The sequence below is a fragment of the Varanus komodoensis genome, unplaced genomic scaffold (genome assembly GCF_004798865.1).
Source record: "Varanus komodoensis strain SLA01 unplaced genomic scaffold, ASM479886v1 scaffold21, whole genome shotgun sequence".
Classification (NCBI taxonomy): domain Eukaryota; kingdom Metazoa; phylum Chordata; class Lepidosauria; order Squamata; family Varanidae; genus Varanus; species Varanus komodoensis.
This window is the reverse complement of record NW_025335589.1, coordinates 4704350-4776438: the sequence shown is the minus strand read 5'-3', so window position 1 is coordinate 4776438 and position 72089 is coordinate 4704350. Positions and strand designations below refer to the sequence as shown.

The following is a 72089-nucleotide window of genomic DNA, read 5'->3' as shown; positions in this document are numbered from 1 at the left end:
GACCTATCTCAAAATCCAAACATTATCACTTTATGTCATTTATGTTTAAAAGCAGAAAAGTGCAAGAAATTCTCACTTGGCTGTATTTCTTTTCCTCTCGCTAGGAAAAATCTTCATCCTGCATATATCTCATCACAATCGTTTTAAACTTCAAAGGTGCTTAAGTAAATATATACAACTAGGTTAGGGATTAAAATAATGCCGTGTACATTTCAGGGACTAGATAAAGATCTAAGTACTTCTGCTATCTCTTTATCTCCACATGATTACTATATAATATGCAGCTTGTACTGTACTTCAAAGAAAAAGCAGAGCTGAAGTTTTAATAAGGTAATTGCATGAAAGTTTGGGGAAGGCAGGGATGGAGAGAAAGAGAAACTCGTCAGGCCCCAAAAACAGATGAATTTTATTTCCTCATAAAAACTCAAGAGAAGGAGCCATGGATTTGCAAGCAATGAGCCACTTTTTTTTCATTAACTTCTTGTCAAATGCTGTTTTCAAAGATCCTTATTTGTCCTCAGAGAGTTTTAAGATTACATGCAGTTACTCCTGCAAGCCACCTGCTGGGCTTCAACTAAATCTGTAAGAAAGAGAGACATCTAAAGGTTTGCCTAGGAAATGAGCATAGTTATCACATACACAGTGCCTCTTTGTTCCTGGCATCCGCTTTTAAAGGACAATGGGAGCAGCTTCATTATTTCAGGAAACTGTATTTGTAACATGAAGACAAGGAAAGCTATGTGTAACTATTACACGTCTGCAAAGTGCAGCTTCAGTGAATTCAAATTGATTTCCTCCAAGGGATGATATGTTCTAGTTTCTTCTGGTTGTGTTCTGCAGGTCTGGTCCTGCCATGAGACAGAGATAAATGGTTGCCTCAGGCAGCAGATTCCGAGTATGAGTGCAGCATTTTTAAAATTATTAGATTTTTGCTGTCAGGAATGGCAAGGGCTGCTTGGAGAATGTTCTGTCTAATGGGCCAAAACAACTTGGCTGGCATTGGATGGGTTGGTGATCCACCTGTTATATATCTCCTTTTATATCTACTGCTCACCATATGCAAAGCTCTTTATGGTCTTTATCACATTCATGCTCTCAGAACCTTCATGAGGGGAGTCAGGATTGCCCCTATTTGACAGTCAGAGAAACTCGGACTGAGTTATGACTTACACAAAACCATCAAAGGAACTACTTCTTCAAATCCAAAAATCCATTCAGGGGAGGCCAACCAAGCAAAGTTATGATTTTTATTTCTTTTGGGACCTAGCCAGCATCCACACAAGTAGGAACATGAAACAGGACTGGCTGGTCTTAAATTTTTTAGGCGTACAGCTGCAAGTGCACAAGGCCAGTGCTGGTTCCAGGTTTTTAAAAGCACTTGGGCAGGACCCCTTCAATGTGCCTCTTCTCTCAGTGAGTCTTCCTTCTCTCAGATTGTCACCAGTTGCTATTGCTCCTCATCCTCTTTCTTTTCATTGCTATGACTTGCTTGCTTGACTGCAGAAAAAAAGTGAGCAAGTACACAGTGACATCTACTGCTTTGCAATGAAAAAAAGAAAAAAAGGAAGTCTAGGGGGGTTGTTTTTGGGGTACCTGCTGGGGTGCAGTCCTTGGAATGTGCTCAGCCATGCCTGCCTTTGACATCGATTCTGCCTAGGGCTTCCATGCAGTCTAGAACCCTGTGCCTTCAAGGCTCCAGGTTTACTGAAGCCCAGATGCTGTACAAATAACAGAGGCTGGATTTAGATGACTGCAGAACGTTGGGAGTTTAACAGGCACATATCAGGAAGCCCATATAACACAGTTACCAGCCTTCATCATTTGGAGTCATAATCAGTCACCCAGTGAAATGTTGGTATTTCATAAAGTAAGGACACTTTGGATCAGCATTCAATGTTCATATGCAAATTACTGTTGTTACAGACTGCTCACAGACTATGCTTTTTAAAGCTGATTGCTTGCTAATGGGTACAAACAATCAGCTGGAAAAAAATCTCTAAATGCTTACTGAATAATTTTCTAAACAGACAATCCATCTGTAAGAGTTGGGACAATTGTTATGCATGCTATACAAGATAGAAAATAGGGTAGTTTGCACTTCAGTTTAGAGCAGGGATCCCCAACCTTTGTTGGTCTTTAAAGGTAGCATGACACTTGTTTAAACAAATAAATTTGGAAAGTGAGAAGTTGTCCTAGGTATCACCACAAAATAGCTGCCATGAAGATATGGTTAGTCACAACAGACAAGTAACTTCTCCAAGAAACTGCATACAGGGGTTCAGTCTGAAATCCAAATGCCTAGCTATATATTTCATCAGGCAAGTGACACAGGAACAGAGTAATGAACCTTGGGAGTGAATTTCAGATGTAGTGGCCAATGGGAAACATTCCAACAGCACAGGACTGGGATGTGGGGCAGGGGTGGAATCATAGTAAGGCAGAATCCAATTGTTCATCTGTCAGGCAGATCATGTTAACAAACCACAAACCAAAACCATTCTAGTTCATTATTTACTCCCTAAACTGAAAAATTGATTTTATTTATTATTGGATTAATTTAGATTATGCTATCTGTACTCACAGTGGGAGGACAGGTCTCTGCCCCAAGGCTAACCATCCAAAATCCAGACACAAGGGAAGCAAAGAAAGGGAAAAGAAATGAAGACAAAGGAAAACACTGAAGAATAAAGGAGTATTTAGGTTATATATGTATAGGTTTCATTACCATATAGCAGAAATGGAGACCTGTGAACCATCAGTTGTTGTTCAAATGCAGTTCCCATGATCACTCACCACTGGCTATGCTGGCTAGGATTGGTGGAAGTTAGAGCCCAACAACTTGTGTTGACCACATGTTCTCTACCTGCCCAAGGATATTGGGTCTGGTGAATTCTTCTTTAAAAAGTTGGATTTGGGGGAGATGATGGAAATAGTAACAGGCCAGCAAGAGAGAAAGGTCTTGCTCTTGGAAAGAGATCATCAGGCTTCTTTGGATGCATATTCTGAGTCCTATAGCCATGTTGTTCTGGAAGAGCATGTAGGTTGCTTTTACCTCAGTGCTAAATCTATGATGGCTGGTTAAAACATGCAAATCATTACTTGAGCCAACAAGTAATGAACATGCATGCATGAACCCATGCCAGGTTGTGTCTAGAAAAGTTTACCTCCTCATTCCCATTAATTGTTCATGTCAACCTGATTTGATTTAGGAAGTAATCCTAAATTCCCTAACATTGTCTGAGTGGCTATAGGATATTCAGATTCCTAGCTCCAAGTCTGGAGACAGTACTCTTACCTCAGACCAGGAAGCAGAGTTCTGACCAGCTCTCCTACTTCCTTGCAGCTGGTGCCAAGAGAACCATGCTGGCTGCTTTGTCAGATCAGGAAAGCAACTTTGAAGAGGGGTTAAAAGGGATGATTCAGTAGGAGGAGAGAAAATGCTGGAGAGGCAATACCAGGTTCTTTCCAGCCTCCTTCCTCCCCCCATGAGAAAACCCAGCTAGATGGCTAAAAAAGTGCATCTAGCAGAAAAGCATGGTGGAGAACATGCAAGGACAAAGGTTGCCTCCACTGCTACTCCCATTCTGCACTTAGTGCCAGTGAGCCTCCGAGTTTGGCAATCCACTGGCATTGTTGTAGGACTGCACCCTTAATTAATTTACCTGAAGGAGTGCCTTTGCTAACACATTCCTGTCTGGTTGCTCTGGTTGCTAAGTTCTTCTCTGAGTGCCACCGCCCACAGTGGTGCAAAGGCTGGTGGCTACCAGGGAAAAAGCCTTCTCCATAGAGTTCCCATCTCTGAAATACTTTTCCCAGGAAGTGTTCCCGTGTGTCCTCACTGCGCACATTTATTTGCTAGGTTTCCTTACTTTTCTAGTAGGTACAGTATCTAATATTCAGTTGGTTAATCCAGTTATTAATTTCATTGCTGGTTCCTTTATGCTATCAACATTTTAATGTGTTATTATTTAATACTGTATTATTTTGATACATCTATTATTGCATGTTTGTTTGGTAAATAGATATTTTTATATATAATTATGATCACAAGCCACCCTGATGGTATTTACCACTTGGATGGTATGCAGATTTAACAAATGTAATAATAAATACATTTTCTTTGGGAAGAAGTGTTTAGACCAGGAAACAAGGAAGGTATAAAAGAAAAGAAAGATAAATATCTCACAGTAAACTAGTTCCAACTAAACAGTTTTAGCATGGGTAGATATTAACCTTTAAATCAATGTATAAATTATGTAATCATATAGATAAGAAAAAGTAACAAAGAAGCAAGCCTGTCAAAGAAGAAATCTATCAAGAAGACTGCACTGTTTAAAAATAAACTATTCCAATGTATTTTGGGTAGCTGCCAATATTCAATAAAACAACCATACCTAATAAAAGTTTTTTTCGCTTCTGTAAGGCTAGCTGTATTACCTTTGATCATAAATGGTGTTTTCTAGTCCCATCTCTGCCATGGTGCTTGGGATGCACTCAAGCAAAGCTGAAAATGGCATTTCAGTAGAACATTGTCACCTAAATAGAGTCTGAGACTCAGGAGCCAAACCAGCCTTCCAGAGCTTCCCTGTCAATTCCCCTGATTTCCCTAGATGGCCATGACCCCTTCCTTTTTTTCCTTTTTCCAGCTCTTGTGTAGCTTTCCCCACTATTCTGGAAAGTTGAAATGCCATTTCTGTGTCCAGTTACTAGCAGTAAGAGCTGTATGCTAAAAGATGATGGCAATTTTGGCCCTGTCCCTTTTACCTTCAGCTCAGCCATCACTGGAATGTGGCCCCCTCTGAAATCTCTGAAATGGAATGAAAGAAGTCCCGTACGCTGCCAAACATGGCTGTTGAGTGTCAGTTCAAATATGGTCGGGAAGCGCCCTAAAGATATTTAGACTCACGTCTAGATAGTCCGCGGAGGAAGTGAATAGCCACCATTAATGCGGAGGAAGTGAATAGCCACCATTAATGACCGCAGTCAATATAGGAAGTCAGCACAGAATACAAAGACGTGGAAGCAGTCCCTTGAGTACATATTATACATTAATTTAAACCCTTTCCATTTCAGGAAGAATATCATTGGATTAAGTATTATTTATTTATTTAGTAAACTTCTATGCTGCCCCATTCGCCAAAGCCTTGGGATAAGTAAGAAGAAGAATAACATGGGAAATTTACTGAAATTCTGTCAACAAGAAATATTGATCACATATAGCAGCTTGGTTCAGTTTAATATATTTTTTCAGGTTCATCAATATTGGCATGTCAATAAAGACAATCATAGGCTTGCTTTTAATACTTGAAAAGTCTTGTCTTTATTGACTTTTCACCTGTCATTCTTGAACAAGAAGAAAAATAGTCCCAGGCCATGAACTTTATTTGAAATAAGTTATATTACTGGCTAAACAAAAACAATTTGTCTGGTATTCCTACATTGTTTATGTTTTATTAGTTTTAGATTCTGTAGTTACTTATGAGCCATCTACACAGTAAGTCAATTGAATCTGAAAATGTATCTTAATACCTGAGCTCTCATTTAACCATTGGCTGCCTTCCAAACCTAACTTAAAGCACTGCTATTCATTTTAAGAATCAGTTAGGTAACTACCTTTTCCAATGACAAATAGTAAAAGGACATGATCCTGTTATTACAGAAGTCTATACACAAAACACCTGCTCCAGACATTGAAGCTCCAATCTGAATGCAAGTTATGGAAATATTCCAGTTGTAATGCCTTCCATTTATTTGAGGAGAAGTCAACACCTATTCTAGCCAGGCTGAGGATGATGGGAGATTGGGGAAGATGTAAGGCATGCTTATGTCCCAGTGAAAGAAACAGGCCATATTCAGGTAAAAGATTCCTGATTCTTCAAATCAGCATTCTTCAACCTGGTGCCCTCCAGATAGGCCTTTAAGCAGTAATTTTTCCCACATGTATGGGGCAATATTGGAGGAATCTGCAGGGGAGTGACTTGGGGTGTATCCCAAAATACACAGACAGCTAAAGACAGACGGCAGAACAGAGGCAAACTAGGTTTCCTTGCCAGGACTGAATGTATGATAATGATCTTCAGCAGCCATTTCCCTGTATTTAAATGAGAACAACCAATAGTAGGGTTTGCCGGAATTATCATCTTTCTACTCTGGATAGTTTCCTCACTTTGCATCTTTGATAGAAGAATAACTCATTTACACTTATTCTACATGTTGGAGCCAAATCCATTTGGGTCTTTTGTTGGGAAACCCTTAAAGTAGGCTTGGTTGAAGAACTACACTGTAATCTGCTCTCTGCAGTTTATTATCAGAACAGTAAATGCCAAAAACTAACTATTGGAACTAATTAGGGGGTAAGGACTGGGTTCACTTCTCCTGCGATATAGCATTCCAATGTGGCTACCTCAGAGTCTGAATCTCAAGTGAAAAAGAGGCAGGTTTAGAATTCTTTGCCGGAATGGAAAGGCCAGCAAGCCCCTCAATAGGCCAAGCAGGTTGAGAGAATCAGACACCCTCTGGCTCTAGGGAAACACTGTTGAGCAGGCAGGACCAGAGGGGAAGGGATGTAAAATAATCAATCCCATCATCCACCGTCAGATTAAGAGACAAAACCAACTGGGAAGTATCTTGTGCTCATGCTATGTGGCCCTCAAGGAGCAGGACCCTCCCTGAAGTTGGCCCTAACTCCATTTGATTGGAAAGGGAAAAGAGGGATTTAGTTTGAAATCAGCTTGTTGGCATGAGCTGTCATCAGCCTAATTACCTAATATGATGGCTGTCTTTTGCTAATGAATTTTGCAATGGTTTTGTACCACAGAGCCAACCTTGCTGGCCAATTTTTATATAATAAAAGGGTGTGGCAAGAAGCCCCTTGGCTTGATCTTCATGGAAGAAGAAATGATTGGTTGAAGGAGACTAGCACCTGACCCAAATGTGGTACCTGTAGGGAGCTCCAATGACACCAGCAAAGGTATACCTAGCATGGTACCCACAAGCACCTGAAAAACATTTTTTTACCAATTTTAAGTCATGTGTATATGGATTTGTATGAAACACATACAGCTTTCTAGCAAATAGGTATAGGCTTCAGCAAAAGTAGACCAAATATCCAAATAAGTATCCATTTAAAGTTGGCATCTCTATGCCACCCATTCATGTGTTGAAAGCATTGTTAGTCCTCAATCCACTGCATTATAGATGTGTTTATCCTTCCAATATCTTTGTATCAGACTTGAAGCTGTCAAAGAGGTTCAGAGACTCCATTTATGCTGACCATTTGTTAACCTCCATGAAGCAGGTGAATAATGAAAACAGTATGTCTCTCGGTGAATATTAAACATGTTCCAGTTGCCCTCTCCTGTGTGGCTCCTTCTTTTTCGGACATCCTGCCTGCCCTACACACAGCAGACACCCTCCCCTAGCTCTAGTGGGTGTGTGCTGCCCACAGAGCCCTGCCAAATGGTGCGGGGGGGGGGGGGGCTAGCACATTCAGCTGGACCTCCAGAGAGACCCAGCCAAACATGCCTCCTCACCTCTGTACCCTGTATTCACCCTGTACTCTGTACCCTCAGCTGGGATTGTAGGGCAATCTCAATATCAGAAGAAGCTAGACAATGGCGGGGGGGGGGGTGCATTTAAAAGAGGAAATGAATCACAAAAAAGAGGCATAGCTTTGCCTCTTTAGCATAAAGTTCACATATGTTAATTGCTATGTATGAATGTGTTGGGAAAATTTGGATAAATCCTGGCAGAAAAACATTGCTTTATGTGTGCTTTGCTGTTATAAAATCAAACCTGCACTTTCTCAAAAGCATCAGCTTTCCAAGCCAAGTCGCTGTTTAATATTGCTGTTGCTTTAAGAAAATGACATTACATCCTCCTCCCTTTTTCTGGCTCTTCTTCTCCCCGCTGTAGCTGTAAGCCAGAGCAGACAGGCCATTCAGTGGAATACACAATCAACCACTACAATGTTGCTGCATAGTCCCTGCAGGAATTCACAGTTTACCAAGAAGTATTTAGTTAGCTAGCCCAGAGGCTTCCTGCACTATAGCCAATCAGAAAGGTGCAGATCCATTACTCAGGGTTTGAGCCTTCTTGATAATGGTATATAACAGATGAGCTTATGAATTCGTGAATGGTTTCTCAATAGCCAGAATTTACATGTCTAAGCAGACCCGGAGATGGGTTCAAGTTTCTGGAATTTATTCAACTGAAGTGTCAATGCACTGCAATTAGAAATACTGTAATCTTATTGTCACTTGTATGTTTGGCTGATATTCCTTATCTATTCTGTATATGATGACCTCAGAATTTCATTGTAATGTCTGCATTCTGTCATTAATTGTTTTGTACCTGTGTACATGATTGGGAGACTATAAAATGCTATGTACTTGTTTTGAAACCTTGCAATTGAGTTTGCCTCTGCCCAGTAGTGCATTATCCATGAGTAAAACCTGCAGGGAACCTGGGCTTATGTCAATTACTCAGAGGAGGTTCAAATGTTTGATCTTTCCCATGAACCCAAGTTTTTATTTCCTCCTCTCGAACTGAAAACCGAGATTCTGTCATATGCAGACTGAGAAAGAATTGCTATCCATACAAAACCATAGGGAGAAAACTGACTGTTTCTCAGTCTGATGTCCAGGTGGTTACTGTGGCTGGACAGCTTCAAGGACCCTGGCTTCTCTCCCTTGTAATGCATGGAAAAAGTCAAGGATGCTTCTTTTCACATAACTAGAGGGGACAGGGCAGAGCACTATATACTGTTGTGAAGAAAGCATGGGAAGGCTGAGTAAAAAAGGTTGTTACAAAGTCGAGTTGGCACCTACCTGTTTCTGAGATACTGGAAATGAAACACTTATCAAAGGGACACTTTCAAGTAGAGGACTGACCTCTTTAAAGTGGCCACCCTACTACAGAGGGTTTGTGCAAAGAACCTAATTAAACCCTTTATTGCTTCATCCCACATCACAAAGGCAGAACTGAGAAGTCAGTTCCAGAAACAAGGCCAGCCTAAACCTTCTTGTTGCCTGAGGGACAGAAGCAAATCCACCCCCACCCCCCATTCCAAATCAAAGCATATAGTACCCAGAGCCAGTCAATTTCTTTTAGCCTGTGAGGCAGAAAATTCTATAATCTTATACCTCATAGTAAAAAATACAACAATAAATGGAATAACTAACAATTTACAGCCCATTCACAACCCCCAAAATTTTCTGCCTAAGGCAGCTGCTTGAATGGGCCTGCTCTGTCTGAGGAATGTGAGCTTCTATTTGTCCTCCTCCTATAGAAATGCTTCAGTGGGGTGGGTGCTCTTGACCTGATGAAATTGCAAAGAAAAAAAGAAATGACAAGCCTCCTCTCACAGTGAGCTCCCACATGTCTGTACACAACCAAAAATGGCAACAAGGTTTATTACAGGGGAGTAGAGTTAAGCTAGCTTGAGAAAGGCAGGCAGCTTGAAGGTGAGAGGCTGCCTGCTGAACTGGCAAAATTTTGCATGGCATCTGCTCACATTATTTCTGACTCCAAGCACTGCTGTCAGGATCCTATTTGCATGGAGTGGGATTGGCACTACTTGAAGGAAAACCTCAGCCTCCGTCCCCATTTGATAGATGGGAAGCCAGTTTGTTGACATTGGTTCCCTGCAATCCAAATTAAAATCACGTTTACCTGGTGGTTTCTATAGCATGAATCAGTCTGAAAAGCTGGTGCATGTGTCACTTGGCATCAGTATAAAGAAAAACCACTATGCAGTGGTGGTGTAAGAAGAAAAATGCCTGTCAGTTGCCATCAACATTTAAAAGCTTGGAGAGCATAAAGGAAAAGCCACAGTGGCATCGCAGTCCTGGCTGAATTTCACTGTCTGCTATGTTAGAATTTGATAGGCATTCTTTCATCAAATTAATCCATCTCTGACCTGGTACCCTCCAGCTTGGGCAACATGCTTTGAACTACAGCAGCTCCCAGTCCAGGAATGATGGAAGATGATGTCCAACATATAAGAAGGTTAGGGAAGGCCGATCCACAACCCTTGGCTTAAAGCAGGCTTGAAGGTCCTGTGGGCCGTTGTGAGTTGTCAGACTCACACTTCGATCAGTCCCAAACAAGATAGCCAATAGTCGGGGTTGGTGTGAGTTGTTGAAGTAGAACTAAATCTAGAGGGGTACAGTATAGCCACCTCTGCCTTAAAGGAGCAAAGAGTAAAGTATATAACTTCGGAATGAATAAGCATATGAAGCATCCCTTGCAAACACTGAAGGCAGAGCTGATCCTGCTATTAGGCAGAGTGAGGAGTCTGCCTCAGGCCACAGATGCCGGGGGCAGCAGAGGCAGCCCACTGGCTGTTTCTCCTGAGCTTGCAGGTAGAAGACAAAACAATGTGTGCTGCACAGCCAGGCCTGCTACCCACCACACCACACCTTTGCCTGCTGCCTTCAGCTGCGATGAAGAATACCATCCCCTCACCAATAAGATTCAGCTGGTAGATTCTTTATATGAAATTCAGGAAGGGAAGTATAATTTTTTCCATTGTCTCAGGCAGCAAAATGTCTTGGGACTGTCTTATAGATGGAAGCTGCCAGATAGGTGGGAAAGGTTAGATGGGGAAAGGTTGAGCTTGGATAAAAGCTGGGGGTTGAACTTGAATCATTACGAGGGGGGATCCAAAAAAAGCCAGGAGTTATCTTCTGGAAGGCGGGCCCCTTGTACGACAGGCTTCCCCCACTAGGAGAGTGTTCTAGGGACCCATCTGCACCAGTGTGTCCAGCTGGGTGGTTGTGAGAGGCTGTGTTTGCTTCAGTGAGGGTTTTTTGGAGACTCCTTCAATGCATTTGGCTATTTTGTGATGGCTGATTTACAAAAACAATGTGTGGCAGTAAAACTTTGTTCAGCCGAGTATTTAGCAGTACTTGACCAAAAACAGCATGACCCTTGCGCCCCACGCTCCCTATTCACCCGATCTGACCCCATGAGACTTGTTTGTTTGTTTCCCTGGATGAAAAAAGTCCTCTAAGGGAAACATTTTGCCAATGTGGAGGAGGTGAAACAAAAAACGGCAGAAGCAGTAAAAGGTATTAAAATCAATGAATTCAAAACCTGTTTTGAGCAGTGGGGAAAAAAGTCTCAATAGGTGTATTGCATCAAACAGAGAGTACTTTGATAAAGTTTGAACATGTTTGAACCTTAATAAAAAAACACTATTTTTAATTAATAAATTCCTGGGGGGTTTAGGGTACCCCCCTCATATTTCACAGGATCATATTTCACCGGAGAATCACTCGCCTCTGTGACCAATTGAAATCTGTGGGACACATATTTATTTCTTTATTCAATTTGTACCCTGCTTTTCCACAAATAAGAATTGTTCAAAGCAGCTCCTTTTAATTCATTTCTAAGATAGGCTTGTTTCAAACAGACGTATATTTTTATTACGTTTATCACCCACTTTCTTCTAAGGACTTTTGCACACCTGATCGTCCCCCTACCATTATATCATCAGAATAACCCTGTGAAATAGCCTAGAATAGTCCAACTCAAGGTGACCCAGAGCTGCAATTTACTTTCAAACCTAAAGATGTACAACATTTTGAATTCATACTTAACTAGCAGTTATTGACAAGAATAAATTTGCTCTCTGTCTAAATACTTGCTTCTTTCCACAAAACATGTTGTTCACTCATCCAACAAAAAGCAAAGGGTGTCTAAGCTAACTGAAATTAAGGTGCTTTAAGGCATAAGCCTATGTATGTTTGCACAACAAGAAGTCCTGCGAATGAGGAATGATGGGAGTTGTAGGACTCACGGCTGTTTAAACATGCATTGGATTGTAGCCTAAGCTCTGGATTGTAGCCTAACTCTGTGCTGGACTGCAGCCTTTAGAGCTTTTGCAAACTCATCAGCATGATGACTTATTTATGTCACAAAGGGAGCAATGTCACTGTGTTGCTCATCTTGCTTTACTTCTGACACTTCCTCAGGCATTGGTGGCAGGTCAAGATTAATTAGCTCACTGATATATTGATGTTGTCGCTCTAAGGCTATCCCTGCTTCAAACTGCTGTGCTGTAGAGCATAAAGTGCCAGCTTTTGAAATTGAATGAGATGTCACTTTTGTCTGCTTTGGTGCTTGAACATTTTTTTAAATTATTATTTTTGGATGGGTGGAATGAGGAGAAGGAGAAGTGCTGAGTCACAAAAAATGTAATTTGCAGTTGAGTTACCATCAGTTAAAATGAATGTCAGTATTAGCAGTCTCTAGTTACCTCAGTATCTGATATCATGATTAAGAGATGTTGTTAGCTGCTGTTTGCTGTCTTTTGCAATTATGTCCCATCAGGCATCCTTCTCCCTTCCGTCCTATTGGCAATAGTTCCCACACTGAGATCAAGCCAGAGCCATTCTTATGTTGAAACTGGGTCTTGTGCTCACTGCATCAGGAGACGCATGAAGAAATGGATGCTGTAGACTAAGTTCCTGCCTTTTATTCTATCTCTTGTAAGTTGTCATATCCTACTTTTTCATGAACTCGTGCCCAAGGCAGCTTAAAAATAAAAGCATACCAAAAATAAAACCATTAACAGCAAACCTATCAGATTTGAGTCTTAAACATGAAACAGGTTTAAAATGTAGCAAGGGAGCAGATGAAATATTAACAATATCAACAGCAGCAACCATGTAAGATGAGCATAGACCGAAGAATTGTCTCAACAGGAACGTTTTTCACGCAGTGGCAAAAAGCCATCAATAAGAAGGTCAAGTGAGGAGAGCTTCTCTAGAGCAGACTTTCCCTATAGGGTGCCTTCTAGATGTGTTGGATTACAATGCCCATTAGCAGGGGATGATGGGAGCTGCAGTGCAACCCATCTGGGAGGCACCCAAGTTAGGAAAGACTTTTTCTTAGAGTGATTTCAATAATCTGAGCCAGCCATGGGAAGGCATCCTTTTCCCATTCCTAGCACAAGACACTGACCCAGTTTGGCCCATCAAAACAAGCTATTGTGACATAAATACATTTGAGAAATGGGACCCATACTGTGCAGGCAATTACATGAAGCTGCAGTGGCTTGTTGTATTGTTTGAACTTGGGGAGCATGGCTTGCTGGAAGGGAAATAACCTATGGGTTTTTATGGGGCTGCCAGGTATTAAAGCCATGGTGGCTTGTCTGATGGGGCTAACCAAGTATTTTTGAGACAGCTACTCCAGAAGATCTTATAAGTTTGGCAGAAAGCCCTAAACCATTTGGGGTCAAGCTAGAACCATGAGCTGCATCCAGACATGTGCCAGAAATGAGAGTAGCTACTTTAACTAAGTGGTAACATGATTCCATTACCAGAACTGATTATCCATCTGATTGCTGCATAAACATCAACAGAAGTTTTCACGGGCAGCCCTGAATATTGCAATAGTCTCATTGCAAAAATAATCCTGGTTTATGAACATGTTGCATGATGGTGCATGCACCTTTTTGCTTCCAACTGGCTCCTCCCGCCAGCACAAGTAGCCACTAATCTAACCAGGAATTGAAAGCTTACTGTGTTATCAGTTTCCTCCACTGCATGCCAGCATCACAAACCAGGATTTGTCCTTAGTTTATGAATGCAGGCTTTAGCAGCTTACACAAGCTGAGAGGAGCCATATCCTCCTTTCCATGTACTTTAAAAAGTACAAGTTCTAACGCACAGTGACAGGAAAAAATATCTGGCAATAACAGTAAAGAGAGGTGCCTGATTTTTAGGATATCTTGTAGCATTTTCTTTTCCATTTTTTCAGCATTCAGCAGATTAATGTGATTGATAAGATGTGCCCAAACTCTTCAATGTTATGTGCAGTTCCATACCCATCCATCCATTCATATATCCATCAAATCTACCTAAATATTTATATACCATTGCATTCCCATAGGCTCTGGATGGATTACAAGAAAGTAAAACCATCAGTGAATAATATTAAGACAACATATTAAAAACAACTGACATGAGAACTAATCTGGAAAGGCCTGTCGGAAGAAATACATTTTAACTCCTTCTTAAAGGTGGGAATTTGGGAAATCAGATGCATCTGTCCTAACAGATCATTCCACAGCTTACGGGGAACCACTGAAAAAGTCATCTGGGTGGTGGTGGTTGTTGTGGTTGTTGTTATTTGCACTTCTGTACTGTTCCATAGTCTGTAGGGTGACTGGGCTGATTGACATTTAGCTTATAGAAACAGACTTCAGAAGATTGTCTCCAGAGGACCTTAAATGGCAAGAAGGAATGTATGCACAAAGACACTCCTGAAGGTATTTTGGATCCAAGCCATGAAGGGCTTTAAGGTAATTACCAACACTTTGTAATGTATCTGGAAACGTATTGGCAACCAATGCAGACTTTAAAATAGGTGATATGTGGTCTCTCCATGATGCCTCAGAGACCAGCCTGGCTGCCATATTTTGTTGCAGTTTCCAGAGCAGGCTCAAGGGTCGCCCTATGTAGAGTGCATTGCAGAAACCAAACCTAGGTTAGTAACGCCGGCATTACTGTTTTCAGATCATGCTCCCCCAGGAAGGGACACAGTTGGCAAATCAGTCAAAGCTGATAGCAGACACCATTCACCATGGCTGATGTCACAAACATTTCCTTCTTCCAACAGTCACCATCCTTGAGCCATTCTCAACAGAACCCTCTTTATTGTTCCTGCATGAAAATCATTCAGTCAAGTGTCTGAGCCAGCACAAAGCAGTTTGTTGAACTCAGCCTAGCAGTTACTTCCCAAAACTCGCCTTATGAGCATGCATGTGCCCCAACCCTCAAGGAGGGGCACTGTGAAAGTGAGCGGCCTTTTCCCCACATGCTTCTCATCACTGCTGCCACCTAGCCACAGGGGTTAGCTCTGAGGGATAGGGTTCTGACTTTTTGTATTGGAGAAATAATTTAAATGTTTGTGTGTGCTTAGGATTAGTAAAACTTGGTTCCCTTTTTATGTTCCACGGGGTTAATCCCTGCTACCGAAAACATCTGCAGCTTAAGATCATAGCCCCACCCCTGCAAATATATATATAATAAAGTAAAAACACAAATATGCATGTGCTAATTTACGTATTAAACTCTTTGTGTTAAGCATTTTTTATAAGACCGCATCTCTTAAAGACACCCTTTTTTGGCACAAGGAATATGTGAACAGGGGAAGGGGAGATCTGAGTTCAGGAAAAAAAGGTAATGCAGAAAGATTTGAGGTGGGAAGCAGGAGGTGAAACACATGTGGGGGGGGGAAAGCCAGCCAATCCAGAGAAATGAGATGCAGGAGAGATCTTCAGTAAGTACCCATGGCTAGCAGGATGATGGACAAATGGCCTCATAGAGATTCAGGGATCCAGCCTTATCAAGCCACCACGCATTGCTTGCTTCTGCCCCAGTAGGAAGTTTAGCCTATCCGTATTTTAAATCAATGGAGCCTCATTTGCACATGTCATGTACCCTCTCCACCCAATTCTAGGGTTGCTTTGCGTGAGTGTGCTCTTCCTGTGTTCTTCCTTGCCAACAAATTCCCGAGGCTGCTGTCAAAACATGAGAACTTCTTCTCTAGCATATCACTCCCAAACCAGCTGCCCAAATATCCTGATCTTAAAGTAGCATGCTATGCACGTTAATGATTCGTAATACACTCCACTGCACAGTGTTTGTGCCATAGGACGTCCCAAGTGGAGGATGGGGGGTGGGGTGAAAGAAGTCTACCCTTCTCCTTGGAAAATCCCGGGTACAAGGAAGTGAAGAATATCTTCATGAGCCAAGACATTGGCCTTGCGTGTTAAAATATTTAGCAGTCCCTCCATCCCATTGTGGTTTTCTTAATGAATAAATAAAAACAACAGCTAGTGTCCCAATGGTCTTATGTGAGCATTTTACAAAACAAGGACTGCACCATGGTTTACAGTAAGGAATTCTCAAAGTTCTTAGTGGAAGCCTTTCTCAAGCATTATTCCTGATCCCAATTCTGAGCAAGGTCTTTTCTGAATTGTAGTTGCTCACCCCAGCCATTCTGCTTCCCTTTTTTTATTTTGGTACCCCACCTTTTACTAAAAAAAGGAAGGATATAGATTACATTTTATATTGAAGTGAACCAAACTGTACCTGAAGATGGGAGGCTATAATATAGTTTCCAATTCCCATAAACTAAATTGTTCTTTCTCATGCAGGGCATGACTTGTTTTTTCCATGCTCAAGCCAGAGTTCATCCATATTTACAGGACAGAGGTGCAGGAGCCTTGTGGCAATAAAATGCTCCACACTCGATATAACGTTTAAGGTTTGAATAGATGAATTCATTTGTACAATGGAGGAAACTGTCTATTTCATTTCTACCATGATTTTAATAGGGGCTGCTTAGGTTTACTGAACCTTGTGATCAATCCACCTGAAAGAAGCGAGCAGCCTTAACTCAGAAACACAGCTCATGCTTTCGCATGGTGCAGTTCCTGGCACCACCTGGTAGGACAAGGAAAGAGGCCTGTCTGAAATCCTGATTTACTTTTATTACTTATTGTTTGTCTAGAGGGTAGGTATTCAGAACTTGTTTAAACAGAGCAGATAAAGCAAAGCAAGAAGGCCAGGAGAGGCATGTTCTACTCATTTTGAGATAAGCCTGGTCTGACTTATCCGCCTATACAAACTCGAATTTTAAGGGATACTCATTAAGAGAATGTATCCAGCCAATAACTGAATTGTCAGTCTTAAACGTGAACTTGGATCAGCCGCTTATCTGCATAATTCTTTGCAGGGTTCATATAAGGCTACAGGGCATATGCATGTCACCCTGAGCTCCTTTGGGGAAAGAAAAAAAAGTATATGAAGGAACAGTTATGCATTGCTGGCAAATAGCACTTAATGTGTACAAGACCATACTGAGTTCAGTTTAAACCAAAGGCAGAGCCTCCTTGGATTCCTCCAGGGGTGGGTCTTGGCCTCCAAATGAGGGTCACCACTGGTACCTCTGATTGAAGGTAACAAGGCCAGGCCAGGAAATATTGCAGAAGCCTCAACCAGTGCTGGAGGCTGCTCCTCTTGGTGAAGCCCATTCGTGTGGGACTTTTATAGGGGCATTACATGCTACCTGACACACCTGACACCCAACTTCTTAGTTCAATAGATCCCCAAAACTCCCAAACCTATTCCAGGAAATCTTTTCCTGCTGCTTATTCCTACTGACATCTCTAACCATATAGCCACTGATTCACATCCACCCCCATCAGAAAAGCACAAGAATTTGGAATGAAAGAGTGCAATGGCCTTTATTCAGGTAAGGAAGATGCATATTTTAATAATGACAAATATATCAAAAGTTTATTTTAGTCACTGCAAATTGTTGTAAACTCTATAATTGTGTATAGTATTCAAAAGGGAAGGACTGGTAATGCTCTAGAAGTGCTTTGTAAGAGAATATATCAATTGGTCTTGATAAAAATGTCAAAGTAAAGTTAATTTCCTTTTTTAAAAATACAACTGTTGTGGCAAGCATTTTCCCCATGTGGTCAGGCTAGTTCAATATGTATGCAAAAAGATCTAGTTTTCACAGAAGACAGCTTCCAATATATAAAAATTATAGATGTCCCATTGTCACCAATACTTATGTAATTTATGTAACATGATGACAAAACCCACCATAAAATTACACAAGGGAAATAATTTCATTTCTGATGAACACATGGAAACAGAAAATGCCATACTCTTTTTGCACTTCTGACTCTTGCTGTGAAGAGAGCATTAACTTCCCAGAACCAATGTAAATCCATGGCCTTTTTCTTCTCCAAACCTTCTAGCCATACCATTTTTCTTGATCATCTGCAACTGCTCCATTCCCTTTGATTTCTAATAAGCAAGCCTAATTATTTCGGTGTCCTATATAAAATTTACTAAACAGACACAGAGTTCCTCTCAAATTCTACTTCCACTCTAAGCATGGCTTACAGGCAGATCCTTAGTATGTTTACCCAAAGCACCACTATGATCGGGAGGACTTTCGTTTGTTAAGCATGCTTGGGCCTACAGCCTTAGTCAGCAGTCTCCTCATAGTGTGCATAGCCACTAGCATAGGTCCTTCCCAAGTTCAAGTTACTGAACACATCAGCTGGCTCTGTTTCTGAATCCCTCCCACCGTCTTCATTGTCATCCTCTTCTTCATCCTCCTCTGCTTCATATTCATCATACTCCTCATCACGATCTCCTGCATCTTTGCCAGCAGAAAGGTTCTTCCAATAAGCATCATAGCCAGAAGCTCCATTAGCGTCATCACCTCCTGTCTGACGGCCAAACCTCAAAGAGCGTGCTGGAAAACAATATATACATATATATATAATACACACACATATTTACACACAGAGACTTCAGATGCTTCTATTTTGTCTTTTTTTCCTCCCCCTTTTATTATGTGTTAAGGAAGGTGGATGTTAAATAGCCCATCCAACCCATGACAAGCTTCTCTTATTACTATTTCAATTATTCTGATAGTTGTGCAAACAATTATTCTAAATGTAGATCACAATTTGTAGCTGTAATAAAGTTACAAGTATAAATCCAAAAGAGGCAGATTAATTCAATAGATGATTGCAAGAGATCTTATATTAATTTAGATTATTAATTCTCTCTCTTTCTCATATCAGAGTAAGAGATTTGTATCTGAATCTCTTGTATCTGAATTGGTAAGTCCACTAATCCTCTGAGTTCTCCTGGGGAAGTAAACATAGAAGAGGGATGGGAAACATGTAGCCCATGGGTTGTGTTTGTACCTCTGTCCCCCTTTACAAGTTTTTTTCCCCAAAATGGCACTCTGTGCTGACTATGGAGAGCTAAAAGGGTCAAATCTTGAAAGCAAGTTAAATGTAACACTTCTAACATTAGCAGATGCTCTGGAATGTTTGCTGCCAAATTATGAGGACAAGTGATTATTTTTCCCCCATTGCAGTTTGTGCAGGGCAGGTGAAGAGGATAGGTAAAAATGGTCCATGAACATTTTTGCAATTGGTAAAGAAGCTTCATTCTCTCATGCTAACTACCAGAGGCAGAGAGAGTGTGCTTAAAATATCCCTAGGTAATCTTAGATGTTCTCCTTTACCACACACACGTGTACATGTGCAGTTAAGACAGAAGAATCTGGCATCATGGGGACACAGGGGGCTGTATCCAATGACAGTCCTACTTAGATGAGACCCATTAAAATGAAAGGAACTTAAGCTAGACTAACACTGAACACATTCCATAGCAAATTTCTTAAATACAAGCCACTGGTGGGTTCATCTGAATCCAACAAAAACCTATCCCACCACTTTAAAAAATCTCATACAGTTATGAGATTCTATAGAGAAATGTGCAGAAAAACAGAACTGGTCATCAGCAAATTAATTTTGAGTTCATTAAGAATGGTAAAATAAGTATCACAACAACAATGAACTTTACAAAGCAATGCTGAGTTTTTCTTCAGTTTTTAGCGTTGTAGATCTAGCAGTCCAGTAGTGCCAAGTCAAGCATGGATGGTTGAACATGCCAATGGAGCATCCCCATGGGGGTTGCGTTAGCTCCAAATTGGCTATAGGACCTGCTTTTCTAGGTGAAAACTGGCACTTGAAATCAGCAAGTTGCAAGTGGGACCAGGGAGGACTATGACTGCCTGGTCCCACTGAAAGCTTGTTCATGGCAGCTATGAATGGCCCTGAAGACTGCAGATTAGGGCAGGGAGGGACCTGTAGGCTGCATCACACATGCAAGAAGGGTTGTATCCTGGCAGTACCCATCTCAATAGAATCAGCTCACAATGGCAAGCGAGTAACTGAAGCGTACCAAGGCTAACACAAAAGCTGCACAATCCAGCCCACCCTTCTCATACATTAAGACAGGGGGTTGCAGACTGCGTTCTGGGTAAATCTTCTGTTTGCCTTTAGTATATCCAGAATTCCAGTTATGCCAGGTGGGGGATGGGCAGCTTGTCCACCATTCATGATTTTCCTTTATATTTGCTTGGGCATTCAGGTTTTGGAAGTCACATTCTCAGATGAGCCAGGTAATAGTGAATCCCAACAGGTCCAGCCAGTATATCAGAGGAACCAGGTGTGTTCATTAAAATTTGGAATCCCAGATTTGTTTGAATATAAATCAAATCAAAGTTTCACAAAACCCTATTTTACACAAAGGTATCTTTCAAAAGAGGCATCTGAAGTTTCCAAGTTGACAGAATGTTCACCAGGGCAATTATAATAGCTGCATTTTTAAACCTTCATTGCATTTATGGGAGAACTGAGACATTGCAGCTGACACACAGAGTTTCTCAGCAGAAAAGTTGATCTGAGGAGGGTTCCCTGGGGATAGGAAGTTTGAGAACCACCATTTTAAGGCAGCTGTCCATAATCTGATTCCCTCCAGACTGAAAATGATGGAAGGTGGAGTAGAGCACATTATGGGAACACTAGATCCGGGAAGGCTGACTTTACTCAGGGCCTTTTGTCATACTGCTTTCTCACCAGAGGCCTGCATCAAGCCCCACAAATGTGGAAGAACATGAACCTTCCAATAAGTGCTGGCTCCAGGTTTTGGAGCCACTCTTGCTCCGTAAGTCTACTGTGCCACCTCTGTTGTCACTTACTGTTCCTCCTGTTCTTCACCATTGTGACCCCGCTTCCTTGCTAGCCAAAGCACTAGCAGGCATGCAGGAGGAAGCATCTGCTGCTGTACCTTCACACCACACTGCTGTCCCAACCAGATCAAGCAGGATGCAGTGATGAAGAAGAGGAGCAAGTCCAGGGACTCTCATCAGTGGGCCTTTTGCTGAGATACTCAGCCATCCCAACCCTAGATGTGAGTCCTGCCCCAGTCCGTGGGTCTTCTGAGGGCAAGCTTACTTGACATGCTGAGGTCCTTGGTCTCCTGCGTTTCATGCCCACACTTTGGGCAGGGTGGCTGTCTTCCCTTTTCATGTTTGAAAACCTTGCTCCGTGTGTGATCATCACAGAAACAGGCCTACAAGGTAAAAAGGAAATACAAAGTATTTTAAACAGAAGGGAACTGCAGCAAGAAAAAGATCAGAGAACACAACCACATGTCCAAGATGAAGGACGATAGCGTGCAAGTGTGAGAGTCTACGAAGACCTCTGCCTGGTAAGACAAAAGGCCTATCTAGTCCTGCATTCTACTTGCACAGTAACTAACCAGATGTCTATGAGGAGCCACTAGCAGGGCTTTCCTACAGTTATTTCCTGGTCCAACATTGAATCTTTCAATGTTAAACAAAGCAATGTAAGATCAGAACAGACAGCAAATTTTACACACAAGTAAAAATAATATAATAATGGGATTTACACAATACTAGAAAACAATTAAAATGTGGCTTAAAACTACACAAGGAAAGGTACCAGTAAAAATAGTAACAGAATCTAAAAAACATTCATATGTAAATACGAAAAAGGCTAACCAAAACCACAAATTCAGTTTTAACTGAATGTAAATGAGTGTGTTTCATAAGAAGATAAACTCACTGATAAACCCAGTCCATTTATAACCTAAGCCTACCAAAACTTAGCCAACAAATAATATAGGGTGAGTCCACAAGCCACCCTAAAACCCTTGGCAATTTTGACCAAGTGCCTCCTCCTTCCCCTTCAGTCCTCCCCACAGGTATTCCAAGGGACACTGTGGGAATACTGAGGAGAATGGGATGACAGTTGCTAGAAACTCATCCTGAACTGTTAATGCTGGGAGAACATTCCTTGCTTGCAAGTATTCCACCCTCCTGGCATTGGCAGGATTGTGGGGCAGGGAATCCGGAGTAGGACGGCAAAGACTTCCATAGTTCTCAGCAAACTCTCCAGCCAGGCAAGGGGAACGGGGAGGGGGTGCTGTGTGTTCTGTGGTTTGTCTTCCTTGCAAGGGAAACAAGCAGACCAGACAGTTCCCCTGCTATACAGCGGGGTGCTGGACAAAGCTCCTCCTTTTGAGGAGGCAGGCCTTTGGGACCTCCTGCACCACTAGAACTCAGACCCTTTCGGCTGACAGCCACAGTAGAACAGGGACATTTTGGCATGGCTGTCATCTGACAGAGCCTCTTGGCTAGAATGGCAACCTGTTTTTGCCTCTCTGGCCAAAAGGTTCTGCTGCTTTTCAGCTTGACCCTGGATTAGTGTGTTCTCCAAACCTAAGCCCCAGTCCATTTACTTAACCCCCAAAACAAGCTAGGGCTTCTTGGTGCAGCTTTTAACCTCTCCCCAACCCCTGGCAGAGTTCAGAATGACACACTGCTGCCCACAGCTTAGCAGAATATATGTCAGACCAAACAGACTTTCCTTTGCACTTGGGAATTTAACAAGTGTAAAATTTGCAAGAAAATTGTAAACTATGGCAAAAAATGGACAATTCTCAACATCACAGATACTGATACTCACATTATAACTCCCATACAATCACAGTCCCATCACTTGAGGCCTCTAGGCACCAAAATGGAAGGTTTATGAATACAGTAAATCTCCTTCCCCTTGTATAAACACCAGAATCTCAGGCTTTTCTCATTATGACTGTACTCTTGAGAATGTTTAGTCACAGTTGCCCGAACTTTGTTGATTCTAATGCAACTTTTATGCTCACCAATGCACATCTTGATGTACAATATCAAGCAAAATAGGCCCTGCTGGTCTTCCAGGCTCAGATGTTACAACAAGCTTGCCACAGAGAATAATTAGCTGGTCCATGACCAGCATGCACAGGGGGATTAACAAGCTGCCACTCTACAGTCATCCTGCCTAAGGCAGTAAAACTGACTGATGCAAAGTTTTTCCAAGCAAGTTACATGCCAGCAAATTGTGAGTTAACCCTCAATTAACCCATGATTTACTGTTGTGATGTCAGATTGGCCCATTATTGGCCCACTATTCTTTGGCTGACTGAGAGTACAGTGATGGATGGAGTAAATCCTCTATCAAAACCATGTGCAAGAGAATGTTTTCAGAAACAGTGAAGTATGATCCTTGCAATGCAGGTGGAAGTTGATTGGTGATGTAGATAACCAGGCAAAGATGAAACATATTTTGAATAAAAAAGAAATCAGCAGAGGGAAAAGGCAGCAGCAGCAGCAGCTTTGTGACTGGAACAATGAGTAAGGAAGGCAATTTTAGCCATTGTGGTTTAGAAAGACTGGAAGGAACATTAAGCGTCTAGGAACACAGTGTGGTGGTTACATTAATCAAAGTGTGATAGAAACAGCACAAAGATAGTTTCTTTAGAAAAATCACAAGAGAAGTGTGATGTATTGTAGAAAAGGACATGACTAGAGCTGACAGCAGCTTTAAAGTATGGGTATAGCAAGCTCACCACATCTCCCTTAAAATATTTTTGCTTTTACCTTACAACGAAGACATGAATGCTGCCCAAGTCGATTACAGGAAACACCTATTAGGCAAGGTAAAAAAGCACAGTTGAATGAGATCTTATAGCTTTGGTCTTTTCATTTTGCCTTCTAAATCAAGGTCATCTCTTCAGTTCAATTGATAGCCTCAGGCTTTCCAGGACTGCCTCTTCCAAGCACAAGGAAAATGAACACTCAGGCCTCAGTTTAAGCAAGTGACTAGACATTTTTAATGATGATCCTACAAAGCTTGGGCCCTATTATCACAATCACACCTCTGGGAAACAGAGGAAGCCTGCATAATAATAACCCTCAGTTTGTTGCACAAAGGAAAGCAGCAAAACTGGATTTTCGGGGGGAAGTGTAGGGCGTGTGCAGGTAAAACTATAAGAGATTATATTTATTTATTTATTTATTTATTTATTTATTTATTTATTAATTAAAACATTTTTATGCCGCCCCATTCGCCGAAGCCAGGGCATGGAGTACCTGCACATACTGATGGTCCCAAACCTGGGTCTCCTTGCATGATTTTGCATGCTGAAAGATCAGGGACATATCCCAAATATCCTCTACGCAGATCACATTCAGCATACAGTGACATCTGACATACTCTAACCCTATCATAAAGTTCCAACATAAGCTCTGCCCCCTAGGAAACAACAGTCAACACAGAAGATACAAAGGAGAGACAAGAAACCTTGGAGGGGGCAGCTCATCATGTCAGAAGAGGCCATGGGTGCAAGGAGCTTTCTTACCAGAGATTCATACTAAAGGCTTATCAAGCCAAGCTCACGTACTCTGGCAGTGGCTCTCCACCTGTCTCAGGCAGGATCTGTCCTATCCTTCCCACTATGGCCCATTAATCAAAGATCTTAGAAACCAGGACATATAAAGCATGAGCTCCATCACAAAAAGGCTCACTTCTTCCCCTACTAGAATTATTGGCATGTCCTGAAAAGGCAAGACGAGGGAAAGCGACATGCACTGGGAAAGCAATAATGAAGACTCCAAGAGGTTTTTCAGTTTTGCTTTCCTTGTATACCCCAGATTAAAACAGTGCTTATGGGGTGACTCTATGAATGGGATCACAATAAACACCTTTTCTTGTATTGCCTTCCTACATTTTTTGTTCATAAACAAGCTACACATTTAAGGATTTGAGAGTGATTATAACCATGATAGCTTGGCTGTAATCAAACTGCAGTAGGAAGCAAGAAGAGAAAATGACGGATGGTACCATTAGCTGATCACAAATGTTCCTTTCTTAACACAGACATTCTTTCCATTCTTAATAAAACCTGGCTATCTTGACTCCCACCAGGCTGAATTCCCTGTCTGATTTTTCTGCAAATGACTGTTTTCTGAGGACACACAAAAATGTTGAAGAGGAAATCACACCCACTACCAAGAGCCTGACAGATCCTCTGATCTTCCACTTCACTCTGCAAAATGCAAACTGTGATGGAGGGGCCAGGCAGCCATTCCTAATTCCTCAAGTCCAGCTATATTGCATAAAGCACCAACTTGAGTGATTATCTTCTTAAATTAGTGGTTTAACATTCACCTCTGAGCTGCCCCTCTGGACCAGTTGTATTCTAGAAACAGTTAAAGCCAATTCACTTTTGATAAGAGAGGCTTTAGGGGAATAGCTTACATTTAAAAGTCTCGGCTTCCAGAACCTGGCAGCTGGCCTGATGTTCAAACTGATCGTCTTCACACAGGAAATTATGGCAAAAAGAGCAGCTGAATATTCTGCCTCCTACAAGATTGAGTGAAAAAGAATGTAACTGATTAAAAAAACAATGAAAACCATTCTCTGTACATGGCAAAAACTAAGTATGCTTATAAAGAAGACACAAATCTTTATAAGCACTCAAGAAGCAAGTTCATAGAGTTCAATAGTGTTTATTCCCAGGTAATAGTGAATGGGATTGTTACCTTATTTCTCCTTGAAATTTCTATATGGTCTTTTATTTTAGATATCTTTAGGGTGACTTATGCAATAATACAAAAAGATGGTAACAAAGTTAACAAAAAACCATTGATAAAAAATGGTAGCAACACAATCACTAAAATACAATCAGCATTTTAACCAGCATAAGCCTAGGGAAATGAAAAGGCCTTTGCATGGCAAAGTAGGCAGCAGATGAGTCTCCAGTGTGAGAAATTTCCATAAATAGGATGACTATTTGACTAGATGACTAGATGACTATCTCTCCTCAGTTGCTGGCAGCTTTGTTTATGAGGGGAATAGCCCCCAGAGAGCAGCTTCAGATGATGACCTTTAAGTAGCTGCATAGTGTTTTAAAATGCAAGCATGAGTGTTTTGTACTCAAAAAAAGGGCCACCAACTGATGGGAGACATCTGTGACTGTTCCCAGCTTACTTTATGACATATGGTAAGCATCCAATACTTCTGTTGTGCCTCTGCTTGCACCGTTGTGGGAAGCAGCCCAACCACTTACAGAACAGAAAGTTAGAAGTTCTGCAAGCCACCCTGAAAAGTCAGCGGAGAGTCCCTTGAACTGCTAGCTCCACATTATGCTGTGGTAAGCCTGGATCCTGCCTTGTGGTCCCTACAGTTACTAGATATTTGAGCAAAATTCTAACTAGAGCTGTATTTTCTTGCATTATCTGGTGATATACCACCTGTTCTAATGATATACTTCTAGTATTAAAAGTTCACACATTAAAACCATTTCCATACAAATAGTTGGGGTGAAGTTGAGACTTGATGGCATAGCACCACCTAGGTTCAAAAGATGAACCAGTTCTTCTCCCTAAAACAAAATGAAGCAGTGCAATTCTATATGTGCGTACTGAGAAATTAGTCTTGTTTTCAATGGAGTTTATTCTTGGGATTGTAGTCTAAGATGATGCACTGTTAAGGGTCACTGAGATAAAGAACTAACAGCCAATAAAAAGAACTTTAGCTGAAATCTACACAGAAACAGTCACAAGAGGGGAAAAAAGCCACCCTTCTTGATGACAGAATACTGGAATTTTACTTTGAACATCAGATGAATTTTGCATGATGACAGTAAGCACCAAGAAAAAACTTGGTAGCTTGAACCTTCACACTGGGTAATCTGCCCCAGGACAGCACTTTATTATCACCTGCAGAGCACCTGTAGATGAGAGGGAAGCTCCTCTGATAAACTGTTTTATGGACTAATCTGGTTAAAGGAGTCTGCATAAATATTCTCTGTAATTCCCATTGTGGAGTTCTAAGAAATGCAAGTAAAATAGTGGACAACTCACCATGATCCCAGACACCTCTCTCACACTCAATGCATTCTGCGTCAGCAAGAGGACAAATACAGGCATGGGTGCTAAGGCATTTCCTGCCATGGCAAACCCAAGCTTCACAGAAATCACATATTGCCCCCTGCAAAAGAATACAGACATGGTGTTGGTTGATGTACAGCCAAGCACTACATTCCAAATGTTTGCTGGTGAGTTTTATATTCTCAGTGATCATTTTTGCAAGGCTGCTGAATTATCAATCCTAAAATAATCACATGAAAGCAAATCCTGTGGATTTTCTGGAATCCTGTGGCTCTCTTGGGCGCACTGCTTAACAACAAAAACAGCTCAGGATGAAAGCTGCTCCAACCTGAAGGGATCACCCCAAAGCTTACCATAGGCCAGGGAACTAGTGCCCACTTTCCTCCAAAGAGTCAGTCCCATCTATGCTGCTTGCCAAATCTCACTAACCGTGAGTAGGGCCTACCCAAGGCTCAAGGCCTCACTACATGAGACCAAGGATGCTGTCCCTTTTCCCATACACTGCCCTGTCACAATGACTAGAGTCACACAACATAACCCACACCAAATGGTGACTGAATGTGGGTTGTTGTTAAACCTTGGGTATAGCTGAACTACAGGTTGTTGTGTGAACCCAGCCACACTAATAAACCACAAAAACCCCACAGTTCAGATGCTGAAAGTCAAGGTCTAGAAAGGTTTACTTATTTGTGATTTTGAGTGCTAGCCAACTGTGAGCACACTCACTAACACACATAATCAAGAAACCCTGACTTAAACTTATATAAGCAGAAATATCAAAATTCAACCTGGTACCCTCCAGCTGTGCTTGAGAACAATGCCCATTATTTCCATTACTATATTGGCTGGGGAGGATGGGTGGTGCAGTCAAACATGTCTTGAAGGCAATGCACCAGGGAAGGATGTTTTTAGGTTGACAATCTCAAGACCCACTTGCTTATGCTTCTTTCCAGTTTACTCCATGATTCATGGTTTAACTGTTATAGTCTCATGAAAGTAGTAAGTTTTCTGTCTTGAAGTTCAGAATCTGGATTTTTCTGACTTGATCTGCAGTGTAACGCATAACCAACCTCAATTGATTTTAAAAGGTATTTAGGCATGCAAAATGATTTGTGCAAACATTATGTTGTCCGCATTTTGCTACAGCACACAAAAGGCAAGTATCCAAGTGAAGGCCAAAAAACCTGTCAGGCAAGCAATCTCTGCAACAACTAGGCCACGCCTTATCTATCTATGATTGTTTTCAAATACATACCACCATTGCAAGCCCAGTGCTGTACACACCAGCATGTTTTATGACACAGTCTGAAGACTTCATCATACACTTAGTCTTTCCTATTACAAAGAAAAACCTAAGTGTTAGGAATATCATTCTCATAAGTCATTTAAGTTGTGTTTAATTGACCTATATCCTTTTAAGTAGATTTTGAACAAAACAGTTCAAGGACCTTGGTTTTTTTGATGTCCATGTATGTTTTATAGCAGATACCTTCTTAAGAGGCATCCCTCCTCCTCTTGCTCAGGGGCATGCCTCTTCTAACAAGCTACCTGCCACTCACTGTTTTTATAAGGGCTTACATTAAAAATGTTGCAAAGTGTTGCATGATTACTTAGGAGTGCTTAATACTCAGACCAATTCAAAGTCACTAAAGGTTGCAATCCTTTAAGAATCAAAGTTAGATAATTGTACCAAACCCGCATGAGGGAGATTTCAGACACAGAAATCAAATCTGGATGCTCATGGCTCAGCAGCATCTATCAAGTCATGCAGACTCTTAGTTAGGAAAGAGGAACAAAGCCTTGTGGTGTCAGCAGCAGCCAGTGCAGATGGCTAAAGAGCCCCTTCCTCACCCTCCGCTTTCTTTACACTCTTGGCTGGAAGAGAAACTCCAATCCTACTGTAAAATCACCCTTGTGACAGTAGCAGAAGAGAGCAAGCATAACAGTACCAACTCTTTAGCTAAAAAAGCTGCTCTTCCTGCAAAGGAATAATGATTCAGTAATGCGTGGATGCTAGAAAAAAATGGTACTTCTGCTGGGATGCACTTGAGCCTACTCAATTGTCAGGCAATGATTGGGCACCAAGACAGACTTGCATGAGCCCTTAATTAAATGGTGCCCTGACATAGGTTTTCTTAAAAAAACAAATTTATAGCACAGACCGTGGGAGGAGGCAGGAATGTGGCACATCCCCTTCCCAAGCAAAATAAAAATTATCCTTCCCTGTTCTTTTGCATTTGAATGTCATCCCCCAAGGCAGCTTTGCTCTTTAAAAGATGGCATTGCAGCAACGTTCATAAGACACAGAACTATACCTGAGTGCACAATGCTCACAATGCTTTCACTATTAACAGAACCAAAGTATGAAATTGCACTAGCAGATCACAAGGCAAGATGTTTACTATAGGCACATACCAAGCAGCTAACACTTACCACACTGGGCACAAATAGGCAGCTTTTGAACAGAGTTACAAAAGTAGCAAAAGGCTCTATTTTTCTGCCGTCTGTCAAAATAAAAAATAGGCAAGACAAATCATTGGTCAAGTCAAGCTTTAGATAGTGCCAGAAAAGTATTGAAGGGAAATACTGAAAATGCATATTTACCTTTGACATTTGTCACATTCCTGGAAAAAATGAAAGATCAAAGTTTTGTTTAGTTTTATAGGAACTCCCATTTAAAGTTAGAGTTCACAAATGTGTGAATTAAATTGACAAATTACAGCAACTTGTAAATGGAAATAAAGTTGTACTTCTTTTTGCAACAGTAAAAGACAATCAGATTATTCTTCCATCTGCCTACACTGACCAGTTTTGTCCAGACTGGCACCTCAGGATTCTCTGGTCCACTGGTCTAGGCATTCTTGAGCACTGGCCATGCTGTTTGGGGCTGATGTCCAACTGAAGTCCAAAACATCTAGATGGCACCGAGTTGGGAAAAAAGGGTCTATACCAGTGGCACGGAACTTATGGCATGTGTGCGGGCATGCAGAGCCCTCTCTGTCAACCAAGTCGCCCCAGCATCGCCCCAGCATCCGAGCATCAGATAACGGCGCACATAGGGGCCATGTGCATGCTTGGAAAGGAGTAGTGGCGCCAGGTGATGACATCACGGGCCTTGACTCATGACTTGTCTGAGCTTTCGCATGGCTGGTCAGTGCACTGCCAAGTGTGTGTGTGTGTGTGTGTGTGTGTGTGTGTGTGTGTGTGTGTTTGCTTGGACTGGCTGTGAGGTGTTTTTTTCTAAACTAAAACCTCAGTTTTCAGGTTTTATTGCAGTGTTGGCACTTTGTGATAAATAGGTGGGTTTTGGGTTGCAATTTGAGCACTCGGTCTCTAAAAGGTTTACCATCACAGGGTTAGGGTTAGAAAAATGAGGTGTCCTGGCATGATTCTGATGGTTGGGGTGTGTTTAGAATGGGCAGAAATGTTGAGCTGTGCAGAAAAAGCTACTCAAGGAAGGCTTTTTCAAAACCGCCCACTTTTCAATTGAACTTTAGCCCTGTATTAGGGTTAGGGGTGTGCACCAGGGTAGGGTTAGGGTTAGAAAAACGAGGTGTCCTGGCATGATTTTGATGGTTGGGATGTGTTTAGAATGGACAGAAATGTTGAGCTGTGCAGAAAAAGCTACTCGACAAAGGCTTTTTCAAAATCGCCCTCTTTTCAGTTGAACGTTAGCCCTGTATTAGGGTTAGGGAAGTGCAGCAGGATAGGGTTAGGGCAGTGGTGGTGAACCTATGGCATGTGTTCCACAGTGAACTCACAGAGCTCTCTCTGTCAGCGCACGAGCCAAGTCGCCCAGCAGCCGAGCATCGGATAACAGCGCACACAGGGGTCACGCACACGCCTGGAAAGGAGTAGTGGTGTCAGGCGATGACGTCATGAACCATGACGCATTAGCCGCCACTGGTCCGAGCTTTCACATGGCCGGTCAGTTCGCTGCCAAGGATATATATATATTTGCTTGGACTGGCTGTGCGTTGTTTTTTTCTAAACTAAAACCTCAATTTTCAGGGTTTATTGCAGTGTTGCCACTTAGTGATAAATAAGTGTGTTTTGGGTTGCAATTTGTGCATTCAATCTCAAAAAGGTTCACCATCACTGGTCTATACCATTCTGCACTCGGTAGTTCAGATCCTATCTTCTCCATATTTGGTTCAGAATATGTATTTCTCAACCTGCTGTTTCATTTGTATTCACCAGTTCTTTGTCCTTTGTCCCTCTCTATGATCCTACATCACTCAAACATAGCACAGAGGTGTAATGTTCTGGGATGGCACAGGTAGAGTACCTGTTTTCCCTGCATGATCCCAGCTTCAATTCAAGCATCTCTAGCTAAAGCAGAGGTGGGATATATTAGATTGCAACTTCTATCATCCTTTGTGAGCAAATAATGAGAGTTTAAATCCAACAATATCTGGAAAGCCATACATTTCCCTTAGCTGAATTAACAGATTTAATCAACAGTCTATCAACTTTGGTTTGGAACAGTAGCCAGCTATTATTTCTTCTTGCCGCTAGCCTTCCCTTTTCCTGAGTCCTGTCTATGTCAGAGAACGCTGAAGGGTGCAGTAGCAGATGCAGGTATTCTTCTTGTACCATGATGCACTTTAAAAGAAATTGTCCCTACTTGTTTTTGTGATGTTAATTACATTGTTTCAGATGATTGGATAGCATCTGGCATGCTTTGCAAGGAACAAAGGTTATTCATGTAGGAGTTAGCTCTGTTCATTTTATTCCAGTGGAGAATTTGAAACTTGTACATTTGCAAGGAAACTTGAAAACCAAGGTTTTTATCTCAGTTTCATGACATGCTGTCAGAGAAAGATCAAAAGGCATCTTCACAATTTACCATTGAAGCATTGCAGGGATGTTTAGCCAGATCGATGTTGCCCCTTGAAGCTCTGATCTGTTTCTCACGTTCTTTACGATTTTCAGCCTTCTTGCGAGCACCTGTCTTTTTCTTCGGCATCCTTTATTTTCTGGAAGACAATATTGTAAGAAAGTTTGTGGGGAAAGTGCTTAGTAACCATTAAAATGCACTCTTCTCATTTTTAACCATAACATATTAGCCCCTTTGCCATTTTATTACATGACCATAAATATTTTCAAATAGCAAACCTAATAATTACAGAATTTTTAATCCTGTTTACTTTAGGGCTGTCTTTTCTAAGTAAGCACTTCCAGATGATATTGGACTACTAGCCTGTGATGATGGGAGCTGGAGTCTAACAATATGCTGGACATGCACATGGGGGGCATGTCATGAGTGGAGCTGGCTGGAGCCAGGGGTCAGACTGGATGGCCCGGGAGACCCCTTCTGACTTGCTCTGTTTCTATGTTTCTAACATCTGAAAGCCCCCAGTAGAGGAAAAGCTGATTTACAGAACAGAAAACAAAATAAGAAATAATTAAGTGGCTGGCACAAATATGAAAGATGCTGTCACATAAGGAAAGTATTCCTGCGAAAGTAGTTTAATGAGTTGTGCTCTGGTTCTTCCTACTCTGCACAGGATGTCTGTAATCATTTGGGTTCAAAGAGCTATGGGCATCTACATTGGACTGTGCTCTAAAAATCCATAGCAAGAGATAAAGATGGGAAAACAACTTCTGAGAACTAGGTAGGTGTATATCTTGAGCTGCACACTACTTAATGTCTATGTAAACCAATATTCCTCCAATGTTTGGACCTTATTTTATCCTCTGGACGTCTCTCCCTGATCACCACCACCCAATAAACACTGCATTATAGGTTGGAAAAATGCTCTTCATGCAATCATGAACAAGCAGTTTGCTGCAGCAGGCAAGAGAGAACTCCACGAGTGGCAGCAGAAGACCTCTTCCTAACACCAAGAATATGAAAACATTACAGCAGATCCAGGGTACGGCACCCGACACCCCTCAACTTGTTGGGGATACAATCCCCACTAGTATGACCTCTGGTCAGGGATTATGAAGGCTGTAGTCCAGAACACCTGGATGGTACCGGGTTGCTCACTCTTCAAATAAAGGGGTGACTTCTCTTCCCAGTTTGGATTGGGATGGTAACCTCAGTCCTGGAGCAGTGACTTGTTTGTGCAACAATGACAGTCCTCTCCTAGGGGAGAGGGCTGAGTGGCAGGCAGAAAAACACACTCCACCAGCTCATAGGTCCTAGCACTCCTTAGATGTCTCTGCAGTAGTCAGAGAAGGGCCTGCCTTCATCAGAGCCCTTGCACTGGCAAAAGATGCAGAAAGCACAGAGGAAGAATCCTTCCCAACCATTCACAAATTTCACCAACGGCTCACTGCATTTTTGGTGATTGAGAAGGCCACACAGGAACTGACCAGCTTTAGCACTTACCTTAAGTTAATATAAAATTAAAATGTATTAATATTCAAATACAATTACATGCATAACTTTAATTGTATTAGACTATTTATGCTTCATTTCCAACTGCAGGACATCTGTCCTTCACCAGCAACCAATACACAGTTGGGGCTCCTCCCCACAAATATTTCCTGCTACAGGCCCAGCTCTGACTGCCCACCCTAGTTTACAAATCACCTAATCATTAGTTAAAAGTCAGTTTTCAAAATGTGTTTGTACACATTAACCATGGCAGAGCATAAAGGGCACATCTGGTGGAAACAGTCATGCTTGCAGAATTATATAAGCCCACTATCTGTATATTTTTCTGGATGTCAAGAGGTGCAAGTCAGGGCTGGCAACCTTTTGGGCCATGGACACGCCTGGCAATTGGAGAAACTGCAGGGCACCACCAAATATGGCTGGCAGGTCATGTAGCAAAGGACAAGTAACCTGTGGAAATGACTGTATGCAAGGCAGATCTGTGATCTGAACAGCAGGCTACATCTGAAGTTCTGGTGCCACAGGAACACACCACATTTGTTCCCTATCCTTTGGTCTGTGTCGTTCTCTGAAGACACATATGCCCCATGACCGCAGCCTCAGCATGCTGGGATAGGGCAGGATGACTGTATCCTACAGATATGTTACTCCATTCTGAATTGAAGAGCTGCCATCAGAGGAGAAAATTAATGTGCAAGCAAGACTGTAATTTGCATCTTCACTTTGTTCTTTTAATTAGAAAAAGAGCGATAACACAACTCAGAAAAAGCCAAAGTACTTCTGAAGTGATTTATTTTTTCTTATTTAAAGGAAAAACCCTATAATCGTTTTGGAAGAATTTTAATCTAGTTTTCAAAAAGGTAGTTTCTTCAAAATGGTCATACACACCTTATCGAAGAAAATTGTATTTTTCTTGCTACAAACACTTTTTCTTTTTTTCTTTTTGATAACCAATATAAATTGGTAAGCTTGTTCCTTAGCTTCCCACACTGTGTCTAAATTGCATTAAAAAGTCATATTTTATAGTCAGAATTGGATACTGAGATGCCTGCTGGCAACAGCCATTATTTTGTAGAGTGACATTTAGGGTTCTGCTCATGAAGGGTTCTGCTCATGATGAGCCTCTCTGGGGATCCCCCTGCCCCCATACTGTGGGTCGCCCCATTCTGTTGACTCTGTAGCATTTTCAGGAAGCTGGAGGAGCTGCCATATGAAGAAGAGGGTAGTGAAGCTGTCCACCTCTGCCAGAACAGTCAATCCGGTATAAATTTGGACCAAACCTGATGTAATTATTCTAGTGTCACGATAGTATTATTACATTGTGTTACTTCATATTATATTATTCTATTATATATTCTATTCCATTGTATCTATGAATTAGGTATCATTGCTGTTACTTTGTAAAGAATGTATGTACTTATATTGTTATTGGTGCAGGTAACAAGAACAAGTGCTTAAGAAGTTCAAGTCAAGTTATTTCCTAGGTGTTACTGAAAGCGTAATACTGGGGAAAGATGTGGTCACTGCTAACTAATCTTAGAAACTAAAACTGAATAATGTTTCAAAATTATTCTGTGTTTCATCATTCTTTTACTGAGCTAGTGCTTAATAGCACAAGCAGTAAGTAAGTGAGAAACTTGAAACAGTCTTCAGAACCCACAGAGAAGCCCGTTAAGTAAGCCACAGCCACCTTTGCCAGCTCTAATATGGAAATACTTTACAAATACTTTACAAGAGCTGTGTAAAGATGCCTCTAGAGAACTGCTATGCACAACACAACAATCTACTGTGGCTTAAATTAGCCAAAAGAGCTCTCACATTTTGCTGGCTGTCCATTGGCACCATGGGTTTTCATGTCATGCAAACTCAGGAGACAGGGGTCGTTGGAGAATTAGACAACCCTCAAATAATCACAGTTTCCTTTAGGGTTATTTGAGGGTTGTATTAATAGAACTGAAATACCATATTCTAAACCCTGCTGGCTAAGTAATCTGAGAGCTGCAGTCTAATCCATCTGGATGTCACATGAGTGGGGAAGGTTGAGCTATCCCAAGTTTTCTAGAGTATAGTATGAAATTAGAAAATAAGCAACATGCCTGAAAAGTACACAGCCCAGAATCTTTTAAACAAAACTTCCAAGTATTATTGTAAAAACTAAATTCCTGAATAATTATTTCTGAGTAAGAATTACTCATTGTTTATTACTGGTGATCAAAGCTTGCTTTATATTGGGAGGGCTGTGGTCACAGCATACCTACATTTTAAATGAAAACCCAACACATCCAACAGCAGTCAGTTTTAACCACAAATCTCTTTGGATTCTGTTTAAACATGAAAGTTGGAAAGTTTGCTTCTGGTCCTCTTGGGTCATAGAAAGAAGGCCAGGAGGGCTAGCATGCATGTATTACTGCCTCCACTTTACTGAAAAAAAGCTACTGTTTAATTACCAAACTATTTATATTCTATAGTTAAGTTACCAAAATATTGACCCTCCCCCCACTGTGCCTTTGTCCCAAAACATATAAGTACCAAGTATGAGTTCTAAAATATATAAAGGCTTTTATAATCTGAAGATGTTCTGGCTACATTGCCATTATTCCTGGCTATGGCAACACCTACTGTGGCTGATGGGAGATGCCATCCAAACCGTATGGGGGGCAACAAGTTGGAGAAGACTGATACAAAGCCATAAATGAAAGCACAAACATGAAAGTTACTTACACAATTGCTGACAACTCCTAGCTAACCTCCCTAATTCAAGGATTTATGGGGAAGCATTTTCAGAAAATTGTTAGAGTATATTTCACAATTAGGGTATGTGGAAAGCAGGGAAGGGTGCATTGCTTTGTCAGTACTTGCATATATTATAAAGGACATAGCTCACACTCTTGCATGCAAATGTCCCAGATTCTTTTCCCGGTATCACCAAATTTAGATCAGTTCTGGAACCAAATGTGGTGTGACATGCTGTACAATTGCTGTATCCTTTGCAGTTTATAAACAAAAGGCAGAGCTGTTGGGCAACCTAGGTCAGTTCCCAGCTTGGAGCCCTCCGGATCTGTTAGATTGCAACTTCCATAGTTTCTAGCCAATGGAGGACACCTGTTTGGGGAAGGTGATCTAGATCTTGAGTTGTCTGGATCGTTCCAACCCATGCTAAGTCCTGAAGTAACTAGAACTGAGCTCTGCCAATGTCACAGAATTTTCTCAAATGCAGCTAGCCACCAACTTGCAAAGCATTTCCAGAACCGCAGAATCCTCTAGCAAGGTTTTGCTGTGTTTCTTTTAAGGCCTACTGATATAACCGGTCTTTGCCACGCACCAGACTTCATTAAGGTCACGCTTCATTCCCATGCTTTGGGAAAACAAAACTCTCGGGAAAAGGCGCACAAGAAAAAAAAGGAGGAGGAAGCAGGGGATAGCGAGTTGAAACAAATGGTCCAGAGACAGTTGGTGCACCACTTTGCACTTAAGAGCCAAACAAGCCCGAGATCTTGCACTAAGCTGCAAGCTAGTTGCAATGAGCCCCCTCTAGCAGCGAGAGCAACGACTACCCATCCCAACAGATCAGTGGGGGTACTGTCCCTTCCCCCGCTCTTTGCCTGCATCTGCCTGCATTTATCCAGCGGAGTCTCCCCGCAGCGTCCCACCGCGTTTAATGAGACCCCACTACGGGCGACAACCCGCCCATCGCCACCCAGGGCACTCTGCGCTGCACGCTCACCTCGACTTGCCTGGCCGGCCACCAGCCAGCCTCAGGCGGGAGCACGAAAGCCGGCGTGGTGCGTTGTACAATTGCGGTCTCCTCAAAAACTCACCCCTTGCCTCATCTGAGCATGCTCGAAGGAGCTGAGCATGCTCAGAAGCAGACGCTGAAGCTTCCTGCCTCCATTTTGCCCTCAAGTTAATTGAGAGACGGGGGTAAGAGACCTGTCGATGTTGTAAGGCGGAGCATGCTCAGTGGGTCTTTTCTCGCCCAGCTCGTTCCACACACGCCTTCTTCCCAATCCAGAACTCAATAAAAAGCGTTTTACGTGCGGCAGATCACGGGGACGTTCACGGAAACGGGTCAGGGTTGCCTTTGGTGTTTCAGGGAGGGGCAAACGAAGCAAGGGAAAGCCAACAGCTTGGACCGTACAAGAGAGAGGAAGCGTGTGTCCCAGCTTGTTTACTCAGAAGTAAGAGCCACCCTGTTCACCAGGATGTACGTAGCACTGCGGCTGTACCTTTTTATTCAGAATACAGACGTGTTGCATGCACAATGCCACGTTTTGTTTTACAGCAAACAATGTTTTAACTTTCTAAAACAGCTTTTCTCAACCTGGTGCCCCCTGGACGTGTTGGACTGCAACTCCCAGAATATGCTACCTAGGGAATTCTGGGAGTTGTAGTTGAACACATCTGAAGGCATCAGACTGGGAAAAGCTGTCTTCTTTATTCGTGGCATAGCAAGACGCAAGAGGACCTGCTGATTTGCTTTTAGGGTACTGTGGTATGGGCGTGGATAGACTTGGATCTACCGGTCCCAGTGACATTTTTTAGGCTGAGGTAGTACGTTGTCTGATCCACATCTTATTTGTTCTGTGGCAACACACAACTGCAGTGGCCTTCCAGATTTCTTGCAGAAAATTACTCTTTTCATAGCTGCTCTTGAATCTGTGTATCAAAGCTACAAGCACAGTCTGTATCTCCAATTGTACAAGGTAAACTTTAATACAAAGTAAATTTTGCATTCAGCCCCCTGTTTCTAAAGTTAGGGTTTTCAAAGAGTTTAGGATTACTTTATGAGACAAAGCAGGCATGCATCTTGGGAATGGCATAGAAACTGGTGTAAAGGGAAATTTAAAAGTGTAGATTCCTCACCATCACAGCTCCCCCAGAGGGCCTTCCGCTGTAGTACAAAAAAGAACTTTGTACATCAACAGATGTGTTGGATAAGTGCCCACCACACTCAGAGGGAGACCTGAGGTGGAAAGTGAGTGGATGAGGAGGCTGATCTTCCATGTGCTTCAGGGCATGTGAGAGGACAGAAGTGACCACTCCAGTTTCTATGATGCACACACCCCTATCAGTAAGCCCCTGAGAGAGAGCGCGCGTGCAAGTGAGCAAGACTGGCCGCTGCCTTCTCTTGTTTCTCCTGCATGTCCCTATACCAGGCAGGGCATGGCCGTGCACTGCTCGCTTGATCACCTTTCTCATCACTAGCAACACACACACACCCCTTGTCATTAGGCCATTAAGTCCAGGCTCATACATTACCTAGCTGCCGCACTATTTTCAGTCACTTATTACTGTATGGATTATGGATGAACACAGGATTGCAGGGGACAGTGAAGTGGGATGGAGGTAAGAACTTGTTATGGAGGCTCAGAAACTATTTACAGATCCAGTTACAGTGCTTTTAACAGGTTAAATACTCTGTGTAAGCCAATAACATGACGGCTTCCCTGACGGTTCCTGCCCTCACTTTTCTATTCAGTCCCATCAGCATTTTTCTTTGGATATATTGTGAGTGAGAAAGCTTGCATGAGCTAATCTGCTGATAATGCTTGCAGCGATCCAGACTTCAACTCAGCAAGCATAGCTGGGCAATGATTTAATGGTCTTCCTGTGAAACACCTACGAATAGCAGCACTCTCAAGTTGGCCCCAGGTAGAACCACAGACCCTGCAAAAGAAACATGTGACTTGTTGGCTGTGTGATGTGTTTCGCTTCCCCATACATTTCTCTCTTTTCCAAGCTAATTGAATAAATCTCTCCCCATTTCTAGCTCATTGTTATAAAAAGATTTGTCCATAGAAGGTCCCAGTGGAGTGCAGGCAGAGACAGGAGTATCAGAAGAAATGCATGTGTAAGCAAATCAGTAAGGGAATGAAAACCTGATAGATCCTGTTTATCCATCCTGTGCTGGTGCTGACTCAAACTGATGTGAGAGCTGGCCTAAAGGCCCCGCTTTCTAAAATAAGCTGCTGTTTGCAATCGTTTTAATTGAGCAAAATTTGTCTGCTCCACTTGAATTTGCTCAAGTCTAAAATTAGGTGTCAGAAGATTCAAGGTGGCCAAGGCAGAATGTGTGCACATGCAGCAAGAAGATGTTTTCTTACTTCTTACGTTATATGTGACAACAACTGAAATCTAACAAGTCAGTCCTGAGTTGCACAACTTTATGCAGTTTTCCCAAATGTATGCCACTTACACAAACGGGAAACAGAACTTACCCAAACAAAACAAGAGCTCAAACAGAAGACGTTTTCAAGTGTTATGTATCCCTAGCAGTCCTCAGCCCAGCCCCACACAGATCCACTAGTGTGTCTGCTCCACTAAGTCATTGGTAACCAGAAGAGAAGAACTTGCACCTGTGCATATACTTGGGTCACTGGAATTCCTACTGCTGCTCACATATTTTTGAACTGTGCCTTACAGCCATAGGAAAGAGAAGCATGCTTTTTCTAAAGAATGAAAGCTGAACTCTGGATTCAAACTCTGCACTTCAGTACTATGGGCAGACAAGAGGATAAGCAGTATTAGTCTAAGTTAAGTACCTTTCATTTCAGTGGATCTGTTCCAGGTAATACTAATACTGACTATAACCCAAAATATACACAACTCTGTTTCTACTTTACTTCACTTTTACACCAATACCTAGTTCCCAAAGTATTTATCCCACTTGCATTTCTTGTTTTCATATGTACAAAGCTCAGCTCTATGCAAATCAATAGAGTGGGATATATTGACCCTAGCCTAATGGGATGGTAATAAGGCATCATCATTGCCTATTACTATGAATTCTCCCAAACATTAAACAGGTAGTAAGGTTTGATAAAATGAACAACTGTTTGTTTGTTTACAATTAGGTTCTCTTTTCTTCTAAACAAGGTATTCTCCCATCTAAATTAAGCCTATAATTAACTTTATTGTAGCAGTGCTTCTTTAAGCATCCAGGAAGTTTGGGTCTGTGCAATTTTCAGGCACTGAATGTGCTTTACCATCTGACCTTTGAAGCAGCATCTATCACATGTAATTTGGTTTTCAGCAAGTGACCTTAAAAGCAATGCCACTGTTTATTTGCTGAAAAGGTCTCTTGTCCAAGAGGTTTATCTCTGTTGGTCCAGCTATTACAATACAAAATCAAATAAGAGTAGAACATCTCAGACTACTGATTCTGGCAAGGTGCCAATGGCCTATTTGATTCTATAGCAACGCACATCAATAATGAGATGCAGCCAAACAGAGCAGGCGGTTTCTGCCTGCCAGTGCTCTTTAGGACCAGACTCTGCACAAGCCATTTTAGAGGATCAGCACCACCCAGCCTCTGGCACAGCCTTACCTACCCTGGCACCCTCCAGATGTGGACCATGGATCCCTTCAGCCACAGCCAGGATGGCCAGTGGTGAGGCTGAAAGGGATCATAGCTTAAAGCATCCAGAGATCACCAAGTTGGAGAAGGAGCAGCCATGAGAGAGCACGTGACTCTCTCATGGCTCTCAGTGACCCGGAGGAAGCTCTCTGGGTCATTGCCTTGTCCCCTCAGCACAGCAGGGCCGGGACTTCGGCAGCCACAGGCAGTTGGAGAAAACAATACTCTGGGTTCTCAGTCTGATTCAGCGTTGTCACATCTTCAGGACTGACACTGTCAAACAGGTTTTCATTTGACATTCTGCATTTCCAAATACGCACTTAGAAATAAAGGGCATGATTCCGCCAACATTTACAGTGTACTCCAGTACATGTCCATTGTGTAAGGACTGAAGCACATGCATAGTACAGTGGTATGTACCATGCATTTCTTTTACATTTTAGTCGCAGAATGTAGCATTGTATATCACCACTCTGAGATTTGGGGCGAATGTGCACGGGTCTCATATATATGGACAACATATATAGAGTCTATATAGACTTAAATAAGTTCTAGAGTTTAAATAGAAAATAATATTCTAGGCACCACTACCTTAATTGGGTTCAGTGTAGCCCTTTCTCTTTAGCATTTGCATAATGTTAACGTCATTGAAGGCACATAGTGCAGATCAGAATGCTGCTTTTAATTCCTTTTTTTACCTTTCAAAAGTCAATGAAAGGAGACTATTCTGTCAACATTTTATGATTCAATTGACTTCTATCACCACCTCTTATTAATGCATTTCCAGCTCTTGAGCGAACTGTCTTATTTTAGTTATCCTATCCAGCATGTAAGAATCAGGATATTTCTTCAATTTTACTATTTGTAGATAAGAAACCATTGAGCAGTGAAATATTATTACCCATGAAAGAGTTACAATAACATTTTAGACCAATATTAAAATGTGTTGGTTAATACAATGCAATATTGATAAATTAATATTAAATGCATTGGTTAATAAAATGCAATACTATTTTCTTAATAGTTTGCTTGAGCTTTCTCAAAAATTTTGAATGTATCAAAATTCTTCTTATATCATATATTATATATAGAATATATCATCCTTCTTCCAGAATATTCCCATATCTAACAAAGTGATGGTCTACCTACAGAAGCTAACAAAGGAGTTTAATGGTGAAACCCTATGCAGGTCTACTGAGAAGCCTCATTTAATTCAGTTAAACTCAATCCAAGGAACAGATCTATAGAACTGCAGCCTACAAATGATACTTACAGATTTAAATATTCTCAAAGTATCCCAAGTTTGCATTACAGCTTTAATAATTAGATTTTCTTATTTAATTCTTTTATTTATTTAATAGAACTTCTTTACATCCCCACTGCAGTAATTTTCAACCATTTTGTTCTGAAATATATCAAGGATTTGAAATAACAGAAGATGTCCACCTTTGAATCTATATTAGTTTCATTATTTGGTAATATTTTCATATATTTTGACAAAGAATACCCCCTTGAATGCACCAGAACTTGCTTTTGAATAGGCCTTCTAGGACCAATGCCACAGTCTTCCATTTGAGCTGAAAGGAGAACCGAATGTTGTTGTAGCTGACTTAAATCTAAACAGCAGACTTGATCTGAAGATGGCTACTGCTCCCAGAGGCTGATGAAATGACAGAACAAGCCATTCCGTGGAGTTTGACACAGCATCCGTTGGATGACAGATATTATCTGTTGACAACACATCTGAAGGAGAGCAAGGTATAGAATTATACATTTTTAAAAACTAGAATTACAAGCCCTATCTGAGCCTTCCAACATCCCTTAACACTGATCTCTACAGGATCTCTACTATCCCACCCTTTTCCAGAATCCTTAGCTGCTGTGTGTTGCTATAGTCTTTGCTCAATGCATTCCCACTCTGTTTTGGGCTGGATCCAGACTAGGCTTGTTCTACTTATGGTGCAATTCTAAACATGTTTGCTTGTAAGTAACTAATGGGGTTTAAATTCCAAATAAGTCTGGAGGGCAATTCCAACCCATCAGTTCTTTCCTCTGTAGTATTGTTTTAACACATTTTTCATACACTGTTAATCTTGCCATAGGCATATTTCATGGCTGGCTTCCATGCAAAACCATCCATTCACTGGGATTGACAGAGATGCTACCCATAAATCAGGCTTCCTGGGCCAACCTGTTACCCCCAGAGTTCGCCTGCCATGAGCTCCAGCCAGCACAGCCAACTGTCAGGGATGCTGGGCCTTGTGGTCTAAACAATGAGGCCACACCACATTACGGAAGGCTGCCATAAAGTACTTTCTCTACAGCCTGATCCTATCAATGGATCCCACACCTATCCAGCTGCAAGGCATTGTGTTTCAAAATAATTCACTCTTCTCTGTATGCATGTTTTCTCCCTAGTCCTATTGGGAAGGGAGACGCTGTCCTCATCTCCCCACCACCATGCTATTTCCTCCAATTAAGAAGTCACAGCAAGCCACACCTATCTGGGATTTGGAGGTGGAAGGGCTTCATGGCAGCACTGCTTGGTCAGCTTTCCTATGCTGAACATACTGCTCGCAAGGTACTTTGTTCCATATATGAGGATCACTGCTATTCATTGCTATGAAGACAAGAAAAGTGCCACATTTGTGGCTACTCTTGTGGGGAATGGAAAACACACCTTCTGCCCTGTCTAGCCATAAAATTGCGGGAAACATTTTCATTGGTGAGGATTTGAAGGAGGCTATGAACAAAGGACAGATCTGTCCAGGGACCTCTGCAAATGCAAATAGCCCACCTGCAAATAGAAATTATGGGGGCAGAGTGATCTCAGAGAGAATCATAATAAGGCTACATATTTTTGCAAAGAAATTATTTAAGTACAAACTTGTAGTTTACTCTTTCTTTGACAATATCCTTTAGGCAAACCAAGATTATTGGGAATCAGTTGAAGGCAGGCAAGAATCCCCTTAGAGATATTTGGCAGAATGGCAGATGGGAACAGTCTAAGAATCCTAATATGCACCAACAGCACCCCCTAGTGGCTCCTGTAATGTTAGCATAATTTTCTTTCAGATGCTGGCAAACAGAAATGTATTCTTCAAGAACTAGTAGAATGTTAGCCATGCTAGAGATGACAGCTGGGGCAATACGTGAAAACAGCCATTTGAAATCAGTACAGATTTTTACACTGAGATAAATCCTTGCCCAATGTGCTTTGGAGAATACTGAATTTAGCTGTTGAGGGCAGAACTTACCATCAAACAAGAAGAAGATTTCTACAACCTGAAGAGAGGATTCCATTGTTTTCAGTCACAAGGTAATGCTCACAATTTGGCTTCAATGGCATGATCTAAATTAATCTTTGCCTTTTCATATAAAAGTTCCCCACCCCACCCCTGCCGCCCCCAGAATTCTACTTTATGTCAACTCAGAAACCTTTTGTTTCAGCCAAGGCAAGAGACACTAATCAGCTTTAATGTTTTTGGAAACAAAGAGCAGCCATTGCTTTCCTCTCTCAGAATCCACTATTGGCTGTAATCTGCTACTTACTATATCTAATCAACCTATGCAATTCATTTAAGGTGCAATCCTATACAAGTTTAGATATTTAAAAAGGCCTAGCCCTTGCCATATGTGGCTGGGAGCTAGAGACCTTCTTTCTGTATGAATGTGCATAGAATTGCTTCCTTAGTCTACGATTCTCTATTTTGAAACTGGGTCTAAAACTGCACATCTTGTGGCTGCAGGATCTGGTCAGTAGTAGTTTTGGAGTTCACTCTTTCTTGCTACAACTACAACTGTTTAACCATCTCACTTTATGAAGAGTTCTGAAGAACTGAAAAGCTTGTACCTTTTTGTGGGATGTTGTTTGGCCCTAATAAAGGCTTTTTGATCCACTATGGATTTCAGATAAAGTTCAGCAAATGTATAGAATAGTAGTGTTGGAAGGGGCCACGAAGGCTGTTGCAGGACACCATGTTTCACCATCCCACTCATATGGCTGTCCAGTTTCTTTTTGAATGTTTCCAGTGTGGGAGAGCCCACCACATCTCTAGGCAGCTGGTTCCACTGTCGTATTGCTCTGACAGTGAGGAAGCTTTTCCTGAGGTCCATCCTGAATCTGAGCGGTCACAACTTGAATTGATTATTCTGTGTCCTACACTCTGGCAAATGTAGTCTGTGACCATCCCTGTGAGTTCTTTCTTGTATGTGGCAAGATGCATGATCTTGGCAGTTATGAAGAACTATAATACCAGGACAAGTAGTGCTGTTTGAGCTCTGAGCTTGAAAAGTCAAACTATGGGCAAAGGACAGGCAGTGCTGGCTGTTCCTCTTGAAGCTGTGCAGATCTTCTTAGCAGTGCAAATTGCAGAACGCTCGAGGAGATACTGAGGGTCTGCTTGATCCCTTCTTCCCAGCCTTAGCGCCAGTGAAAATGACTGTCGTGGAGCTTTTTGCACATGGAGCAATGCCTCCATTGGTGCCAATGATAACTTTCCTGCCACTTCAAATAATGAGAGCTCTGGGCAGTGTGATTTATGTCAGAACCCCCACAGCAAGGGAGAAAGGAACACTACCTGCATTTCTAAGAAGATTCACACAACTTAAGGATGTGCATTTAACCCGACTAAAGTTTGGCCCAAAGGCTGCAGTTCCAGCCATCAGCAGCAAGTCCCAAGGAATTTAAAGGAAGGTGATTTCGTGAAGGAAGTCTTGGCAGGAAGGTGCAAGGAGTACATGCCCCTTTCAGTGCCTACTGCTTCTCCCCTGAGAATCGTCCAAACTCTCCCCTCTCTCTACTTTAGCCCAGTCAGCTTTACTTCTAATTTCAGAGCTGGCTGTGAAAGAATTATTCAAATTGCCTGTGGAGCTTTTTTAGTGAGGAATCAGGGATTGGGTTTAAGCACCCCCTTTTTGGGGTGTCCTCTTAAAATCATCTATCCCTAGAGAAAACACGGTTAAGTGCCTTGCAGTGTTGCTCCCAATTTTCAGGTAGTCAACTATTTTCCTGTGAAAGTAACTGCAACAGTTTCACTGGGACAGTTGAAAATAGGTGGAAATCTTTACAGACTACTCTTTGACCTATCAATAGACATTATGACATATCTTTTCAGGGGCAAGACATACTCTGTTGGCTTACTTCACTATCTTCTCATCACATTTGATTTCAGCTACTGGATCCCCAGTCTGCTGCTGCCACTTTGCTTTGCCACCATTAAAAAACCTAACCTGAAAGACAGGGCTTGATTGTCTGTGCCTGATTGTCTGTTGTGTGTATCAGGGGTGGCTTATTGTGCGAAGAAAACTCATCCATTGATTGGGTTTGTAGGTCAGAACAGCCTATTGTGGGTTCGTACTTAAGATGGGCTGTTTTGTCATGTGAACCAGGCCTGATTTCCTCAGGGTGTCTTGTTGATAGAAATTATTGTTGTAGGGATGGTCGTCCTGCTAATGGACTGTCATGTTATACAAATCCTGGGAACTGAGTCCATCATGTAGGGAATTGACTACTGTGCTGCTTGGCAGAACCCACCCACCCCTTACTGCTCTTGCCAGGTGGCTATCAGCAACTGCCAGAACGGGCCACCCTTGAAGTGCCCAAGTGGCACTTGGAACAGCTGGCACTGGCTTGCCCCCCTCCCTGCCACAATTGCAAGCTGTGCCAGGCTCAGTGTAATAACTTTCTTTCCATGCAAACATTTTCCCTCTTTGGATCATGAAGTCTGGCTGTCAAGCCAAACTTTACAATCCCTGTTGTCACAATTATAGGCAGTCCCATCAAAGTGCTCCAGCAGCACTTTGGAAGGGGCAGCCTGCAGTTGTAAAGCATTAAAAAAAACCCTTCCCTCTCAAACTTTCAACTTTTTTTTTACAGTTGTGTGGGTGTGGAAATAGGTAGGGGTTCAGGACAGCAGATAACATTGCATTGCATCTGACAGCTGTCAGAAGTTGAGCTGCCAAAGGTAACCAACACCATCAGTGACCTCAGCTAGTGAAAACATGGCAAGATCCTTGGGCAGGGGGACTCATGAGTCCCAAGGCTGCTGTCAGATCTGCACTTGTTCCTGTGATTCGACCACCTTGGGAACATGCAAATGTGCAAGCCAGCTCATTCACTGGAGCAGTTGCCTTTGTTAGCTATCAAAAGCTAAGCTTCATTTTTCAGTGGGATTTGGAAAGGGCTAAAAATGGGTGGCAGGGATTTATATAGAACTCATTTTAAAGGGGCTGTTAGAACCATGATTGCAAAAAACAATCGCGATTGAGAATTGGCTTTCATAATTTGAAGGAAGAAAGTTTAAACGGGGTGCGGGGGGGAAGCTGTGGTGAGCCCCAAACACCTTGTGATTGTGGCTGGGAGCAGAGAGGTAACTTGGTCCTCCCATGGGAATCCTCATCATGCATTGCGTGCATTGTGAGTGGTTTGCACAACAACCAATCCACCATGGCTTACTGGTTTAGCACGTTGCGAGCACATACCCATTGTCCAGAAGCCATAGAAGTGTGTCCGAAAGCATTAAAGAACCTTTGGCATTTGTTCCTCAGTTCTCTGAGAATTTGTGTCTCTGTGAGATTGCCCCTAGGTGGCTGGAAACCTCAAATTGCTACTTTCATCCGTCACATAGACGGATGCACACAACTGATTGTAAATCAGTCATTTTGATTCTCACAGTGTGGTGAATAAAAATCTTATTTCTTAACAAGATTTCATTCTCAAGGGGCATTTTCACAGTTGCTTTATTCCCTAATAGGTTATTCTGTAGACCATGGAGCAATTTTGTTTTCAAATTCAAAATTTTGAAATAAAAATGGGCATAACATAATTAAGGCTAGTCACCTGGAACAGCAGGAAATTACCTCTCCCTACTCTGTTGTGTTCTAGCAAGATTGATCAGTTCTGGTTAGCTTGCTTCTCCTGTGAGTGGAGAATGGATCCTTTTTAAATAATATTTTGAGGCTTTTCTGAAGATTGGGTTATAGTATTCCCACTCATATTGGAAAGGAGTCAATTCTTTCCCTGGCTAGTCAAGCCATTGTGATTTACAGTGTTGTCATGCACATCACAAGCAGTGGTTTGTAGTGATGATGCTGTGTCTTGCCTGGGACTGTAACCCCAGGTTTCCACATGCGAAGGAAATTTTCGCAGATGAAGCTGGCTAGTCTTAAAGTAAAGAAGGTCCTTACCTCCAAAACCACGGAAAGCCACAAGTGAAATGAAGCTGTCACTTTGCTTTGACACGAGTTCACTTTTCATAGCGTCTCCTCTGGGGAAAGACTATCCCTTTTATCAAACTGCTTGATCATGAGCAAATAATAAGTCTGGGGTGTCGAATGACTATCCAACCAAATGCCTAATTCAATTTTGGAGATTCTCTTGGAGTTACATTCCAGTGCTGGGTGGAATTGGGACAAAATACAAAACAGGCAGGGCCAAATACAAGAAAATCATTGTTTAACTGCATGGAAACATGAAGTAAACCACAGCAAACTATCCAGTAATTAGTTGAGCAAGGAGATCATCTGGTGACTGGGGAAGCAGGCATTGCCACCTATAGCATCCAAGAGAGCATGTGGCCTTACATGAACTGGATTTGGCCATGGACCAGAGGCTCAAGACCCCAGGGAAGGGTAGATCCCATCTTTAACCAAATGGTCTCACGGCAAACAAGCAAGATCCAATGCAAATCTATTGGTTGTATCTTTTCAGTGGTTGTATTGCTTATAGGCTACATTTAACATATGGCACTTACATCTGAAAATATGTGTTTAGAATTCTACCATTATTAGCCCAGTCTGATGACAGCAACCATCTTTTAAATTAATTTTTATTGTGTAGTTCACAAAACAAAACTGTTAAAAGAAATATATGTCTACAATTGTCTTACAAAGTTGAAATAAATCATTTACAACAAGTACATATTAAGAATGTCCCTATGGGTGTATATGTATGGATATGAAAATAAAATATAAATAAAGCAATTATGAATAGACCACAGGAAAGACAGACCAGCTATCTATATATTTATCCATTTGGATGATTCGGACACCAAATCATCTTGCATATCCTTAGCATATAAAACCAGATTTTAACACCAGTGTTTTCTATCATTTTAAATTAAAAATATAACTTTTTCATTAATGAAAAGTTCTTTAAGAATCTTCTGTAAAATTCCATTGATTAATTTATTTATACTAATATTTATATTTACATATTTGTATATATTTTAAAAAAGATTATTCCACAGAAATATAGTTGAGGATATGCAGAATATTGCTTGTTATAATGCAGTATACTGAGCAAATGACACTTAATGAAATTCTGAATAAAGGGATTTTAAAAAAATCAAATGCCATTTAAATCAAATGCAGGATGTTGTAAGGAACAGAAGTAAACAAACTCTGATGAGGCATTAAAATAATAATTAGCAAGAATTATAACATAACTTATTCTGCTAATGATTCCACTAACTTATCTTTCAAAATGCAGAAGTAATTCTCCTGAAATCAGTAGAGTTTGCACTTAAGTAAATGTGCACAAAATTACAGATTTCCTATAGACCAGGGGTCCTCAAACTTTTTAAACAGGGGGCCAGTTCACTGTCCCTCAGACTGTTGTGGGGCCGGACTACAGTTTGAAAAAAATATGAACGAATCCCTATGCACACTGCACATTAAAATTGATTTAAATTAAAATTAATTAAAATTTTAAAAAATAATTTTAAAATGTTTGCTCCGCTCCCTCAGGCTGCAGTAGAAGCCCAAGATGAGGTGAGGAAGAGTATGTCCATATTCAAGGGACATAGCTACAATGTCCACAATCGTGTTCGGGGGGCAGGAGAGAGACATGATGGCGCTTGTGCAGGCAAGGCAGGCGTGATTGCAGCCATCTCCCCTCTGCTCCCGAGCACAATCGTGGCCGTCTCCCCTCCCAAGCACGACCGCGATCGCGCCCGTCTTCCCTGCCACCCACAACTGTGATTGCAGCCATCCTGCCCCCCCTCCAGCACTATCATGCAGGGAAGGTGGGCGTGATCTCAGGCACACTTGTGCAGGGAAGGCAGGTGCGATTGTGGCCACCTCCCGCCCCCCGAGCATGAGAGTGATCGCGCCTCTCTTCCCTGCACAAGCGTGACCATGGCCATCTCCCTGCCGCCCCCCCCCCCCACGATCCTGGAGGGAAGGCAGACGCGATCGTGGGCGTGCTTGTGCAGAGAAGCCGGGTGCAATCACGGCCATCTCCCCCCCGAGCATGACCACGATCATGCCCGTCTTCCCTGCATGAGCATGACTGTGATCACAGCCATCCCCAAACTGAGTATGCCTGCCCGGCTCAGAGCTTTTGGACTCGCTTGGAGATCGTTTTCTCCAAGCGAGTCCAAAAGCTCTGAGGCAGGCCAGATAAAGGAGCATGGCAGGCCGTAGTTTGAGGATCCATGGGCTAGGTCAAGAGTCCTCAAACTTTTCCACCAGGGGGCCAGTTGGAAGCTACCGGCGCTGGGCATGGGCCAGAAAGGTGGCGCTGACAATGCACATGGGGTGGTGTGGGGGATGGGGGCGGCATGTGGGGGCACGTGCTGCGAGGCAGGCACACGAGGCAGCGGCTTGCTTGCTTGCAGATCATTTTCGCCAAGCAAGCAAACCGCTGCCTCCCCGCATGGCGGGGTGAGGTGGGTGGTGGCGTGTCCAAATGGGCATGGCGGGCCGGATAAATGGGCATGGTGGGCCAGATCTGGTAGTTTGAGGACCCATGCTATAGACAATGACCTGGAAATAAATCTTTAATTCAGTGGGACAGTAGAAGATTGCACTGTCAGAGTGCAATTGTTAATTTTTCCCCTCAGTGTTCTACCATGGGCAGCGCTGATTGCTGTAAGCAGCCATTCCTGCTGATTTCCGTCTGCAAGTGGTACCCATCACCTGTGGGACAGTGATTTGGCATTTCAGATGCAACACAATATGGGCAGAGATGCTTGTCTCTAGAATAGGGCATCTATTCAACATCACAATAGTCCAAGTCTATGCCCCAACCACTGGTGCTGAAGAGGCTGAAGTTGACCGGTTCTATGAAGGTCTACAACACCTTCTAAAATTAACTCCAAAAAATGATGCCCTTATCATCATGGGGGATTGGAATGCTAAAGTAGGAAGCCAAAAGATAACTGGAATAACAGACAAGTTTGGCCTTGGAGTACAAAATGAAGCAGGACACAGGCTGGTAGAATTTTGTCAAGAGAATATGATGGTCATAGCAAACACTCTTTTCCAACGACCCAAGAGATGACTCTACACATGGACATCACCAGACGGTCAACACAGAAATCAGATTGACTATGTGCTCTGCAGCCAAAGATGGAGAAGCTCTATACAGTCAGTAAAAACTAGACCTGGAGCTGACTGTGGCTCAGATCATGAGCTTCTGGTTGCAAAATTTAGGCTTAAGTTGAAGAAAGTAGGGAAAAGCACTAGGCCACTCAGGTATGACCTAAATCATATCCCTGATGAATATACAGTAGAGGTGACAAATAGATTTAAGGAATTAGATCTGATAGGCAGAGTGCCTGAAGAACTATGGACAGAGGTTCACAACATTGTACAAGAGACAGCAACTAAAACCATCCCAAAGAAAAAGAAATGCAAGAAAGCAAAATGGCTGTCTGAGGAAGCTTTACAAATAGCTGAGGAAAGAAGGGAAGTGAAAGGTAAGGGAGAAAGAGAAAGATATACCCAATGGAATGCAGTATTCCAGAGAATAGCTAGAAGAGATAAGAATGCCTTCTTAAATGAACAGTGCAAAGAAATCAAAGAAAACAATAGAATAGGGAGGACCAGAGATCTCTTCAAGAAAATTGGAGATATGAAGGGAATGTTTCATGCCAAGATGGGCATGATAAAGGACCAAAATGGCAGGGACCTAACAGAGGCAGAAGAGATTAAGAAGAGGTGGCAAGATTACACAGAAGAACTATACAAGAAAAAGCTTAACGTCCCTGATAACCACGATGGGGTGGTCACTGACCTTGAGCCAGACATCCTGGAATGTGAAGTCAAATGGGCCTTAGGAAGTCTGAGCAATAACAAAGCTAGTGGAGGCGACGGTATTCCAGCTAAGCTATTCAAAATCTTAAAAGACGATGCTGTAAAAGTGCTACACTCAATATGCCAGCAAATTTGGAGAACTCAAGAGTGGCCACAGGATTGGTAAAGGTCAGTTTACATTCCGATCCCAGAGAAGGGCAATGCCAAAGAATGTTCAAACCACCGCACCATTGCACTCATTTCACATGCTAGCAAAGTTATGCTCAAAATCCTACAAGCTAGGCTACAGCAGTATATGGACCGAGAACTACCAGAAATACAGGCAGGATTTCGAAGAGGGAGAGGAACTAGAGATCAAATTGCCAACATATGCTGGATCATGGAGAAAGCTAGGGAGTTCCAGAAAAACATCTACTTCTGCTTCATTGACTATGCTAAAGCCTTTGATTGTGTGGATCACAACAAATTGTGGCAAGTTCTTAAAGAGATGGGAGTACCAGACCATCTTATTTGTCTCTTGAGAAACCTATATGTGGGTCAAGAAGCAACAGTGAGAACTGGGCACAGAACCACTGATTGGTTCAAAATTGAGAAAGGAGTTTGGCAAGGCTGTATACTGTCGCCCTGCCTATTTAACTTATATGCAGAGCACATCATGAGAAAGGCAGGCCTAGATGAATCACCAGTTGGAATTAAGATTGCTGGGAGAAATATCAACAACCTCAGATATGCAGATGGTACCACTCTCATGGCAGAAAGTGAAGAGGAACTAAAGAGCCTCTTGATGCGGGTGAAGGAGGAAAGTGCAAAAGTAGGCTTGAAACTCAACATTAAGAAAACTAAGATCATGGCATCCAGTCCTCTCATTTCCTGGCAAATAGATGGGGAAGAAATGGAGGTAGTGACAGATTTTATTTTCCTGGGCTCCACGATCACCGCAGACGGGGACTGCAGCCAAGAAATTAAAAGACGCTTGCTCCTGGAGAGGAAAGCTATGGCAAATCTAGACAGCATACTAAAAAGCAGAGACATCACCCTACCAACAAAAGTGCATATAGTCAAGGCTATGGTCTTCCCAGTTGCAATGTATGGCTGTGAAAGTTGGACCATAAGGAAGGCTGAGGCCTTTGAATTGTGGTGCTGGAGGACACTCCTGCAAGTCCCTTGGACAGCAAGGCAATCAAACTGGTCAGTCCTAGAGAAGATCAACCCTGACTGCTCTTTAGAAGGTCAGATACTGAAGATGAAACTCAAATACTTTGGCCACCTAATGAGAAGGAAGGACACACTGAAGAAGAGCCTAATGCTGGGAACAATAGATGGCAAAAGAAGGGGACGGCAGAGAAAGAAGTGGCTAGATGGAGTCACTGAGGCAGTTGGTGTGAGCTTAGGTGGACTCCGGGAGATGGTGGAGGACAGGAAGGCCTGGAGGAGTGTTGTCCATGGGGTCACGATGGGTCAGACACGACTTCGCAACTAACAACGACGACAAGAGTAGGGCATGAATGTTAAAAAATAAAAAGAAAGATATTTATACATGGTATATGGGAAGAGCTATAGTGGGCCTAAGAACAAGATTCTCTCATTACAAATCTTCAATATTTACCAAACCAAATCAAGCCGTGGCAATACATGTTAACTCCCTTGTGCAGGGTCTCTCAGATTTACCGTTGCACTGAAGGGAGCAATTCTGAATCTAGAGACTCTGAATTCTTGGTCCAAATGGCCTCAGTCTGCTGGTCAATTCATAAGCTTTATGCAGCTCATTCGTCCACATTTTCTGCTTGGGAATTTTCATCTCCCGGCATTCCACTGCCACTCTTGGTCTCCATGAGGAAATCAGGAACTGAAACAATTAACTCTAAGCATTTTATGGAATTATTATGGCAGACTACACACACATACACACAGAATAAAAGCAAGATATAAATTTATTTCCATCAAATAACTGTCACAGGAATTAAAATAATAATAATATCCAGGAATTTCCTTTCCCCAAGCAGAAGAAGCCGGGAAAGCAACCAGTGAACTATGGCTCAGCTACCGCTTTCCTCTTCCTCGCGTTCAGAGATGACATGGCAACAACAACAACAACAAAAATCTTTTCCACCCACTTAATTTTTTAAGCTGCTCTATCTTTCTTTTTGTTAGCCATGACCATTGCATTAGTTGTGCTCTTTCAGTCTCCTTTATTTATTTAATTTACTTTTTAACCATCTGGGAGCTGAGGCTTTCTGGGTAGTTAACAAAAGTTAAAATAAAACAAAAGTATAAAAGGTGCACACACAAACACAAATTCATTTAAAAGAACAAAACCATAATTGCAATTGCTATTACTCAGCACATAAGCATAGTAACTCTGCTATCAACACAGAAATACCCAAAATTAGTATCAAAGCAGTGCATGTATTCAAGTCAGGGCTGGCCCTCCCAATATGTTGAGTGAGGCATTTGCTTGAGGCAGTAGATTTCAAGTGTCATGAAAGAGGAGTAAATAGTTATTTAATCATTGTTACTGTGCTTTTACTGCCACGGATGGGAAGAAGTGACTATGGCATTCCTTTTTGCAAGGAGCTGCAAATAACCTGACTACCCTCGGGTACCTTTATAATGTGGAAGGGCCTCAAGCAGCCAAAGGTCTTGGCCAGCCCCATGTCAGGCTAGCCCACCCTGGCAGTAAGCCGGAGTAGGTTAGTTGGCAAACAGCCCACCATGAGCCATTGGGCAGCTCACTCCCTCTCAGTCTTCCTACAGATATCACAGGAAACAGCACTGGAGCACCAAGTTGTCATACACACACAAACGCACACACACAGATGGTGTTGTTGTGAGCCATTCTAGTCTCACTGCCTTTTTTACTCCTTTTCTTTTTTCAGAGTTTGTGAAAGTCAGCTTCAGAGCCAACTTTTGCTATCCCCATTTTGGCAGCCTTTTCAAATGGCAACTTGGAGTGCCTGTCAGAACCTTTTAAAATATACAAAACATTTGTGCAAAAAGGCCCAGCTGCACAACTGCAAAGATTTGAAGCAATGCCTGGGGGGCCCTGTTGCCAAGGTACAGCAGGTGCCAATTCTGGGCATTGCCCAAAAGAGGCACCGAGTTATTTCCCTTCCCTTTGGTTTATCTTGACACCTGTCCAAAGCTGAGCTGTCAAGAGAAGCCACAGAGAACTTTGCACATGAAAAGGGAGTTCTCTGGGATTTACACCCCTTTCACGGCAAAATCATCATCTTTCCCTCGCTCCCCGCAGCTAATACTCATGCTGGTTCACATTTACACTTTTTCCTGAGCCCAAAGATGTTGGAAGGGTGCAAAGTTGCATTCCAAAACTATGGAAAAGGAGTCTTGACAGCTCTAGGTCTCTTTAAAAAGGGTTAATTCATACAGTATATGGTATATATGCTCCAGTTAAAAAGAAGAAAGAAAAGAACCCCTTTGCCCAATCAGAACTTTCTTCTTAAAGAGATTCAGGCTGTTCTAAGCACCTAGAGGCTTAAAACAAAGTACATACTGTCCACCAATATGTGGGCTAGCTGGGCAGAAGAGAGAGGAGTATCTTTGCATGCAGTACAGACTGCTTTTATTTACAGGTTTCCCCCAGTTTCTTCACTGGGCACCAGTGAGTTAACAACCTTGCTTCTCTTCCAGAGGGGCATACTTCTCTGTTCCTATTTTTTGTGAGACCAGGAGAAGCGGTAACTTTTCTTTCTGGTGGGCCTCCTCTTTAAGTGACTTCCCCAGGAAAAGAATTTCTTACAGCACACTTTGGACCAGCTTTTTTCCAACTAAGAAGCCCCTAGTGCCATGGCACCCCAAAACGCCCCCTCCCGTTTCAAGACTTTTTTTAAAATGCAAGCAAAGCAAAAGAGCAGAAGGTAGAGAAGGAATGAGGGTAGACGAAGCAGAGAGAAACAGCAAGGTAGAGGGGTGAATGGGAGAGAAAGAGTCAGGTGAAGATGTGGGAAGGGAAGGGAGTAAAGAGGGAGGAAGGGCCACAGAAGGGAGAGGAATAGCAAGGAAAGGGGTTGCTGGGCAGGCTAGAGAACAAACCTTCCATTTTCTCCTCTTCATCCCCCCCCCCCCCCCCCGTTAACAAACCTCTTGTTTAGCCAGGCCCCATGGCAGCCATTATGTGATTAACCAATCCTGTATGGGAGGCATTCTGTCATGGAGCCCATAGCAACTTGTCAAATTCCCAAATATGCCCATGGGTCCAAAAATGTTAGCAACTCCTGTCCTAGACAGACTATCTGCTTAAAACATGTCTGCCTCCTATTGCCAAGCACTCCTGTCTTCAGATGACCACCATGGGAAAAGAAAAATGCAAGGTACTTTGTAATTTCCTTCCCTAAGCCTGGAAGCAGAAAACTTTCCCCAACCCCAACTTTCCCCAACCCCTTTAAGGATCTTAAAACACATGCAGGGAAAGAGTTCAGTGAGGAATGTGTTTGAAAACAATACAGCTAAATGCCCAAATATGAAAAGGAGTATATTTAGGGAAAAAGAGAAACAAAAGGAAGCAACAGTCACACTCGTACAATAATTCCAAATAAGTTAAAATCATTACAATTTTAATCACATTATTCAAGTACAGTTTAGGTCCTAGAAAATAAGCCAAGTTTACTGCAGAGATGATGGTCTGAGAAAGAAAAGAGCATTTGGTTTCTGTTTAGATGGCATACAGGAAAGCTCTACAAGGACTGTGGGAATCTTTTTATTGGGGATTGGCACTCTGTACAACCCAATCCCTTTCTGAAGATGGTTGGCTGGCCTGTCCAGTAACACAGTAGTCTCCATTTCTGATGTCAAAAAATTAAAATCAAATCAAAATTCAAAAACAAATCAGAAAATTACCTGGCATTTGGACTCTCCATTTTAACAAGTATAATTTATGTCTCAAAGGAATTCAAGTTTTGTTCCAATTTTACAGAGCGCAGAAGTGACATAGTGCTAGATAAAACTATTGCGGTTGTCCAGCAGGGTGTCCCCAGTAGGGGGCCCTGCAGAGCTATATTAGAAGAAGGGATTTGTCACACAGCTGCTCCACATCTGGCTCTTCTCTGGAATGTTTCTGCAGCCTTTACTTGTTGCTTCTACAGGATGCTCAAAGAATTGCAACTGTTCAGAATGGGAGTTCCAATTGCAGTGTTTCTACTAACCTCTCAATGTTTTAAGTTATGGTAAATATAACATATAGCCTTAACAGCCTTGTGTTTGATTATGAAGTAGTGTGTCCATCCAGAATGAGACATATAACCTAATAATCTGGAAAATTTTCATTGGGTATACCATTGTAGTGATACATGGTTTTTTTGTGTTCTCCATTTTGGACAGTTCTTTTTCAGGCAGTTGCAAGATCATAATTCAGAGTACGAACGAATACTACCTGCTTGTATATCATTGCATGTGAGCTGCTTTGCCATATCAGGCAGAAGGTCCATCTAGCCCTGTTTCCTGTTCCCAGCTGTGGTCAGCCAGGTAGCTCTGGAAACTTGCAAGGACGACACCAAAATAATGGCTATACATTACCAATATCCTTCAGAAAGGATAGTCCTCCAGATGTTTCGCTTACAGATCCCATGATCCCTCAACACTATCTATGCTAGCAAGGGCTGATGGGTGTTGTAAGCCGAAGCATCTAGAAGGCCTAAACTTGGGCTATCATGTGGCTTCATCAACTGGGCTTCTTTGAGAGGAGATCAGCCAAAGTGAGAGGAAATCTAGGCTTCATATACAGTGCATATTCTAGTCATCTTTACCCAGTGAAATCCCATTAAATTGAAAGGGGCTTATTTCCAGTCTTGGGAAGTGAATGCCCAGGTCAAGGGGTGCCCGAGAGGAACAGGAGCTCCTTGCTTTAACAGATCTTTATTTTCTGTAGTAGATTGGGCTAGCCCCTATCTCCTATGTTTCCAATGCAAAAAGATGAAGGCATAAGTCTAATATCATTACTTGTAGAGGCCCAAAATGCAATCTTTAATATTTGACCTTTGAAGAAAGCACCAGAAATCATGGTAGCCACCTCCAGTCTTTGTTTTACCATATAAATGACGTGCTGTGCACTCAGTAGATTGAATCCTTGCGTGCTGCTCCCAAAGGGCTGATTCACACATTCATTACTGGATGATTCATCATTTGACTGACTCCCATTTGAATGTGTGAAATGACTATATTAAAGATTATTGTGCTAAAGGTGGTGGCAAGCAACAGGAAAGCTTTATTGATTGATGAGGTTTAATCTGAGATTGCTGTTCCAGAATCACTGCCTAGACTGTATTCACACCTGTTGTTCTCACATGGTTTGGGTTTCTCTCACACCATCATGACACCCTGTTTAAGTAACAAAGGCATATAAACCAGTGGGAGCTCTAAGTGTGTGTTATATGCCATCAGGTCATCTTTGACTTATGGCAACCCCATGAATGAAAGCCCTCCAAGGTGTTCTTTCCATGACAACTCCACTCAGCTCTTCCAAGTTCAAGGCTGTGGCTTCCTTTATGGATTCAATCTATCTCATATTTGGCCTTCTCTTTTGTCATCTGTCTTTGACTTTCCCTAAAATGATTGTCTTTTCCAGGGAGACTTGCAATCTCATGATGTGTCTGAAGTATGACATGCTCAGTTTTGCCATTTTTGCTTCCCGGAAAGCTCTGGCTTGATTTGATCTAAGACCCACTTGTCCGTCTTTCATAAAGCTCTCCTCCAGCACCATGTTTGAAATGCATCAGTTTACTTCTTGTCAGCTTTACTGTATACATCCTCTGCTCCTGTGTGTTTTCATCTAAGGAAGGTAACTGGGCAAGACAGTCCACTCAAAATGTGGCTATACTCTTCTCATTTCCCACCACAATAAAAGGAACTAAGAAGCATTTCTATGCAAAATCAAAAGATACTCAAAATGTAAATATTTAGGGGAAAAGCCACCTTTCAGTATGATGGATAAGAGGTTTGGAGTTTGTTTTTTGTTTTTTTTCTTAAAAGCCTTCATCAACATGTGAAACAATAAACAGAAACCATGGAACAGTGTTTACATAAAACTTGTATGAAGAGGTACCAAAACAAAATGAGGAGATGCCAGAAGAAGGCCACAATTTCGGCAGGCTGGTATGAATCTAGCTCTGATGTTGTCTTCATAATGGCCCAGTAGAGAATGCAGCACCATGAGATGGCAGGGTCCTGAAGACTGTGCCATTTCAGGTGAAGGGGTTTTGTTTTGTTTTGTTTTGTTTTTGCCTTTTTAAAAAGTCCTCCCATACAAACAAAGGGAGATATGATAGCATATCTCATTGAAAAGTTCTGGATTGTCCCTCATTTAGCATCAATTTGATACTGTATCTGTTGGCCTTTGCCAGCAAGCCACAAGCTTCAACACATTGCATTCATCTGTCTATCCCATGACTATCACACGATGGAAAGAAAGATAACTTTCTTTCATAGTTTTCCAGACCATGACTAAAAAAAAGTACTTTTACATATGTAGCTCCTAGTTTTCTTCTTGCAAGAGATCTTACATGCCAACTGAAAAGAAAAAAAAACCCTGCTGCAGTTTGTTTATTTATGGTTTTTCCAACCCGCTCCGTTCCCAGCCTTTCAGGACTCTTATCCCCGCTGCATGAGCGGGCCAAGGCGGAGCGCCGATCAGGGACGCGTGAACTCTCCCCTAGTTCTCAGGAAGGACAGCCTCCGGCTGGACCCCGGGCATCTTCCCGCCCTACTCCCACCAGCGGGCACAATCCGACAACCGCGGCGTGTCCCGGCCTTCTCTCTGTCTGTCGGCAGGGGTCGCCGCCGCCCTTCCGAGCCCGAGCAGCCTCAAAAAGCCCGGCGGCGGCAGCCGTTCTTGACATCACATCTCCAAGCTCCTCCTGCGCGCGACCCCTTCCAGGCTCGGGCTCCCTTCTCTCCTTCCCCTTCTCCCACCCGGCCCCCCAAGCAAAACATTTCCGCTGGCGAAAGTCGGCCGCAAACCTAGCCGGGCTGGGCTAGGGGGAGGAATGAGAGAGAGGGGTCAAGAGCAGGAGAGCCCAAGGCCACCGTAGAGGCAGCGGGGGGCGGCCGCCGCCTTCCGGGGCTTTTCCTTCGGCGGCAAGGAGGCCGCCTCGCTCGCCTCTTCTTCCGAAGTCCTGCGGGGGCCGAAGGCACCCATTTGGCTGAGCGCTGCAGCCATTCCGCCCGCCCGCCAGCCAGCCAGCCAGACCCCTCTGAGTGGAAAAGAAGCCAAAGCGGAGGAGCGGGCCGAGCGAGGCAGAGCCGCGAACGAGAGCTCGCCCTTTATTTCTCCCTCTCAAGAAGCCGCCTCTCCAAGCGCGCTCACAGAGGAGGCGAAATGCCGGCCGGGCTGCAAAGGTGAGGCGCCCGGGCGGGCGGCCGGCTGGCCTCCGCAGCTTCGTGCGGGCTGGCGTGTTCCCACGTACATCCACGCGCGAACGAGCGCGCCCGCACATGCAGACACGCGCGCGGGGGGGCGAGCGGCGGCGGCAGCAGCCAAAGATGGCAATGTCTGTGATCCAAGCGTGCCGCAGTCTGGCTCTCTCAACATGGCTGCTTTCCTTTTGTTTCGTGCATCTGCTGTGCCTGGATTTCACGGTGGCCGAGAAAGAGGAGTGGTACACGGCCTTCGTGAACATCACTTACCCGGATCCCGGAGGCGGCGGCGGCGGCGAGCTGCGCAGCGAGAAGACGGAGTGCGGCCGCTATGGGGAACAGTCACCTAAGCACGATGTCTGGGGGCAGGTGGCGATGACCTCGGCGGCCGCCGACAGGCAAGCCTGCGACCCCAACGCCAAGTTCGCCGCGCCCGGGCCGGGCAAGATCTGGATCGCGCTCATCCCCAAAGGGAACTGCACGTACAAGGATAAGATCCGCCACGCCGCCTCCCAGAACGCCTCGGCCGTGGTCATCTACAACGTGGGCTCCAGCAACGCCAACGAGACCATCACCATGCCCCCTGCAGGTGAGGCGCCCTCCTGCCAAGACGCCCCTTTCCTCTTGGCAGGATTCCCGAGACGGGGCGCGCCACCAGAGGATGTTATTAATAGCCCGGCCAGGGCCAGGGTTAATATCCTGAGCTCCGGCTTGTGCTGTGGAAAGCAGGCAGCGTTGGGCGCTAGATTCAGCGGGAGCGAGTTCCCCACCCCCTCTCTTTCCCTTCCCGCTCCTCTTTAGTTGTGATGCTGGCTGTCGTCCCGAAAACCGGGGGAGCGTGGGATGGGACGCATCTTGGGAGACCTGAATGGTACATGATCGCCAAGGGCGCTTTTGATAGCAGGGCGGCACGAACCCTGCAGGTGGCGGGCAGAGAGAAAGACGCACGCAGTCGGGCAAGCTTCTCCACCCTGGTGTCCCCCAGATGTTTTGGAGTTTACTTCCCAGCATTCCCCAGCCAGCATGGCTAATAGGAATGCCAAGAACTGTGGCTTAAAACATGTGTGGGCCACCATATTGGGTATCTTGTGATGAGCTGGAAAGAGAATTAGTGCACGGAATGGAATGTTCGTGGCACAACCTGCCTGGTGGAATGACAACATTGAGGAAAATTTTGCATCCTGTCCTTTGGTTTCTCTCTCAGCCTTTTTAGTGGGTGTCCCAGATGTGTCCATTTGCTTTCAGTGCTCCTTCAGAAATCCAGTCAAGCTAGTTTGGGTCTGCATTCCTCTGTAATAATTTAAGCATTCAGTATCCTGAATTAAATCTCTTCTCTTTCTACATTGTTGGACTTCTCCTAAATGAAAATATTGCTGCGGTTGCATACTGCAATTAACGCAAATTGTAAATCATCCTTCCTAGAACTTTTGAAGAGGGCAGGAAGCAATAAAATGACAGGGCAATAAGCATACTGATGGAAATGACGTCTTTCAGCGTGATTGGGAAAGTTTTAAAGTTCTGGAGTTTGAGGCCACTTCCTGACTTCCAGGGAGTTTGTGGTTTCTGTGCAGAGTGGTGGTGGTGTTGTATGCATTTTAGTGGCTTTGGCTTCAGTTGCTCTGGTTGTGGAGCAGCTGTGTTGAGAATGAGCTATTCAGGATGCCAGGAATGCAATTAGGTTAATTATTTTGAAAAGATTTTACTGGGAGATGTGCTCTCAGTACAGTATCTGTGTTTCTATGCCATGAATTATTATCTAATTTTATATATTATCTATATGAAGACTTCTTTGCATTCCTTTATCCTTTGCAATGCTCAAGGTATTGATCTTAAAGGATCATTGCTACTAGACATAATCTAGCTTGTCATGAGAGAGAAAAATTGCAAAATGGCACAGGTACAAAAGCAGCCTCTACAATTAAAATCTTGTCTTCTTTATTTAATACCACTCTTTGGAAATAATGTATTTAAACACACACAGCTATGACATGTTCTTTTTGGCAGAGTCCTTAGTCTTTCAAATGCTACTTGCATTTTGTTCTGAAAGATTCTTTTTATGCAGAATCAAATGCCTCTTACTAATTTGGACTGCATGCATCTCTAATTGAACCCAGGTGGCTGACCCCAAATTGCAGCATAATAGTAAAGAAGTTCCTTTGGAAGGAAGGATCACTAACTTCAGTGGGACTTACTCCCATGTAAGCATGCATGAGGTTGTAGTTGGTCTCTTCTTCAGGTTAGAGAAGAATGTATAGTCAAAAGTGGTAGCACAACATCAGTTCTTTTTTTTAATAACCATAACCTTTGCCCACTTAAATAGGAATAGATCTAATTGAATGTAAGGGGAATAATTACATTGGATTGGGCTATTAAAGTAGTACAAAAACAAAATGAATGTTTTCTGCAGCTGTTAATGTACAGGGTATATTTGACTTTTGGTAGCTAGACCCTCATAATCTGAAGCTTACTTTGCTTTTGTGTGTTTTAGATGAGTGAATTCAAGAAGCGTTTTTTTTTTTTAATTAAACCGGTCTGTTGCTCTGATGGCTTCCAGAGATTTCTTGATCTTCTTACAACTTTTATGTGAATGTCATTTGGATTTCTCTTTAGATGACTGCTTTGATTTCTTCTGGTAATGAATGATAGGCCATTTTGCCCCGGTGCCCTCCTATGTGTTAGACTCCAATTTTCTGAATCTCTCCACATATTATGAAGTATTCTGGGAACTGGAGCCTAATACCTGTTTTAGGCTGTAGCCTGTTTTAATGTATTTTGTATTCGATGTTGTAAGCCACCCCGAGGCCTTGGCAAGGGGCGGCATAGAAATGTTTTAATAAATAAATAAAAATACATTTGGAAGGCACTGGGTTTTACAGAGGGGAAGAGGGTTTTTACACTGTCACTATGCTCATATGCTAACAGTTGGCTTGAACCTTTGATTGCTTTAGCAAAGAATGGGGATGTGCTTTAGAAAAGTGAAGTATTGGTTCAATTCATGTACTTTGGTTTGCGTGTTGTTTTTAGTGCACCATAAATTGTATATTTGTCCTAAACGGATACATGTTTGTTAGAAAACTCTTGGCAATGTGTTAACAACATACAGTTTTTAAAATTTAGAATTTAAAAAATGCCAGTTCTTGTAGTCAGTGCTTGTAGAAACATGCTTTTACTGTATCTGTTAATATTGAGCAGCTTCATGTATTGTTTACTCCAAACTTTGCAGCTTCTTTGGATGCTTTTTTTATGGCTGATCTTAGTTTATCCAGCCTTGCTATGGGTAGATGTGTTGTGAAGTCGAAGTATGCTTAATTTTATTTTAGTGGATTTTAAGCAATCCTCTCAGTCTTGTATTATTTCCATATTGCGTATTTTACACCAGCACATTTCAGCATTATTGATTAAGATCCAGAGGATAACATGCAGAATTCTATACATGCAATGGGGCTTCTGTTGGAACCAAATCACTACAGTCTTTCACCCTAAGCAGTTCCTAAGGCTAAGAAACCCTCTAGAGTAGGAGTGAGCAAATGCCAGGCTGGCAGGATCTGTTTGGTTTGTTACTAGAACCAGCTCCAAAGAAACATATTTAGAACTCAATTATTCTTAGCCTAAGAACTTATTTTGAATAGCAGAACTGAACTATACTCAGTCTTTTCACATACAAATATGTTCCTATTTCCCCTAGCTTTCTCAGTTTCAGCAATATAATTTCCTGAGATGCAGGAGCCATCTTGTTGCTACTATTGTTGAACGCTTGGGAGTCAGAAATCCGTAATATTCTACTGTAAATCATGCAGTAGATTTGGATACACTTTCTGCCAACCCTGCTCTAGAGCGGGTTTTAATGTAGTTTGAAGGGCTGCAGTTGGAAAGCAAAACTGTTGCACTCAGACACCATACACCAACCAAGAGCAGATGCGCTTTCCTCCTATACATAGGGCATTTTGTATCTCAGCCACTTTGGAGGCTCTCATTGCAAGACAGGTTGCAAAAATAGTGGCTCCTTGTAGGCTACCTAGTGACTTCATCCTAGCTAAGAGGAGTCTTGAATGAGAGACTGTATGACTCACTCTATTAGCTGCTGACTGCAGTAGAGGCATGCTGCTGTAATGTAGAGTGTCCTTTGTAGGAGCTCCTTACTTTAAGCCAGGGAAAAGAATAACGATGCTTGGTCACCAGCCCTTTTAAATTCTGTATTTTTCATGACCCTGTATCCAAAACGCACCTAGCCTGCACAGAGGAGATGGGATCAAGTTACAGGATTAATGCATTTTGTGCTGGTTAAACAGCAGTGAGGGAATGATCAGGATTGGGTCCATGGCGGGAATGGAAGTGGGGTTGCCCCTTTTCCTTCTGCGCCCAAATTGAATTTGCTCCTGAAGCTGCTGTTTGCCTCAGGAGGGAAGCTGCCAGTGGCACCAGTGCCCTACAAGCGGAAACTGAAGCTAACAAGACTTTTCTAGACAAAGCGTGGAAAATCCATTTTTCAATGGTGAATTCAGCTTAAGTCTCAAGGGAAAGTTTGAAGGTTTGCTGTTGATCACCAGTGGAGAATTGAAATCTGAGGATCATTAGGCCTGGTATTGCAGGCATGTCCCAGAAAAATGCTGAGTGCTGCTCTCTCTCTCTTTAAACGCAGTTTGCCTCTGAATTGCCTTCCAAGCAGATTGGGGAAGCATTTTGGACCATTTCTAATATTGCCTCATTTTGAAACTTGCTCCGTTAACTCCTGTCTTGGCTACTGGCTCTGACATAATGTATTCCACATTTATTTTTCATGTAGAAAGTGTTACAATGAAATATTCTAACACATTTTCTTCAATCTGTCCAAATCGGACAAAAACATGGATGCATTCCAGAAAATTTCCTATGAGTGTATATGCTAAGAGATTTGGATCAGAGAGCCTCTTGCACTGAACCATAGAAATGGGGGCTGCACTGGTCATTATGTGTGCCTAGAGATATACAGTGGCTCAAGGATGAAAAGACTTCACCTTTACAGGATGGAGGGCTGCACACTTTGAACTTCTCTACAGATAATTGGGGCAAGAAAATTATTAAAATGGAGACCTACCATGTTCCCATCTGAATCCATAGTTTCTTATTTTTTGAAAGTTTTGTTGACCACACATTTTTATACCCCATTAGTGCTCATTTCCTGTGTCTAGTAAGGTATGGTTTTGACTATTTAATGTTGCAATTTAGTTAGATTGCAGTGTTCCTGGTAGGGGCGTGGGGGTCCAGTGTGTACCAACTTCAGAATCTCAGCTTTAAAAAAGTTTCCAACTTTCATAAGTGTGAATGTTTCTGTCAAGAAAGTTCTCATTTAGCTTGATGTGTCCTCCTGTCAAGAGGACACATTCAAGCTAAATGAGAACTTTACTGCTCTGGCTACCAAGAAAAGAACAGAAAACTCACTCCACCTAGAAACAGTGACATTTAGTGCCACCTAGAGATAAACCATTTAAGGACACTATCCACACACCTCCCTGTATAGTTTAAAGCAGCAAACCAGTACTGCTGAAATGTTTGATAATTGTGGTTATCGTTATTGAATCTCAAAGGTTCCCAAATAACTTGATCAGAACAAGTTTCACAAGATAGCTTGGGCAGATTCTCATTAGATGAACTGTACCTTCTCAAGGGTAGGAAATAGACATGGTTTTCTGTAAATTTTTTTCTTGAGACCTCATATAGAACACTTATCTGAATTCTTCATTCTTTCCTTATGCAACAGCAATTTCTTTTCTTAAATCAAATTTGATATAAGCTTCCTTTTTTATTTCTGACACTGATAGAGCCAGTTATAGAAATGTCCATAACTTCTTCCAGCTTGGCAAATTGAAGAGACAGCTTTTTCCAGGTCAGGATTACTTTGGAATTAGATCATTTTGGAGCTGGAATAGGTGTCCTGGTTTTTCTTCCTCTTAACAAGTCTGCTGAACTATAACTTGTAGTTATCAGTAATGTTGTCCCTTTGACTTAAAAGAACAGTATAGTTGATTCTGGATCAACATTTTCTGTACAATGTTCTGTACAATTTGTACAGCTCCTGTTGCCTTGCCATGTATACAAGGGTAGAGCTGAGGCTTGTGATAATATGACAAAAGTTCTAACATGTCCAAAATGACTGAAATTCTCCTCTTGGAAAATAAGTTACATTGTCACTCACGATTTCCTTTAGGCCAAAGCAAAAAGGCATTCTTCATGTGTTTGACAACATCATGGCAGGTAATAGTAAACAGCCAAATGGTAGTTCACAGTCTCTAAATTCAGAATTGGCTGCTAGCATTTTAAAATAAGTTTTATTTTATAAATATGTAGTAATTAAATGTTTCTTTCCATTATACAAATTTAGTTTGTAGTAGTCAGAAGATACTACAATGCTGTTATTTATGTTGGTTAGACTATACTGTGTCCTCGTTCACACATAATGGTAACCTAGGTTTATTTAGGCCATAGTTAACCTATGGTTTGTTACTCTATGCAGGTGTTGTCTGGCAGATGATCTAGAAAATCATTGCTCTTTTAATCCTTGGTTTGTTTGTTTCTCTCATCCTTCACCCACATCCTACCTGTATCCTGGATGCTTCATGGTACTGTAGTACTAGCAGGTAGAATGGTTATTTTGTTTTGTTTTTCCTACTGCATTTACCTGCTATCTCTGACAGAACAACCTCTGAACACAATTTTAGGCTCAGACTTAACAACAGCCCATAGTTAAATTGCCCAGAGTTCACCACCCAGCAACAAACAATAGATTCTTTTTTTTTTTGCAGAGGGAGGTTGTTCATGAACACAACCCAACGACCCAGAATTCAACAACACAAACCGTTGGTTAGCATTTTGGGCAAACCTGGCCTGTGTGTTGGGTTCACTCACAGCATTTGTTTAGATCTTGATTTTCTTGGTACACAACAACTATGATTTCTTTTCTCATACACTGCAATATAACTGTTCAGTTTTCTTTTCTTTTCTTTGGTCTTCCAACTCACTTAGGAATCCTTCAGGCTGAGCATAGACAACTAACATATTTAGCCCATCCTCATCAGATACACAGTATAAGAGTTCCTGGAGTTCTGGATTTCAAAGGGTACTATTTTGGTATTGGGTACTATAAAGCTTTTTTTTTTTTTAGATGCTGGCAGAAAAGCCTACACAGCATGACTGTATGTCTTCACATCCTTCTGTAATTTGTAAGAATCTAATTGTGTTATGGGACTTCATGATAAGATGCTGCAACATTGGTTTTTCCAAACTTGGGTACTGAAGTCAATCTCATTATTTTTATTAGAAGATGTTGGCATTGTACTGGGGCTTCTCCTCAAGGTCACTAAAGTTTAATGAACTATGAGGAAAGTAGACCATCTGTGTCTAGCATGATGTGCATTTTGTACATAGTGCTTTTCTGCTTCAGTAAGAATTATGGAGGAGAATGCAACTGGCACTCTTTCTAAACCATGCAGTAGTAGTGATGTTCCACCTAGTCCTTAGCTGCTTGTGCCAACATAATCCATTTTGGGTTCGTAAGCATTATGAAATTGTGTGGGTGGAGCACAGAGATTGTGTCCTTTATTCTTTGTAAAGTCAACCTCCAGATCTGGCTACCCACACTAGGAAGTAATAAATTTTAGTAATGGCTTAGCATGCAATAGTGGGATGCCCATACGCCTTTAGACCTTTACAGGATGGGAGGAGTGCAGAGGTGACCTTTGCCTCTATACTTCTCCCACTCAGTGGCAATTCAGATGGAGAGAGGAAGAGGCTGGAACACTACCAAGATTCCTTCTATCCTGGCAGCCCTGGTCCCCTCCTGTCTCCACCCTGAGACATCCATTTTATCCCTTCTCCACAGACACACTTACAGCCTAAAAATTGCAGCTGGCATGGTCCTTTCCATACTGGGTGCTAGGAGGAGTTAGTCTGAGCATGGATACCCAGTTCTGAGGTTGGAGCTCTTTTCCAGCATCAGAGCTGGAACTCAAAAGAATCCTGTGGCTGTCTAGACACAGTCTAGGGGGCATGGGATCATTCTGTTGCATTCTCTTGCAAATATAACCCTAGATCACTGGTGGCGAATGTATGACACACATGCCACAGTGGGCACGCAGAGCCCTCTCTGTCGGCATGTGAGCCAGGTCGCCCCAGCAGCGCCCCAGCGGCCGAGCATCAGACGACAGCGTACATACGGGACATGCGCATGCTCGGAAAGGAGTAGTGGTGCCAGGAGATGACATCACATGCCATGACTCATTAGCTGCGACTCATCCGAGCTTTCCCATGGTCAGTCAGAGCACTGCCAAGGACATATATATTGGCTTGGAATGGCTGTGAGTTGTTTTTTCTAAACCAAAACCTCAGTTTTCAGGTTTTATTGCAGTGTTGGCACTTTGCGATACGTAAGTTGGGTTTGGGTTGCAGTTTGAGCACTCTGTCTCTAAAAGGTTCACCATTACTGGGTTAGGGTTACAAAAACGAGGTATCCTGGCATGAGTTTGATGGTTGGAATGTGTTTAGAATGGGCCGAAATGTGGAGATGTGCAGAAAGAGCTACTCAAGGAAGGCTTTTTCAAAATAGCCCTCTTTTCAATGGAACTTTATCCCTATATTAGGGTTAGGAGAGTGCACCAGGGTAGGGTTAGGCCAGTGCTGGAGAACCTATGGCATACATGCCACAACAGGCACACAGAGCCCTCTCTGTTGGCATGTGAGCCAAGTCCCCCCCAGCAGCTGAGCATCGGTTAACATTGCACATAGGGGCCATGTGTATGCTCGGAAGGAGTAGTGGCGCCAGGCAATGACATCACGAGCCGTGACTCATTAGTTGTGACTCGTTTAAGTGTTTCGATGGCCGGTCTGTTCACTGCCAAGGATATTTGCTTGGACTGGCTGTAAGACTTTTTTTTTAAACTAAAACCTCAGTTTTCAGGTTTTATTGTAGTGTTGGCACTTTGTGATAAATAAGTGGGTTTTGCAGTTTGGGCACTCAGTCTCTAAAAGGTTCACCATCACTGCCCTAGATCATTCACCATTCCTAGCATGCATCTCAGTTCAGTAATGCTATTTGGTGCTTTCAGTTCTCTGATGGCATTTTCTCTGGCATGGTTGCATCCCATGTTGTGCAAATTACTGCCTCATGGACTGTCTTTCACTTTCATGACAAACCTTTTTCTCCTTGTTCAGACAAAGACCCAAGTAATGACTCAACAGTTTCTCTAGGCTCAGGTGTCTGAGCTATTTGATAGAAGCAGGCCCTCTCACAAATAACATTCTTCTTGGGAATGAAATGGCCTGTTAACTCGGCTAGAATGCTTCATAGTTGTGCTTAAGGCCATCTTCAGGAAAGGTGAAAGATTTATAGATCTTACTGGCATCTTTCCCTATGCATACAGGACTGAATTTATTTGCACTACTCCTTCAGTTTTGGGAGTGCTCTGCAGTCAGATCAAATCAAGCACATTTTTCTATGTAGGCCATTCTTCATTGTTACAAAAGACAACAATGGCATAGATCTTCTGGTGCAAAGATCTATGCCATGCAGATAACTATTCCTAACAAGACAAAGAAATATGTAGTTTTAAAACCTGACTTTGGAGAGTATGTCATGAAAGACCTAGAAGATACACCAGTCAGCAAACTAGACAAGAACTGTCCTGTCTCCAGTAAGAACAGAACAGCAACTGGAAATTTCTTTCTCCATCCAGATGCAACACAAAATGGTGCCACCTGACTTCTGCTCTATCACACTACCAACACGCCTCCTTTTCCCTCCAGTGACACGACAAATGAGTGATGCAGAGGGAGGGAGGACTTTGCCGAATCTTCAGTTTGTTTGCCGCTTCCTCTGGTCCAGGGAAAAAAAAGTGCATTTCAGTCTTAGTCTTAGTTTCTATGATTCACATATTTGTCAACTAGATAAGAGGCAATCAGGTAGCATGTGAGTTATAAAAATGCAGAGGAGAAAGAAGTGAAGTATGTGTAGTTAAAAAGGAAGTTTGTTACTTAAAGAAGGATTTGTCTAAGCATTTTTTGGGGGGTCCAGATCTTTTTATTTGCTCCGCTAAGTCATTTATTCAGTGAACTAGTTGCTAGCTGTGAAGGAATACTTTCTCTAGCCCTGTTGCTGTATTTGTTATACACTTTGAGTCAACCATACTCAAGGCCATGACAAGACAAGCACATTACCATCTCAGTTTCACACTGATTGCTCATATGCTCCTTGTGATTGGGGAAATTTTTCTGATTTCTGGCTTCCATATCTAATTTGTGATTATGTATTTTACAAGTTTTGTTTGGCTTAGATGCTCTGGAGTTTGTGTGGGGGTTTTGTATGTGTGCTTTATATTATACTCTCTGTGTTAAAAAAAGTTTCTTCCATTATTAACCAAGAGAACCAGTGTTCAACAGGTATAGGAACAGTGGTAGTGGGGCAAAGGAAACCTTCCCATCTCTTGCAGGCATACTTCTACTCTCAGCCTTAGTCTGACCTCAGACCAGAAGTGGTAATTTGATTGATTTAAGTATGTTAGGGATAGGTTTTATGTCTTTTGGGTAGCATCTAGAGGGGCATAGTGTACTTCAGATTGCCAGATTCAAGGTCACAAGTAGAACTGAGACTCTACAGTCTGATTCCTTTCAACCCTTCTCACCTGGCTCGGAAAGAATCATACCAGCTGCCCCTTCAAAGTCAGGAACTTGACTAAGGGCACAATCCAGTCTACCAGATCCTCTGCAGCTGCTTCTCTCCCCCTGCAAAGAGCTCCAGCCAGGTAGCCACTGAAAAGCAGAGCAAAAGGAGCAGGGACCTGGATATTACCTCTGTCTCTTTTCTCACTCTGCATCGGATGCTTGTCATCGATTGGATTGCATCCTGAGAAACTAGTTGGGATTGCTCCAGTAAGACTGGGTGGACAGGGCTTGATTTGGTCAGTGCCACATCTCAGATCCATGTCCCACAGTGGGTTGATTCCACTGGGGGCAAAATACTTGTAAGAGACTCCTGTCTTTCCTAACTTTAAAGAATAGATGGGAATATCTTTCCTGTCTTTTGCTGTCAGTGGTACTTGGCTGGTACTGAGACAAAGATCCCGTCGCATATAACAAGTGATCTGACTTAAAAATGCCTTACTTATATATTCATAATCTAATTGACCATGCATAATTTACATAATATGGAAATTGTGGTTCCTGGACCTGTGGAGATGAGAGAGAGCAATACTTAATAAACATCATAGGCTGTAATGGTGCATGGTTTGTTAGGCTGCTTAACTTGAAGTGAACTTGTACTACGGTCTACTGAAATGTCTGATGCCATTTCAGCATTTCTAAAACGTGTGTGTGATCATGGGAATCTTGGGAAATGTCAATGTGATGAAAAAAATCATAGGGAAGCTTATTTTTTAAAAGATGGTTCTTTATTAGTTCTTTATGTTCTGAGTGTTTCCCTACTTGGGAATATTGGAAGGAATCGTACAGAGTAGCAATTGACTTGGCAGTGTGGTTGATCCTCTGTGCGTACTAGAGCAATCCATGATATTCTCACATGAACTTTTATTAGTGTCTTGCCTGACTGCAGCTTATCAAACATCTGTTCCATTAAACCCCCCTTCTTCAAACTGCCGCTGTCCAGATGTGTTGGACCACATTTCCCATGTTCTCCAGACAACATTGATGGAATTGCAGTCCAACACATTGGACATCAAATGTGTAATCCTGTGCACATTTAAACAAAAAGTCCTAAGTCAGTCAACATGGCTGACTAGGGTATGCTTGGAGTTGTATGACTTTTTCTGTCTAAACATGCATAGGATTATGGCTTTAAAGGATTAGTGCTATTATGATTATATTTGTCATCACTTTCTTAATGGTGATCATGATAGCTGTTGCTTCTGGTATGTTTGCAAGAAGCCTACTTTTGTATGCTCAAATTCTTTTTGCAAATAGTTTTTGGAAGCAACAGTGTATTTTGTAATATCTTCCTCAAAAAGTCAGTATTTTTCGGGCAAGTTTATATCAAGGGGTGCACAACCTCTGACTTTGGTGCAACATGTTATCCCCAAGGCCTTGACAGCCCCAAAGGAGCCCTGACCCCCCACTAGCAATTTGTACACAATCTCTGTTACTTGTATTCTTACTCCTTCAACTCCTAATTGAGAGCCAATATAGAGTGGCAGTTTGAATGTTGGACTGGGGATCTGAAAAGTCTTGCATTCTTGTCCCTATTCTGCCACGAAGCTCACTGAATAACTTGGTCTCCAGCCCAGCATCATATCCAGTCCTTGGGTCTAAAAAGGTTGTGCAGTCTAGTTCCATGATCAGTTTTTTTCCCAGGGA

General features: G+C 42.4%; 2 protein-coding genes and 1 long non-coding RNA gene across 3 annotated transcripts in view; 2 read left to right on the top strand and 1 right to left on the bottom strand.

Annotated features, from left to right (window-relative positions):
- Positions 1-17240: 17240 nt before the first annotated feature.
- Positions 17241-36890, bottom strand: ZNF330 (zinc finger protein 330). The gene is made up of 10 exons (XM_044430869.1): positions 36720-36890; positions 31496-31625; positions 29251-29270; positions 29080-29150; positions 27902-27981; positions 26620-26746; positions 25013-25117; positions 23353-23399; positions 20864-20981; positions 17241-18300 (listed from the first exon to the last, which is right to left on the bottom strand). The coding sequence occupies exons 2-10, from the start codon at positions 31613-31615 to the stop codon at positions 18026-18028; spliced, it is 963 nt and encodes a 320-aa protein (XP_044286804.1). The 5' UTR covers positions 31616-31625; positions 36720-36890; the 3' UTR covers positions 17241-18025.
- A 4897-nt stretch (positions 36891-41787) lies between these two features.
- LOC123023791 lies at positions 41788-45526 on the top strand. The gene is made up of 4 exons (XR_006414799.1): positions 41788-42110; positions 42771-42933; positions 43428-43671; positions 45470-45526. It is a non-coding gene; the product is annotated as an uncharacterized LOC123023791 (long non-coding RNA).
- A 14341-nt stretch (positions 45527-59867) lies between these two features.
- RNF150 (ring finger protein 150) overlaps positions 59868-72089 on the top strand; it is a 104312-nt gene continuing 92090 nt past the window's right edge. The window contains exon 1 of the mRNA XM_044430817.1: positions 59868-60345. Within this exon, the coding sequence (XP_044286752.1) occupies positions 59883-60345 (463 nt within the window). The 5' untranslated portion in view covers positions 59868-59882. The remainder of the gene's footprint in view (positions 60346-72089) is intronic.

Excerpts from the sequence above, each read along its gene's own strand:
- ZNF330 (XM_044430869.1), bottom strand. The coding sequence starts at position 31,615 with ATGCCGAAGAAAAAGACAGGTGCTCGCAAGAAGGCTGAAAATCGTAAA. Across the intron at positions 29,271-31,495 it reads ATCCCTGCAATGCTTCAATG|GAATGTGACAAATGTCAAAG; the intron begins GTAAATTGTGAA and ends CATTTTTTCCAG. Across the intron at positions 26,747-27,901 it reads GCACTGGGCTTGCAATGGTG|GGGGCAATATGTGATTTCTG; the intron begins GTATGTATTTGA and ends ATTCTTTTGCAG.